Consider the following 59,457-nt stretch of genomic DNA (forward strand, 5'->3'; position numbering starts at 1 on the left):
TGCTAAAAGTTTTGTACAGATTGCAAGAGATAGAGGTATGCTTCCTTGCAGGTTGTTATATCGTAAATCGAGGGCGGTCAATTGAGTAATATTTCCAATATTGTATGGGATTTTCCCAGACAAACTATTATTTCCCAAGTAGAGTAGTTGTAAGTTCTGGAGCATCCCAATTGATGTGGGAATAGAACCCGTGATGAAGGTTTCATATATACCCAAATTTTGTAAATTGATGAGATTCCCGATCTGACTAGGGATGTTACCAGAAATTTGGTTTTGTCCTATTGACAACCAATAAAGGTGAGTTGAGAGATTGGCTATGGAGTTGGGAAATAGGCCAACAAAATGATTGTTCTGTATGCCCAACCAATTTAGTTTACTATAGTTGGTCAAAGAAGTGATAAATTTCAAGTCATCAGCTCTACCAAGGCCCAGGTAATTATAGCTCAAGCCAAAATAGATTAGATTCTTTCCCCATCCAATATTTCCAGGCACTGGTCTGCTAAACTGGTTCACTCCCATTCCAAGCCATTCAAGACTTGAAACATTGGATAATGAATTTGGAATGTGTCTGGTAAATTGATTGACTCCTAAAAGAAGATATTTGAGATTAGGAAGAGAGAATCCTATGTTGGGTGGAAGGGTTCCTTGTAACTGGTTTTCTGTCATGACAAACTCCACAAGAAACGAGAGATTATTATAAAAAGAGGAAGGAACCGTACCAGATAATACATTTTCAGAAAGGACGATCCATTTCAAGTTATTAATTCGGGCCAGGTCTTCTGGGATGTGTCCCACCAAACTATTTCCCCTCAAAAAGAGACGGGTGAGAGATGAAACGTTCCCTAGTTGAGGAGGAATGCTTCCTGTAAGATTATTAGGACCCAGACACGACCAGGATTGCTTCTGTAGAGTGCTAAGTTGGATGGGAATTTTCCCTGTCAACTCATTGTAATTCAAATCGATGACTCCGAGTTCCCTACAGTGGGTGAGATTGGATGGAATTTCCCCTCCCAAGGAATTATGGCTCATATTAAGATGTCGCAGTCTGAATAGACGGCCAATATCTTGGGATATTTGGCCATTGAAGCTGTTTTCTTGGAGGTAGATTTCCCTAAGAAAGGTGAGGTTGGATATGGCAGGAGATAGAGTACCCACCAATTTCAGCCCACTAAGGTTCAATACAGTGACCCTTTGATGCCTCCGACCGCACGTGATACCATTCCACTGGCAGAAATGGAGAGTATGGTTCCATGATGATAAGGCTCCATGATGATAATCAGTTTTAGACCAAAAACTGATTATAGTTTTTACTAAAAATCAATTCTCAAAATCCAAAACAAACAGGACCAAAGTCTTTCACAGAGAATCACTTCATATACCATCGTTAAAGGCCAGTAGAGCCATTCGATCTGTTTCATTTCCTAGTAAGGTGGTGGTGGTTGCAGAATTCGAATGTAATACTTTCATGGCAAGGAAGAGATTTACAGAGAAGATAAATGACCAAAGCACAATAAGAAGACTCATACCTGGTAGCTCCTCTTGTGCTGTGACGAGCAAAGACAAGATTTTATTTATTTTTGTGTCCCAATTTCATTTGATCACACTCGACCTTTATACAGCACGAAATGATGATGAAATTATTTCCCTCTATCCAACGTTTTTTCATGAAATTTGGACACCTAATTTCCATGTACACGCTTGTCACATGCATTCGCGATGTGGTAGTTTGGTACACCGTACACATGTGTTCACGATGTGTTACACACGACTCACATGAACGGGGTTTAGATTATATAACAGGCCAGAGCTTTTAGCCCTGTTGGTGTTGGATTTTTAGAAGCAATTACTGGACTGAAATTACGTTTTATTTTGAGTCCTATTACCAGTTTTGGATTAAAAATCTATGTTGTTGTTGGATTTTTAAAGCACTTACTGGACTGAAAGTACGTTTTATTTTGAGTCCTATTATCAGTTTTGGACTAAAAATCTATTCTAAAAAGGGCGGGGCCTGGGGAGACCTAGATGTATTCAGCCTTTACCCCTATTTTGCAGAGAGGCTGTTTCATTGACTCGAACCCGTGACCACTATGTCACAATAGAGCAACCTTACCGTTGCACCGAGGCTCGGTCTCGACTAAAAATCAATTCTAAAAATCCAAAACAAAAATGGGCTTAAAAATGGGCTTAAAATCAATTGACTTGACTTCATCAGTTTATTTATTAGGTCTTTAGATTAAATAACACGGCTCGCTCAAAGCTTTTGGCCTGTATGGGAATCTAGAAAGATGAATAGTTATTCGAAGACCCCCTCTAGTGAGTGTTCAAACTTAAAGCCAATCTATCAGATGGGACCGAATTACTCAGAGAACATCCGGTTTGACTGATTCAAGGATGTGGCATTACAGTTTCCAATCATGAGAAGGTGGATGATAACCACTTGGACAATGGAGGACCTGAGAATAAGGCAACCCATCATGGGTAGTTACAAAAAAAGTTCCCCGCCTCCAAGACAATGTGGGGTAATGAAGAACGGTTACCAGAATAAAGCAATATAAAGAGACGTTTGTCTCCACGGAAGATGTCACAAAACCAAATCCAAACATGTTTTTTGCATTTTATCTTTTCTTCTAAGCACTTGAACCTTTTACTTTTCATACCTGTAGCTATAATTGGATTAAGCTAGCAATGAATTCATCTTCTCGGGTAAGTCTATCTCTTTAAATAAACTATCCCTCGCATTAGCGTTCTGCCTATGTCCCTTTTGTCATTTAGCTTGAGTCCAACGATCTGGTGACCCTGAGAGTCTCAATGTTTAGACGTCACGAGTACACCTGAAAAGTCCTTTCCATCTGTGTAAGTATAGAGGAACCCACACACACTCTCACACCCTCCATACCGATCGAAAGCCACCACTCTTTTTGGCACGCACGGTGGGACACGATGCATTGCATAGCATTTAAATGGCTCACAATACATGACGTAAAACCACGGGCCCCAGTGTTTCCCGGAATTCTAGTGACTAATGTTTCCAATAGTGTTGATACACATGATAAAGTGACTTCTAACCGGGAAAATTCTTTGTTGGAGGAAAATCTAAATAACGCTATGCATACTAGAGAGCTCCCTCACGTGGACGAAGCCCTGACGCTCATATTCCATTTCAGGAGGTGGAAGCCCCCCTTAGGAAGCATATGGACGGGAATTCCCATGAGTTGTCATAAATGGTAGCATGCCAAATTTCTGAAGTGTATTGAGGCCCTTTCAGTCCTCTAGCTAAATTTTTCTAAGTAGGTAGACAGACTGTTTAGTTTTCTATCCGACAAAATGGTTGCAATTGCGCGAGTACAATCACCTCTCTAGCACGATAACAAGCCTGTCCTGTAGCTAACGTACTAAGGCTGTGCTTCCGAGTGCTCCTACTAGTTGGAGGGCGGAATTAGGTTCGTTCAGGCCCAGATTCTATCTAGACTGAGTCCTAAAAATGACCGAGTCAACAAAGTATATAAAATCTTGAGTGTAGGGTTTCCATTGGGGGATAATTATGTTCGTCTAGGTCCTGGTCCAACTCATGACCGAGTCTACAGAAAACCCACCAGTCTCAAGCGGAATTAGGTTCGTCCAGGTCCAACTTAATCAGTCAAAGATTTTTTGAGTCTCCTACAATCGCCAATAAAATCTTTGTATCTTTGAAGAAAGAAAAACAAAATCCCTTCAAAGAGGGTTATAAGATGTATTAGCAACATGGGGAACCTGTGGATCATTTGTTCATGCACTGTTCTTTTACCACGATCATATGGAGATGTAAAGAAGATGTACAAAGAAGTCCTATATCCAAATCTTGTTTAAAGGATGGGAGGAACAACTTAAGTTGATTCACTCTTTTAAGACGTTCCAAATAAGTAGTTTGACTGTCGCTTGGTTCATTTAGAATGGTTTAGTAACTCACATATATATATGAGAAAACGGTTCCTACACATGTGTAGATAAGTTATCTACACACTAGCTTAAAATACAGTGGGGGCCACATTATTTGGGTGATCCAAACCATTCATTTTTAAGGCCCTCACATAGATAGGGTCTCCATAAAAAATCAGATCCATAGGATCATCCTAACCATTCGAACTGTGGAGGCAAAAAATGGACTAATTTGTGAAGGTTTAAAGACATCCATTTTACCTCCACAAATCGTAGGGTTGGGATGATCCTATGGATCTGATTTTTTGTAGACACCCTATCTATGTGAGGGCCTTTAAAATGGATGGCTTGGATCACCCAAACAATGTGGGCCCCCACTGTATTTTAAGCTAGTGTGTAGAGAACTCTCTACACATACGTGTAAGAACCGTTTTCTATATATATATATATATATATATATACATATATATATATGTATATATATGTATATATGTACATATATATATATGTACATATATATATATATATATATGTATATATATATATATATATATATATATATATATATATATATATATATATATATATATATATATGGGGTTGATGTTTCTAGTCGGCCGACTAGAAAAGTTTTCTAGTCTGCCCGCCAAAAAACAGTGCGGGCCCACATTTTGTGTGTGATCCGAAGCATTCATTTAATAGGCCCTGACATGGATAGGGTGTGCCCAAGAAATCAGCTCCATAGGATCATCCCAACCCTACGATTTGTGGAGGTTAAAATGGACGGGTATAAAACCTCACTAATCTGTCCAATTTTTAGCTCAACAAATCGAAGGGTTAAGATGATCCTATGGAACTGATTTTTTGGGCACACCCAATCTATGTCAGGGCCTATCAAATGAATGCTTTGGATCATCCAAACAATGTCGGCTGACTGTGTTTTGGGTCGGCGGACTAGAGAAGGTTCTCTAGTCGGCCGACTAGAGAAACTTTTCTCATATATATATATATATATATATATATATATATATATATATATGAGGAAAGTGAAGCTACACCGTCGGCTTAAAATACAATGGGCCCACATTGTTTTGGTGATCCAAAGAATTCATTTGATTGGCCCTCACATAGATAGGGTGTCCACCAAAAATCAGCTCCATAGGATCATCCCAACCCTTCAAACTGTGGAGGCAAAAATGGACAAATTTGTGAAGGTTTTTACACGTTTATTTTTGCCTCCACAAATCGTAGGGTTGGGATGATCCTATGGAGCTGATTTTTGGTGGACACCCTATCTATGTGAGGGCCAATCAAATGAATGGTTTGGATCACCAAAACAATATGGGCCCATAGGATTTTAAGCCGGCGGTGTAGCTTCACTTTCCGCATATATATATATATATATATATATATATATATGAGAAAACGGTTCCTACACATATGTGTAGATAAGTTATCTACACACTACCTTAAAATACAGTGGGGGCCACATTATTTGGGAGATCCAAACCATTCATTTTTAAGGCCCTCACATAGATAGGGTGTCCACAAAAAATCAGATCCATAGGATCATCCTAACCATTCGAACTGTGGAGGCAAAAAATGGACTAATTTGTGAAGGTTTTAAGACATCCATTTTACCTCCACAAATCGTAGGGTTGGAATGATCCTATGGATCTGATTTTTTTGTAGACACCCTATCTATGTGAGGGCCTTTAAAATGGATGGCTTGGATCATCCAAACAATGTGGGCCCCCACTGTATTTTAAGCTAGTGTGTAGAGAACTCTCTACACATATGTGTAGGAACCGTTTTCTCTCTCTCTCTCTCTCTCTCTCTCTCTCTCTATATATATATATATATATATATATATATATATATAGTTTTAGACCAAAACAAGAAGAGGAATTTTACATTCTAAAAAGTGTTGGTAAATCTACTAAGTTCCCAAACAACTAGCTGATATAGCCTAACGACTAGTTTTTCAGCCCACTCCAGTCAACTGCACCCCCCCCCCCTACCCCAGTCGACTGGGGTAGGGCAATCGCTTGGCCCTGTTAGTTTGCACTTTTAAAGCTAAATGTATTTCAATCTTTTGGGAGTGTTGGCTAGGTCTTGTCCCCTGTATATTATCAGTTAAGGGACACTAATTAACTTAAGTCAGTGCCTCTAACAACCTCAAAACAAGAAGAGGAATTTTACATTCTAAAAAGACTTGAACTCAACTTGATCTTCTCTTAAACTTCAAGGTTTCAAGTCCATCTTGGCTCCTTGGATCTCCCAAGTATTTGGCACTCAAAATATGGTCTAAATTCTGTTTAGAGGGTTAAGGAACATATATATAGGCTAAGGTGAAAACTAGTCGTTTGAGTGGCATTTTAGTAAAAACTGCCAAGTTCCAAGAACTAAGCAAATCTTGGCACACACTTTCTATCTGTTCTCTCTATTTTTGTCTGTACGTTTGGTTCTAGTCTACACGTTTGGTTCTATCTTTAACTAGTTGCAATCCCATGCGATGCACGGGGCGAAGAAAAATTTATGATCTTACGGATTTGTACAAATCAATTTAGAAATGTTCCTATTTTTATGGGATTCTTTATTGGGAAATTTTATTGCGTTAAATAATTTACTGGAAAACTTTATTGCGTTAAATGCTTATTTTGCAATTTAGATGAAATCAATTTAGAAAAGTTCCTATGTTTTTTAGGACTCTTTACTGGAAAACTTTTTTGCGTTAAATGTTTATTGGAAAAAGGAGAATTTATATGATGCCCAACCGTGAAAATCACAAGGGCAGGGTGTCAAAACCCTGCCTCTTGATTTTTTATCTAAGTGGGAAGTAAAAAAAGGTCGTTTAGGGTTTTGACACCCTACCCTTGTGATACTTTACTAAGGTTTCGTGTGATAGAGGAATACGTGTGAAAAGTCGTTTCTTTTTCGTATTTTTTGGCGACTCTTAAAGAGCTTTTGGAATTTCAAAAGTGTAAAACGGTGTGCAACATCCCCTTAAAGTGTTTTTAAATTTCAGAATGCAGTGGGGGTGCCACGTGGCGCCACCCTAGCCTACCACATTCAGCTTTATATATATATAGATTAATAGATAGATTTGTGGATTGTTGTTTGATTTGCCATTAAGTTTGATTTGCAAAAGTTTTTAAAACCCAATTTACCCCGCGCTTGGGTTGCCATACCCTCACCTTGTATTTTCATAATACTAATCTAGTTACCACAACAATAGTCAGTAAAACATGATTCGGCAAAAAAATAGGAAAAATTTTGAGTTTTATACCGCATTGGTTCAAAAAACACGAAGTAAAAAAACGGAAACACAAGAAAATGAGTTTAGAATTTTGTCATTTACAAAATATGGTGGGGTCAAATAAGAAAGTTGGCCCAAAAAATATGTTTAAAACGTTTAAAACGCCTTTAAAATGTGTTTGAAACGTTTGCTTTAAAAAAATGGAGTTTTATTCGTAGTAAAAGTTTTAAATGGCACACTAAAAAGACACCTTTTTTTTTGAAAAAAAAACGCCGTTTAAAACGGAGTTTTGCAAACAATGGTCAGTATTGGATTGGATTTATCCATATCCCACGTGTAGCTGTTGTAATTATCTAGGAGACCTGTCAGTTGTGATTACTTAGATAGAATTTCCCTTTTTAAAGAACTCTCAATTGACAAGAGCATTCATTCATTCGTTTCTTATCATCCTTATCGACCACCACAAATTAGCTTAAAATAATCGCTGATGTTTTTACATTTGCCAGTGGTAAGGACCACCTGTCACATTTTAGCAAGGGAAATGATATCACCACAACCATGTTTTAGCAGTTGCACTTTCCCAGCTTGTCTTTTCTTTTAAATTTTCTTGTGGGAACTGTAATAACCTTTTGATAGCTCTTTAAATATTAAAAGACAAGATGCTTTAGTGGAAATATCAAAACGTTGTAGTGCTGATATCATTTCTTAGCAAGCAATTGCCCATTTTTGTTACATGTTCAAGCAATTAGGGTTATTATATTAATGTGAGTTTTGTGCAATGACCATTCTACTCTTTTTCGTCGACCAATATTATAGATTATCAGTTTACATGTGTGCCACTTTAAATATTAAAAGACAAGCTGCTTTTGTGGAAATATCAAAACATGGTAGTGCTTATATCATTTCTTAGCAAGCAATTGCCCACTTTTGTTACATGTTCAAGCAAATAGGGTTGTTAAGTTAATGTGAGTTTTGTGCAATGACCATTCTAATCTTTTCGTTGACCAATATCATAGATTATCAGTTTCCTGTGAATTTTTTTTTTTGGGAAAATTCTCAAAAAAATATGATTTTTAGCCGAAATTCTCAAAAAAGGGTTAAGTTGGCTAATTTCTCAAAAAAAGGGGAAACGCATCCCCGGGAGTGTTTTTGGACTAAAATGCCCTTTGGGCACTTTTCACCTACCATCTTCTTACCTTCCCCCTTGTCTCTCTTGTTTTTTTACTCGTTTTGAGACTGAAATCTCCCTCCTCTTGAAACGACGAGCTCTTGACCGGAGAAGACGAGATTTTCGCTGGAAATCTCCTTTTGCTACAAATCATCTTCCTTTCGCTACAAATCTCCTTCTCTACGGTATGTGTTCAAATTTGAGATTAGGGTTTCCTTGTTTATGGTTTCTTCATGAAAATGTTTTTATGGTTTGATATGGTTTGCTTTATGGTTTGAATTGGTTTATGGTTTTCCTTCTTTATGGTTTTCTTCATCAAAATGTTCGAATAAGAAACCCTTGAATCCATTAATTTGTTGGTCATTTTAGGGTTTTCCTTCTTTAGGGTTTTGGATAGGGTTTTTATGCTTAGATTTGGTTTGGACATTTTCACAATCGGTCAAATTTGTTGGCGGGTTTGTAACCCTTTCAATGCAGTGATAATTAGTGGTTCCATATAATTTTCAGCCTTGTGATAATTAGTGGTTCCATATAATTTTCAACCCTTTCAACCCATTAATTTCCAGCCTTGTAACTATGGTTCGAAGGATGCTATTAATTTTCAACCCTTTCAACCCATATACTTTTCATTCTTTCAACCCATATATTTTGAATAATTTTTGGAGTTTTGTAAGAGGTGAGAATCAGTAATAATTAGTGGTTCCATGGATGCTATTATTGGTCCTTGCATGTTTAGACAATTGTTACTGACATCTTGGAGAGAGTAAGATCCTTGGAACCACTAAGTGCTTCGTAGGGTTGTAACAATGGTTTCATGGCTTGTAACTGTGGTTCAAAGGCCGTTGAAATCATAACTCTTACATTTTGAAGAGTTTAGAACTCCTGGAACCAATAATAGCAGTAATTAGTTTATTAGTGATTTCACTGACTGTAACTGTGGTTCCAACTATCTGAAACCAATATTGTTTACATGTTCCCTTGAAACCACTATGGTTTCAGGTAATTATTAGTATTTAATTAGTGTTTCTTTAACGTAAATGTGGTTCCATGGACCCTTCAACCTAGTAATATTTTTTAGAAGGAGGTCATACAACTGTTTCTGAGAGTCGGGAGAGTTTAGGATCCTTGGAACCACTAGATTGATGCAATTTGTATGACCTCCTGGTTCGAAGGGCCTCAAAGCAATAAATTTGAGATGTTTAAGAGTTTAGAACCATTGAAAGCAGTAATTATGATTCCCAGTAATCTTGGAATAACTATTTCTGAGATTGTAAGAGTTTGAACCAGTAATTAGTTGAATAGTTGTTCAAAGGGTTGTAAGTGTGTTTTTAAGTAACACAAAGTAATATTTTTTAGATATTTAAGAGTTTTTATGGATGAAAGCAGTAGATTTGGTTGAAGGCAATCTTCCGTTTAATAGTGGATATATAATGTGCTTGAAGGCACTAATTCTGGTTTTCCCTTGTTTCTGCAGAGAAGGGACGGAAGTTGTTATTCCATATGCAGCTCCTCTCATGGTGATGAACTTTTCCTTTTTCCATTTGAATCTCCTAAAAGTACCACTACTTCAACTGTTAATGTTTCCATGTTCCATTTGCAGGCAAAGTATGTTATATCTAGATGTTGTCATTCCTGCTTTCATGAATGCGTCGAGGTGTTTCACTTAGGGGAGGCACATAGAAATTTGATAAGTAAAATCCCGTTTGGAGATTTGCTACTACACCTTGAAGGTGTTGAGTTGCACAAGAAGATTTTGACGGCATTGGTGAAATCATGGGAACCGAAACGGAAAGCATTCAAAATAGGTGGCATTTTGGTTCCGTTTGTAGCTAGTGATGTAGCGAAAATTTTAGGATCAAGTATTAGAGGCGAGAGGCCGAAATTAGTTTGGGATAGCACGACCGTTGATGATGGATGGAGGTTCGGGGCTCCAACAACCACCATTGAACATATTTTGGAGGAAATAAATTTGAAATATTCTCAAATGAGGAAGAATCAATTAGGTCCACTATGAAGCATGTGATCTTGCTGTTTTGTAGCATTTTCTTATTTGCACAGAGGGATCACAAGGCATATTCTTGCCTATTTCTGTATATTGGTCTGGAGACGGTTGGAAATGTTGCATGGGCCTACGTCGTCTATGACTTCTTGATAGAGTCATTAAATTCATATGTTGCGAATGGAAATGGGCGTATAGTAGGATGCTATATCTTATTATAGGTAAATTTCACATGCAATCTTTAATGTTTCGTGTTTGTTAAGTATTGGATTGTCTAAACCATATTGATTTCAAGTATGGTTATTTGAGCATACCGTGTTATGGGTACCTTCTCATCCCCATGCGTATCCACATCTATTGAAGTGGACCGGTAAGATGGATAAGAAGAGGAGGGAGCATAGAAAGTTGATTACGCATATTGCTGACGGGGTTTTTAAAGCATCACAAGTGAGAGAATAATTCATACCGGTCGTTGTCTTACATGTCTATTGGGTTATTATAGTCGAATTTGTGATCCAAAAATGAAATGCATTTCAGGTTGTGATGCGGCTAGAAGCTGTGGGACGATAAGAATTCCTACTAGTCTGGAACCACTATTTATATTATTAGATTGTGTGAAGCACCATAACATCTGAGGGTTTAAGTTAATATTTTACAACTGTACATAAATTCATGGCAAGTTTCACGCCCAATGAAATACTATTAGATTGTGTGAAGCAATATTTCTACTTTGGAACCACTATTTATACCTTGGAATCACTATTTACACCTTAGAACCACTATTTATACCTTGGAACCACTACTTATACATTGGAACCACTACATACTGGTAAATAGTGGTTCCTAGGTATAATTAGTGGTTTTGAGTGTTTAAAACCCTATAAATAAACTCATTCTCACTCTTTATAGTGTTTTTGAGTGCATAACTTTTTGTAATCACAATTTAAACTCTTTGAACAAGTATTAGGCCTTCTAAACTATGAACTACCATAATATCTGAGTGTTTAGACAACTATTTAACCCATTGTACGTGGAACCACTACATACTGGTAAATAGTGGTTCCTAGGTATAATTAGTGGTTCTGAGTGTTGAAAACCGTATAAATAAACTCATTCTCACTTTTTATAGTATTTTTGAGTGTATAACTTTTTGTAATCACAATTTCAACTCTCGGAACAAGCATTAGGCCATCTAAACTATGAACCACCATAAGATCTAAGTCTTTAGACAACTATTTAACCCATTGTTCCTAAATTCATTGCAACATTGACACCCATTGAAGTATTAGCAATATTTCTACTCTAGAACCACTATTTATACCTTGGATCAGCTATTTCTACCTTGGAACCACTATTTATACCTTGGAACCACTACATACTGGTAAATAGTGGTTCCTAGGTATAATTAGCGGTTCTGAGGGTTTAAAACCCTATAAATAAACTCATTCTCACTTTTTATAGTGTTTTTTAGTGCATAACTTTTTGTAATCACAATTTAAGCTCTCAGAACAATTATTAGGCAATCTAAACTATGAACCACCATAAGATCTGAGTCTTTAGACAACTATTTAACCCATTGTTCCTAAATTCATTGCAACATTGACACCCAATGAAGTACTATTAGATTGTGTGAAGCAATATTTCTACTATGGAACCACTATTTATACCTTGGAACCCCTACTTATACCTCGGAACTACTACACAGTGGTAAATAGTGGTTCCTAGGTGTAATTGGTGCTTCTAAGTGTTAAATATTGGTTCCCAGATATCAACAGTGGTTCCGAGAACAAAATATTGCTTCTACGCATTTAAATAGTGGTTGTAATTGTATAGACATGATTTTCATCCAGGTTTACTCTAAATAGAAACATAGAGGGCATTAGAGAGATTATGACAATACACCATAGCATTGTAAAGAGGATGATGACAATAACAAATGCCTAACAAAACCATAACAAATCCCTAACAAATGCACAAGATGATGACAATACACCATAGCATTGTAAGGAACATGTTAAAACTATGCAAATGTATCACAATGGACCTAGAAGAGAAGCTTAGGTTTCATAGCCAAAGAAAAATAAAGAGATCCAATAAAATCTTGATTTTAGGAGAGGGGACTTTCACCTCTCTGCAATGGAATTTGAATGGATTTTTACAACATTTCCTAGACAATGGAGTTTCATTTTGGCATGGGGAAGAAGAAGGTAAAAAGGTCAAAATGTTAGGTGAAATGCATTGGGATCCGTTGCTTAATTTCTTGGGGGGAAAACCAACACAAGGGCATTTTGGTCCTAAAATAATCCTTGGGATGCGTTTCACCCCTTTTTGAGAAATTAGCCAACTTCACCATTTTTTGAGATTTTCAGATAATGTAAGCCTAAGGGTTCCCATGGGTTAATCATTTACCTTACCTTCTTGTTTTGATGCTAGCAAACTAAATTGATTAGCTTTTATGGTCTAATGTGTTGCTTTGAGGTGTTGTGTCATATACAGGAATTTCATGTCATAATCGCCATTACACAACTCATCTCAACACATAGCATGTGGATCAAGAAAGCAAGGAACCAAGAGCTTGCACCTACATTGGAAGCATCCTCATTTGAAGATGTTCAAGTCAAGAAGCTCAACATAAAGATCCTACAAGTTTCCAACAAGTGTCAAGAAGAAGCTTGGAGTTGAACAAGTCATTGGTGACACCTCATGCACCTTCCAACATGCATTGAAGATTGGAGGAGTCACAAGAGTCAAACGAAATTCAAGAAGTTCACTCTCAAGTTGAAGAAGTCCGAGAAAGTGCAAAGGAACAAAGACATTCCAAGAAGACTCAATGGTATACACTATTAGAATGTATTTGGAGTCCTCTTGATTTTATGTTTAGATGCACCTTCGAAAGGTTTTCAAAATGGTTTTCATACTTAACATTTTACATCTTTGAAAACCATAAACACACCTAAGAATGTGCTTGAAAACCTAGGACTAAAGCCCAAAGCCCAAAGCCCCTGGATTTTAAAGTTAAAAATGAAATTTCACTCAGGAACGGTCGACCGGGCTATGCCGGGCGACCGCGGTATGAGACCAGGAATTCCAGGCGTCTCGAAATTTATTGGGCCGGTCGACCGGGGTAAGCCGGACGACCGCGGATATGTTTCTGTTTGAAATAGAAACAATCCAGGTTGGTCTTGGAGGTCAACCGCGATAGTGTTTTGAGCGAAAATTAATTCAAACAGGAAGCCCTCGCAGGGCGACCACTCTTGGGAGGTCGACCGCGTCGGTATGAATTTTGAATTTCAAAAGAAGAGCCCGATAAGGGCGGGCGACCTCCGTGACTTGTTCGACCGCCGCAGCTTGGAAATAGATCCGTTGGGGCTTTCGCAAGTTGACTTTTTCAACTCTGTAATTCACAGTTTTACCCCCAAACGGTCATATTTTCTTGTGGGCTATATATACACTATCAAAACCTTTCTAATCAACCCTTTTTTTTTGCAAGATCAAATCCTATCTTCTTGAACCTAAACTTTTATATGAAAGGTTAAACCTCTCTGAACTTGTATTTTTACATTCTATCAAGAAGATCTCCATAGGCTTTACATTTGCATCTATTCTTTGGAGAGATTGTGAGCTTTTAAAAGTTGTAATCAGCCTATCAAGAGGCATTGAGAGTTCTTTCATTTTATTTCTTCATTCTATATTTGAGGGTCTCTGATTTGGACGGAAAGAAAGGTATATCAATTGTAAGAGAAAGGTGTCCTCGGAAAGGCTTCGTGCGAAAGGGTGTGATCCCTTAGATGTTGAAGGAGTTGGTGTACAGCTTTAAGATTTGCCCGTTGAAGAATCTTATTGGTTAGTGAAGAATCCCAATGAGGAAAACTTAGAAGAGTGGAGTAGGTCAAGTCGTGACCGAACCACTATAAATCTTGTGCCTTGTGGATGCTTTCTCTTCTCCTTCTCTTTGCACTTGGGTGTTTGGTAATCTTTCTCTTTACTTATGTTTATGCTTGATTGAACAAGGGTTAGAGTATATATGCATAAAGTAAAATCTAATCTCTAGCATATATTATTGATTGATTAAGGGTTAGACTTGTTTAGGTTTAATTGGTAAATTGATTTTAATAATCCACTTAATTAAGCCCTAAATTTTTAATTAGCCAATTCACCCCCCCTTCTTTTTTTTTGGCAATTTTAAAACGACCTTAAGCTCTTTCTCTCTCTCATGCGAATATGATAAACATACTGAATTTAAAATAATATAAAAGATAAATAAATAAATAAAATTAAAACACACCTTGAGGAGGTCATACACCTTGGCCAAAATGGAAATTCCAATGGGCGGATCGTGAGAAATCACAATGACAATGCCAATGGGTGATCCTCCGTTTATAATTTAGGTTCACTCTAAATCTCTCTCAGTAGACATGTAGAATGAAGGTACGAACAAAATTTCTTTATTTGTTGTTTGTTCTTATCAAGCGGGACAAGATAAAAGGATAAGAAATTAAAGATAGGAAAAGATAAATGCGCCCCTTTTCATTACTTAGGAAGAGACAAATAGTAGTAATGCTAGGAAAATAGGGCTGCAATTAATCACACGGAAAAAAGAAAAAGTTGGTTTGGCCTCTTGCATTGCAATGCTTCCCTAGGATGTAAACATGCTTTTGAGGATGGCTATTGATACAAATAAATTAAAAAAGCTCATTCTCAAATAAATGGAAGGCAAGGAAGGAAGTAGCTTTTGGCTTAAGGAGTTAATTAAGTTCCTTAGGATTCCTGATATGGATTTGAATATTGAATCACACATAAAAAATAGTGTCAGGTGGAGATGGTTTTAAACTCCAATTGAAGAGCTTTTTCTTGGCCAACACACTATCATGAAAATGGAAATGAAAGTGGGAGAGTGAGGCAAAACAAACTATAAATGGCTTTTGTGTTTTGTCACCTGCTGTTTGTTTTGGGGAAATGATTTCGACACACACATCTTTTGACACAAGAGGCTCATGTTTCTTGTCTTTTATATTTAAAGAGATGTAAAAGGGTTTTTACTGTCCCCAAAAAGCACTTACCTGACAAGTAAATGCTAAAAGACAAGATACATGAGCGCATGTATCAAAACATAGTTGTGCTGAAATCATTTCCCTTGTTTTTACTTCTCTTATAGTTTGGCAGAGAACCCACCAACCTCAAATCTCAATTAATCACTCCTCAATGGATTGGAATTGAAATTTTTTTTCTTATTTTCATGTGGCTAGAGTAGAGTAGAAGGTGGTGCTGTACCATTCACCCTTCCTAAAACAGGGTATTCTTCACCCATCTTTTAAGACAGTAGTTCTAGGCTTTATTCTTCATAAAATTGGTTTTATATTACACATCACGGAGTAATATAAAGCGTCCTTTATTCCTCATGTATAAATCATAGTTAGCAAAACTCTGTTTAAAATGACGTTTTTTTCCTTTTTGTTTTATTGGTGTGCCGTTTAAAACTTTTACAACGAATAAAACTCTATTTTTTTGAGGCAAATGTTTTAAGCACGTTTAAAATGCATTTAAAACATTTTAAACACGTTTTTCGGGCCAACTTTCTAATTTTAGCACCACCATATTTTGTAAATGACAAAATTCTAAACTCATTTTCTTGTGTTTCTTTGTTTTACTATGGTTTTTTCAACCAGTACCGTATTAAACTCGAATTTTTGCTGCACCGTTTTTTTTTTTTGCCGAATCACATTTTGCTAACTATGGGATTATTCGGTTTGTGCGTGATGAGTCCAATAACGGAAAAAAAATGAAGGGGTGGCCTAAAGGAAGGAAAAATCAAAGAGAAAAGAAAGCAAAACCTAAAAAATTCAAAGGAGAATAAAAATAAGAAAAAGTAGGAGAGTGTTTCTCATCAAAATAGGCCTATCTCACTCTGTACAAACTTGGAGAGAGGGTTTCTCCAAGACTGAATGTGAAGAAACGCATTCATCACAAACAAATTCAAATGAAAGGAGAAAAAAGGAAAAGGAAGAATAAAGCCTTCTTCCACAAACTTATCTTTAATTTCCAACATGTAGCTACCTTGTTTTAAGTAATGGCTTGGTAATCATCTTCCATAAATCTCGCAAGATGGAAGGATCAATGTATTGCAGTGGAAACCTTCACACTAAAGTTTTGATAGTAATTTTGTATTAATAGGTGAAGAAAATATAGATATGAGAAAAAACATTACTTGCAAGTGGCACCACCAAACAAAACGCATATAATATAACAATAACTTACAAATACATCGAAGAAATAACATGTAAAATTGCAATCTTTGTCCATTGGGAACAAAAGCGGATGTAGCAGTGAAATTATTTTTTCCATAGTATCTCAAAAATTACCGAGGTAAGATAAACCTTCACTGACAAATAAGGCCCTATTTCATCATTCTCTATGGATCCCAGCACCAAGATATATGTTTCTAACATAACACATTTCCTTTACAACGTCTGCCATCTCCATTCGTTCTCTCGGAGATTCTGCAGAACACACCACTCCAATCCTCACTAAGGATACCAAACACTCTTGCAAACGACGTATCTTATCATTGTAATTCTCAGGAATGTTTGTAGCTCTTTCTTCATCATCTTCTAAAAGAATTAATGGATCCAGAATCTCCATCACTCGATTAGGCAAAGACAACTGGACAAATTTGTGAAGACTTAGGCCCTCCTTAAACATGTCATCTGTGGGGTGCTTTCCAGTGAATATCTCCAATAAAAGAATCCCATAGCTATACACATCTCCGGCTATGGACACATGACCACCTGCCCCATATTCTGCAATTCCACACATCTTTTACACTTTTTGTTGTGATAAAGGATATAAGATTCCAGGTAGAAACTAAACGTAAATATGAGGTTTGATTTTGAAAAAAAAGGAGGAAATTTTATCTAAGATATGATAGATAATTGAATGATCTCTTCACATTTAGAAACCTACGTTGCATGGAAAGAGTCTAGAATTTTTAGAGAAACACATAAGAAGCGATTTAGCACAATGAAAGAAAATATAGAACTTATGTCCTGTGTTGCATTTTTACAGGTACGAGTGTCAGAATCTTCTGACTTGGGTTTCTAGTGTCAAATAAAGTAAACCTAAAAAAGAATGATTTATAGATTCGCCAAAATATTTTAATCATTTGTAAAATTTTAATTTTTTTTCATAATACTATTATATTAACCAATAACATATTTAATTTTTAATAAGTTAAGTAAATATAATGTTTTATTTCTTTTTAAGAAAAATTACTAATAGGATGGGTAAAATTCAAAATGTGTGATAATTATAAAGTTGTGGAAGTAGCATCCAGGAAAAACAGAAAAGAGATAAAAGAGATCGACTGTCTTAGAGACTCCTGCAATTTGAGACGTACGTGTCCTACACGGGTACTTCACCCATTTAGAAGAATCCATATAACATGGGTTTTGGCCAATCAAGTCATGTAAGTGATGAATAGCATTCCACTATATATTACTCAAAACTGCTAGCCAATTTTGGTTCTCAACATGATTTTTTCATCTGAAACCAACCAAGTCTCAGTGATTACACATGCAAAAGCACTACAAAAATAGATCAAATTAAACTTCATACTATTTATAAGGTAAAAAATTCGTAGAAGTAGAAGGAAATGAAATGATATCATTTTCTAAGTACAAACAATATCATCTTTAATTTCACTTTCATGTTGACTTGGGAGAGGCAACTTAAAAGGAAATTGTTGAAAATCCATTAAACACAAGAAAGTAGAATGAATAGTGCACGCCAACCAAATGTGTCTTCGAAAGGGAAATGGCATAAATTTACCTTCCTTTCCAAGGGAAACACTATTTCAGTCACAACATTAATCCAAAAGTCTCGTATTTATTATTAGTAATTATTAGAAACCTCCTTGACCTATATTTATCAAACACCTTGAATTTAGGGATTATGGGCCCTAAGTCCTGGACATGACTCTGTCTAGAACCATATAACCAGACTAGGAAAGTATCGCTTGTCATGTGCTCAAGCTCTTTTGGAGAACCTAATTCATCTTTCTCCCAAACCACTTTTCTTTGAAAAAAATCACCAAAAGTTGAAATGTTTGACTAGGGATTAATAGAAACAACTATTTATTAGACAAAAGAAAGGGCTCTAAGTGTGGGAACTATCCTCCACTGACATCTAGAGGGAACTGTGTGCACCTTCAGCAGATGGCGTGGAGTGAACTTGTGATGTGCCAATTGGGATCTTTGGCGGCACTCATTAATCTGGAAATCCTTGTGAGGCCGATGCCAGAAAGGGGCTACTTGATCCCCACCCTTCGTCTGAACCAGTGGAATGAAAACAAATACCTAACTCTATGTTTTATTTAAAAAAATTGGCATTGCATTAATAGTCAAAAAGTATTGGGCAGGGACAAGATGTCCCACGCATAATACTTAAAAGTGGTCCGCAGACCCATTACAAAGCCTGTTAGATAGGTGAGATAACCGGCGACACGACTAACATGGACTCCTTCCTTTGCTAGAATATCCACCGCCTCATTAGCCGACCTCCTACGATGCTCAATCCTTGGCTTCAATAATCTTATTTAGTCCAAAATCTCAACAATTAATGCAGTAACCACAAAATTTACAGATGTAGTAACCAGAAAATCTACAGATGCAAGAGGAGACAAGGTGTTATAGCTTCGTGGATGATTAGTTGCTAAATGGTCGGCTCTGTCACACTCCTCAGAGTGTTATACCTTCGTTCAAGGGTGGTTGCCGATCGTCCAGCTCTAGAAAATCTTGGCAAATGGTTCACCCAATCTTTGAAATGGCAAAGGGGTTGCACACATGGTTTAAGGCTGTGGCAATGACGCCTAGCGGTAGTGGGATCCAATCGAACAGGGGCTCGTCTGATTGGCCAACTCCAGGGCGTTTTGGTCCTTTTTGAAAAGTTGGATAATTTTGAAAAAAGGCACTTTTCATGGTACTTTTGCTTCTTTCATTGGAATATATTTTCTCTCATGGGTGTCTTTGGGGTGTTTTACTGCTCTAGCTCATTTATGAAGCACGATTTGATTCATCGTTGGAGTGTTGGGCCATTTTTTGTTGAGAAACATTAGTCATGGGTTTTTTTGGAAATTTATTTACAAAATTTCTCATTATTTTCTAATAATATTAGAGATTTTATTGAATAATTGAATAATTACTTCTCCGATTTTTTCCAATATTATAACTTTTTAACCATTTACATGATTAGCATTTTCTACACAACTATTTTGCATAAAGAACTCGTGGTCATAGGTACTAAAAAGGCCGCCTATTATTCGGGTGACATGTACGAGACCACTTGATGTAAAATAACATTCCTATATACTCTGTCAATAAATATAGAAATGCTATCAAGTAATTTTTTTGGTTCAAGATGCTAATTTAGCCTTTGTTGCACTACATTATATACCTAATAAATGAGAAATATTTTAAAAAACTCATTGAGAATAGACAGGATGACGAAAATTGATAAAATTATTACCTGGAGCAATGTACCCAATAGTTCCCTTTAATCCAGTTGTGCTGCTTTGGTCTTCAGATGAGCTCTGAATGATTCTTGGATAAAACTTGGCTAACCCAAAATCACCCACATGAGCATTCATGTCTTCATCCAAAAAAATGTTGCTTGGCTTTAGATCACAATGAGCAATCGGTGTATGGCAATGATGGTGAAGATAATCCAGCGCAGAAGCTATGTCAATTGCTATGTTTAATCTCTTAATGAAGTTTAAACTTCCTAATTGATGTTGCCCTTCTAATTTTGAATGCAACCACTTCTCTAGACTCCCATTTGGCATGAACTCAAGCATGAGAGCTTTGAAATCATTACCTCCAAAATCGATGCTGGAACAAGAAGTTATGATCTTCACAAGATTTCGATGACGAATGTTTCTCAATGCGTTGCATTCAGCTATGAAACTCTTTGAAGCTCCCCTTAAGTGAAGGTTGAGTACTTTGATAGCAACAACATTTTCAATGCGACTGAGGATTCCCTTATACACTGATCCATAACTTCCCGTGCCTATCAAATTGGCTGAAGAGAACCCATCTGTTGCTTTAAAGAGCTCTGCATAAGAAACCTTTAAATGCCGACCCTCCATAGAAGATATGGAAGATGCTTTCTTGCTTGACTTTCTTATCCAATAAAGAGAAGCAGGGACACACAATAAGAAAATCAAACATACAACCGCACTTACTACTAGGATGATTACTCTAGAAACATGGGCTTTTCCTCGTTTGTCATTAGCTAGGACTGGGCATGTAGGCAACTTTAATTCTGGGATACCACCACAAAGATTATCATTTCCCGTGACTGAAATTGCACTGGCATTTCCAAAGACCCCTTGTTTTGGTACTTCACCCTCAAAATTATTGAAAGACAAGTTTAGATATTGTAGAAACTGAAACCCCTCTAGATATTTTGGAATCTTCCCTGAGAAGTTATTGTATGAAAGATCAAGGACTTCAATGGATGTTAAAGTAGTAAAAACCGATGAAACATCTCCTCGGAAGGCGTTACCCTGCATATAAAGTTCTCGCATGCTCTTACAATTTGCAAAAGTGCTTGGGATTTCACCTGACAATTTGTTCTGAGAAACATCCAATAGCTCTAGAATTTTCAAGTTACCCACTTCTGAATGGAGAGAGCCAGTAAAGAAATTTTGAGACAAATCGAGTGCTATTGATAGCGAAGAAAGGCCAATAATTTGTTTTGGTATCGTACCTGTAAGGTTATTTTGTGAAAGGCTCAATCTTAAAAGTTTTGTACAGTTTGCAAGAGATAGAGGTATGATTCCTTCCAGGTTGTTATATGGTAAATCGAGGTCGGTCATTTGAGTAATATTTCCAATATTGTATGGGATTTTCCCGGACAAACTATTACCACCCAAGAGGAGTTGTTGTAAGTTCTGGAGCATCCCAATTGAAGTGGGAATAGAACCCGTGATGAAGGTTCCATATATACCCAAATGATTTAAGTTGATGAGATTCCCGATCTGACTAGGGATGTTACCAGAAATTTGGTTTTCTCCTACTGACAACCGAAAAAGTTGAGTTGAGAGATTGGCTATGGAGTTTGGAAATAGGCCAACAAAATGATTGCTCTGTATGCACAACGAATTTAGGTTACTACAGTTGGTCAAAGAAGTGATAAATTTCAAGTCATCAGCTCTACCAAGGCCTAGGTAATTATAGCTGAAGCTAAGTATTTGTAGATTCTTTCCCCATCCAATATTTCTAGGCACTGGTCCGCTAAACTGGTTATCATTCATTTCAAGCCATACAAGACTTGAAACATTGGATAATGAATTTGGAATGTGTCCGGTAAATTGATTGCCTGATAAAAGTAGATATTGGAGTTTAGGAAGAGAGAATCCTATGTTGGGTGGAAGGGTTCCGTGTAACTGGTTATCTGTCACGGCAAACTGCTCAAGAAACGAGAGATTATTATAAAAAGAGGAAGGAACCGTACCAGATAATACATTTTCAGAAAGGACGATCCATTTCAAGTTATTAATTCGGGCCAGGTCATCTGGGATGTGTCCCACCAAACTATTTCCCCTTAAATTGAGATACATGAGAGATGAAACGTTCCCTAGTTGAGGTGGAATGCTCCCTGTAAGATTATTAGGACCCAGATACAACCAGGATAGCTTCGGTAGAGTGCTAAGTTGGATGGGAATATTCCCTGTCAACTCATTGTAATTCAAATAGATGACTCTGAGGTCCATACAGTGGGTGAGATTGGATGGAATTTCCCCTCCCAAGGAATTATGGCTCATATTAAGATGTCGCAGTCTCAATAGACGTCCAATATCTGGGGATATTTGGCCATTGAAGCTGTTTTCTTGGAGGTGGATTTCCTTAAGGCATGTGAGGTTGGATATGGCAGGAGACAAATAACCCACCAATTTCTGCCCACTAAGGTTCAATACAGTGACCCTTTGATGCCTCCGACCGCACGTGACTCCATTCCACTGGCAGAAATGGATAGTATGGTTCCATGATAATAAGGCTCCAAGAGGATCTCTCCTTACACCATCCTTGAAGGAGAGCAGAGCCATTCGATCGGTTTCGTTTCCTAGTAAGGTGGTGGTGGTTATAGATTCTGAAAGTAGTACATTCATAGCAAAGAAGAGATTTAGAGAGAGTATAAATGACCAAAGCTCCATGCTGGTTGAAGCTCTTCTTGTGCTGAGGAACAGATACATCATTTTTTTTGTCTGTCCATTTTCATTTCATCTCACTAGACCTTTATGTGGAATTTGGACTCCAAATTTCAAAGTCTAGTATTTGGTCTTTTTCCCTTCAAGGCGGTCCACGAAAATCAACTTTCAATTAAATTTCTGTACTCTCAACTCCAGTCCAAAAAATTTCTCTCTATTATAGTGATTGGTGATGTAGCCATCAATTGACTTGACCCCGTCAATCCCTTCAATTATAACACTGCTCGCTCCAAGCCGGCCCAGTCGGTTTTTGGCTTTTAAAATAAATTTTGAATCCAAAACTGATTACCGAGTCAAATTGTGTTTATTTTTAGTCCAATGTTCAGCTTTGGACTCAAAATCCAAAACATAAACTGGCCTAGAGAATTCCTTGACTAACCATTTGTAGTTAATGAGAGTTTGCATAGTGTCAGAAAACGTGTCACAAGGTGTCTAGGCATTAGAGTTACTAGTTAAGTCTCTATTCGTTTTGGATATTGAGAATTGGTTTTTAGACCAAAAACTGATTATATTTTGGACTAAAAATCAATTCTCAAAATCGAAAACGAACAGGACCAAAGTCTTTCACAGAGGATCACTTCTTATACCATCCTTAAAGGAGAGCAGAGCCATTCGATCAGTTTCGTTTCCTAGTACAGAGGAACCCACACACTCTCACACGCACACACCAAAATCAGGTGGTCACACTAACTAACCGCACAGGAGCGCCCCTCCATACCAATCGAAAGCCACCACTCTTTTTGGCACGCACGGTGTGACACGATGCATTGCATAGCATTTAAATGGCTCACAATACATGACGTAAAACTACGGCCCCCAGTGTTTCCCTGAATTCTAGTGACTAATGTTTCCAATAGTGTTGATACACATGATAAAGTGACTTCTAACCGGGAAAATCCTTTGTTAGAGGAAAATCTAAATACCGCTATGCATACTAGAGAGTCTCCCTCATGTGGACGAAGCCCTGACGCGCATATGCCATTTCAGGAAGTGGAAGCCACCCTTAGGAAGCATATGGACAGGAATTCCCATGAGTTGTCATAAATGGTAGCTCGCCAAATTTCTGAAGTGATGAGGTCCTTTCAGTCCTCTAGCGAGATTTTTCTAAGTAGCTAGACAGACTGTTCGGTTTTCTATCCGACAAAATGGTGCCAATTGCGCTAGTACAATCACCTCTCTAGCACGATAACAAGCCTGTCCTGTAGCTAACGTACTGAGGCTATGCTTCCGAGTGCTCCTACTAGTTGGAGGGCGGAATTAGGTTCGTTCAGGTCCAGCTTTTATCTAGACTGAGTCCTAAAAATGACCGAGTTAACAAAGTATATAAAATCTTGAGTGTAGGGTTTCCATTGCGGGATAATTAGGTTCGTCTAGGTCCTTGTCCAACTCATGACCGAGTCTACAAAAACCCACCAGTCTCAAACGGAATTAGGTTCATCCAGGTCCAACTTAATCGGTCAAAGATTTTCCGAGTCTCCTACACTCGCCCAATAAAATCTTTGTATCTTTGAAGAAAGAAAAACAAAATCCCTTCAAAGAGGGTTATAAGATGTATTAGCAACATGGGGAATCTGTGGATCATTTGCTCATGCACTGTTCTTTTACCAGGATCATATGGAGATGTATCTTTCTGAGGTTTGGAATCACTTGGGTCTTCCCAAGAAGTATTCAGAATCTTTTCAGTATTTGGGGGTTTGTGCTATGGAAAAAGAGAGGGAAATTATTGTGGAATGTGTGTTTGCTAGCTACGTGGTGGGTGGTTTGGAAGGAAAGAAACTCTAGGGTGTTTGAGGGTTTGGCCAAATCACCTTATTATTTGTACATGCGGATTATAGCATTGGTCATATCGTGGGTTAGATGTCTTCCATCCTTTCTTTTCGTATCGTTCTTTGATCTTTGGGAACATTGCAGGGAAGTGTGCTCTAGTAGTGAGAGGAAAATTAACATAGTCCAAAGATGGGAGCCTCCGATGCTAGGAATGTTGAAAATCAACTTTGATGGTGCTTGTTTTGGAAACCCGAGTCCAGCGGGGGTGGGGGGTCTTTGTCGTGATGAGTTTGGTGAGATACTTTGGGTTTTTTCTGGTCCTATTGGTGTGTGTGATTCTTCTGAGGCGGAAGTCAAAGCGGCCTATTTTCGGATCAAGAAGTTGAGTAGGGAAGTCTTGGACCATATTATTGTTGAAGGGGAATCATTGAATGTCATTCGGTGGTTGAAGGGTGGTGTAGCTCCTCCTTGGAGATTTTTGGCGTTATTTGATGAAATTGAGGATTTTGTTGCGGGTTCGACTATTGTCTTTAATCACGTTTGGAGGTCGGCAAACGAAAAGGCGGATGTGTTAGCCAAGCAGGGAGTTGGGAGGGAGAGTATTTTCTGGTTAGATCATCTTCCCCCATAATATAATTTTGTTATTTTTGTTGTATCTTTTCTTCTTCTTCCCTGTTTCTTCTTTCTTGTTTTTGTTCTTTGGATTGCCCCTTCTCGGGTGCTCCCTTGTCATTTAATACAAATCAATACAAATCGCTATTTCAAAAAAATAAGATGTAAAGAAGATGTACAGAGAAGTCCTATATCCAAATCTTGTTCAAAGGATGAGAGGAACAACTTAAGTTGATTCACTCTCTTAAGACATTCCAAATAAGTTTGAGTGTCGCTTGGTTCATTTAGAATGGTTTAGTAACTCATATATATATATATATATATATATGAGAAAAGGGTTCCTGACCTCATATAGCTTATATGAGGTGGCGCTCACAAAACATAAGGGTCCCACATTCTTAGGATGATCCAAAGCATTCATTTGAAAGGCCCCATTGGATCATCCTAACCCATCCAAAAGTGGAGGGCAAAATGGATAGACACTTTTTGTCTACAAATCTGCCCATTTTTGCCTCCACTTTTGGAGGGGTTAGGATGATCCAATAGAGCTGATTTTTTGTACACACCCTATCTATGATGGGCCTTGCAAATGAATGGTTTGGATCATCTAAACAAAGTAGGTGCCTTATGTTTTGTGAGCGCCACCTCATATAAGCTTATATGAGGTTAACCTCTCTCTCTCTCTCTCTCTCTCTCTCTCTCTCTCTATATATATATATATATATATATATATATATATATATATATATATATGAGAAAACGGTTCCTACACATATGTGTAGATAAGTTATCTACACATTAGCTTAAAATACAGTGGGGGCCACATTATTTGGGTGATCCAAACCATTCATTTTTAAGGCCCTCACAGAGATAGGGTGTCCATAAAAAATCAGATCCATAGGATCATCCTAACCATTCGAACTGTGGAGGCAAAAAATGGACTAATTTGTGAAGGTTTAAAGACATCCATTTTACCTCCACAAATCGTAGGGTTGGGATGATCCTATGGATCTGATTTTTTGTAGACACCCTATATATGTGAGGACCTTTAAAATGGATGGCTTGGATCACCCAAACAATGTGGGCCCCCAATGTATTTTAAGCTAGTGTGTAGAGAACTCTCTACACATACCGTTTTCTCTCTCTCTCTCTCTCTCTCTCTCTCTCTATATATATATATATATATATATATATATATATATATAGTTTTAGACTAAAACAAGTGTTGGAATGGCATGTTGGTAAATCTACTAAGTTCCCAAACAACTAGCTGATATAGCCTAACAACTAGTTTTTCAGCCCACTCCAGTCGACTTCCCTTGTCGACTGGGGTAGGGCAATCGCTTGGCCCTGCTAGTTTGCACATTTAAAGCTCAATGTATTTCAATCTTTTGGGAGAGTTGGCTAGGTCTTGTCCCATGTATATTATCACGTTAAGGGACACTAATTAACTTAAATAAGTGCCTCTAACAACCTCAAAACAAGAAGAGGACTTTTACATTCTAAAAAGAGTTGAACTCAACTTGATCTACTCTTAAACTTCAAGGTTTCAAGTCCATCTTGGCTCCTTGGATTTCCTAAGTCCTTGGCAGTCAAATCTGCTCTAAATTAGCTCCTTTGACTTTATCCAAGCATCCTTGAATTGCACAAATAACACAAGATCTACAACCCAAGCATTCAAACATATTACTGATATAAAATCACTTGTGTTTGGAATCATCAAAACAAGATAATGTGGATCCGTGATCTGGGAGCGGGTTGCTGGTCGGGGATAACCCCTTCTCGCATCACGCCCATGCGGTAATCAGGTCCCAAGCAATGCATCAACTCCAAGACATAACAAGAGTAAAAGAGATGAAATGGCCACTGTCTTACTAAGATATCAATGTCTTTCGATCAATATTTTAAGGCGAAATATATGGTGAGTGATATTGACACATATGCATGCCTTTATGTTTTTTGTTTCTTATGGATTAGGTATGATGAGTGATATTGAAACCTATGTTTATATAGCATTAATGCAATGCAAGGTCGTCCTCCAAAACAAGAAGTTTGAGATTTTGTCTTCAACATAGAAGGGTTGACAGTAGAGGAGAGACACGATGCATATGCTAATCTTGTGACTATCAATGTGGAACACTTCAATATGATTAACGAGCTTAATGATGAAGAGAAGCGGAAATGGAGTAAGTCGGTCTCTTGTGACCGTTAATGCCCAAAAATGGGTGTAAACAAATACAAAACCCCCAAAATTTCTACAAGTCAACTATGTCTTAGGGCTTAATATACCCTAACATTAGTCATTGGAACTTCTTAGTACTCCGATCAACCATTGGTTGCACCGTATCAGACCAATTACTGACAATTACTCCTAATCATTCGGAAATTAAAATTAGTGGTGGCTAACTCCCCAAAAATTACATAACAAAAAAGAAAATCTGATGGTACCGATATTTCAGAATTATGGAATTGTCTTGAGATGTGCCCCATAAGTTTCTACACACAAGTGTAGATAAGTTATCTACACACTACACTAGCTTAAAATACAGTGGGGGCCCACATTGTTTGGGTGATCCAAAGCATTCATCTAATTGGCCCTCACATAGATAGGGTGTTCACAAAAAATCAGCTCCATAGGATCATCCCAACCATCACCCAAACAATGTGGGCCCCCACTGTATTTTAAGCTAGTGTGTAGATAACTTATCTACACTAGTGTGTAGAAACCTTTTTCTCAACCAATATTATATATTATCAACGCTCTGGCCAATAATTTGGGAGGCCCAGATCATTTGACACATCGCATATTATATAGTAGGGGCATAGGTATAAGAACCATGATACTGTATCCCCACCCCAATTTTTAGCGTGGGACTATTCCCTATGTCATTAAAAAAAGGATAAAAAAAGAACCATGATGCTAATTATAGGGGTGCCACTTGAGCCTTTAAATCTATCAACCCTAGCCCAACCCATCTTATAACCAGATAGAGGGTCTGGTTCGGCTTGGTCGAGACAAAAACAGAAAAAAAATAATAATAATATATATATATATATATATATATATATATAGAGAGAGAGAGAGAGAGGGGGGAAACGGTTCCTACACATATGTGTAGAGAGTTCTCCACACACTAGCTTAAAATACAGTGGGGGCTCACATTGTTTGGGTGATCCAAGCCATCCATTTTAAAGGCCCTCACATAGATAGGGTGCATACAAAAAATCAGATCCATAGGATCATCCCCACCCTACGATTCGTGGAGGTAAAATGGATGTCTTTAAACCTTCACAAATTAGTCCATTTTTTGCCTTCACAGTTCGAATGGTTAGGATGATCCTATGGATCTGATTTTTTGTGGACACCCTATCTATATGAGGGCCTTAAAAATGAATGGCTTGAATCACCCAAATAATGTGGCCCCACTGTATTTTAAGCTAGTGTGTAGAGAACTTATCTACACATGTGTGTAGGAACCGTTCTCTCATATATATATATATATATATATATATATATATATATATGAGAGAACGGTTCCTACACACATGTGTAGATAAGTTCTCTACACACTAGCTTAAAATACAGTGGAGGGTATATTGTTTGGGTGATCCAAACCATTCATTTGATTGGCCCTCACATAGATAGGGTGTCCATAAAAAATCAGCTCCATAGGATCATCCCAACCCTACGATTTGTGGAGGTAAAATGGACGTGTATAAACCTTCAAGAATCTGTCCATTTTTTGCCTCCACGGTTCGAAGGGTTAGGATGATCCTATGGAGCTGATTTCTTGTGGACACCCTATCTATGTGAGGGCCAATCAGATGAATGGTTTGGATCACCCAAACAATGTGGGCCTCCCCTGTATTTTAAACTAGTGTGTAGATAACTTCTCTACACATGTGTGTAAAAACCGTTCTCTCATATATATATATTAGGGGACGAGGGTCAACTCTAACCCAAACAGCCTTTAAATCTATCAACCCTAACCCAACCCATCTAACCCGATAAAAGGATAAAATGTTGGACTCGGGTTGGTCGTGACAAAAACAGAAAAAAAATAGAAAAGAAATGTATATTAGGGGACGAGGGTCAACTCCAACCCAAACAACCTTTAAATCTATCAACCCTAACACAACCCATCTAACCTGATAAAAGGATAAAAGGTCGGGCTCGGCTTGGTCGTGACAAAAACAGAAAAAAATATTAAAAAAATGTATATTAGGGGATGAGGGTCAACCCTAACCCAAACAGCCTCTAAATCTTTTGCATGCATTCATCTTTGCACTTTTAGTTTCTATCTCTATTACTATTTATATTTCTACTTTCAGTTCTGTTTCTACCTTTATTTTAATGAATAGTTGTTTTGCTTATACTAACCGTTTAATCATAAGAATGTTTTTATAATGTAATTCTCATTTTGTAGCTCTTATTATGCAAGGCACTAAGGGATCTTGTTCAGCTCGTTATGACTCAGTTAGTACAGTTTTTATAGGTTTACATGATGACATGAACACAAAATAAGAGAGCTTAAAGGGATCGAGGAAAGTGTGTTCGGCCATTGTTGGTTTGACTAGTTATCCCATCAGGCAACTTGCCATAGTTTGTTTTATTCAGTGGATTAGTTTCAACTTATGTTAGGAGGCTTCTAGATTTTTTTGTATTGGTAGTTTGCAAATTCAAAAGGAAATGAAATTACTATTTTATAGTTGAGAGTCAGCTTTTTTGCCTTTTGGGGTAGCGATTCGGATTTTGAGATTTTGAAAAAAAAAATTATGTCTAAAAATTTACCCCAAATCCAGGTCGTTACACACGGTTGGCTCCACGAATGAAACACATCATATTAATGGATATTCATACATAGGCTACACAAACAGAGGGAATAATTCACTCTTTTCTCCTCTTGAGAGGGAGAATTGCTATGATTTGTGGATACGAACACGAGTGTCGCGTGTTGACACACGGATACGGCAAGCTCCCAAAATTTCGAAACGGGGACACAACTAAAATAGAACGTAGATATAATCGTAATTTGTGGATATGGATTCCTATGTCAAGTTTTGACACGGATACGAGTTGTCAGACATGAGGACATCTAAGAATCTAAAAATGGTGAAACGTACATACATATAAAATTACTAATTATTGTATAATTTGTAACAGTATAAATATGGTAATCATTTAACAAACTAATAAATCTCAACTATAATCTAAAACAAACATGAGATAATCAAATAACAACACATTCATCAATTTAATCTAGTTATCTTCCGTCTCCAATATACAGCTAGTAAGGGAGACCAATATGATATAATGAACATAGCAATGGTCCTATTGGAATAAGAGTTTGTTTAGAGTTTTAGATTTAGGGGAGGGGAGGGATATAACAACAAATATTATTTAACGAAGCGTTAAAAGAAGAGTTTATAATGAAAGAAGAGTTACTGATAAAAGAGGCATATACAATATTCTATAATAAAGTAGAATGTCACACTTGACACGGTACAAAAACGTGTCCACAAGCCCGTATGAAGTCTAACACTTCTAGCATTACATTTAAAGGTGTCTAAAGGAGTGTCGACACGTGTGGACACGCTTGTTGCATCGGATACGACACGACACGACACATGTGCCAGAAATAAATTCAAAGTGCCGGCTAAATCATAGGTGAATTGGTAACTGCATCCAATCTTCGAAAAAGTCCATATTGTTTCGATTATTCAAATTTTGATGGGATATGGACCTAATCCCTATGAATGGGAGCAAACCTTATTCCGTGATTGTGTAGAGTGCAGACAATGGCATAAGAAATATAAACCACTTAAGAAATGTGCGCAGATTCTGGATTTGAAGGCCAGAAAACGTTTTTAGGTGGCAAATTTGGAATCATGAATACTAACCATCAGGAGGTTCTTCGTCAATAATTATGTCTGGGTCAATGTTGGCATGGATAACATGACTATCAGTGCTACGGCGAACAGTTCCTTTTATGCCCATCAAGCAGTGTTCCTAGTCCACAAAATGAGGCCACAAATTATAACAAGATACTTATCCATAAAAAATTGAAGATTATATGCACCAAGCAGAAAATATTAAGGCAATTATAACCAACCTTAGAGGGCTGAAACAATGTGTGTGAATCATGCTACGGTCCTGGAGTCGCATTCAACCTGTTTGTCTTCACCCAACATATATCCTCACATCTCCGAAATCCCCAATAAATTAAGAGAAAAAAATACCATACAAACAAAAAAGAAGCACATTAGAGGGAATGAAAGGATATATTGCAGTTGAAAACATTACTGCATTCCAGCAGGGGTCCCTTCTCAAGACCACACTCCAAGCATCCATTTTCCAAAATAAATAAATAAAGTCCAAAGCAATGCAATGAAGTTAAGAGATGTTATCATGTTAATGCTATCAGATATTTTCTTTAGGGTCGTCTCTTAGCTGTGGTAATCAAGATCAATACTCAATTCCGATGTAAGTGAAATAGTAATTTCTGTTAAGCTCAACTAACATACCTTCTTTAGGCACAGGGGTCCCTGCTCAAGACCCACACCATCACCAACCCAAAGGAAGATAAATGAAGGAGTGTCAGCAATTGCCTGAAAACATGGTAAGAGCAGAATTAAGACTTCAGAGAAAAGGCACAAGGTTATAAAATAATATGAATGGACAGCAAATGTTGCATATGTAATTATGTAAATAGATTTGAGAGAAAATAAAGCCATCCACACCATCGCCAACACTGAAGCGAATAAACTTAGGACAAGTAAATGATGTACCTCAATTTTTAGATTTTGTATTTCTTTTGGTGTCCAGTACTCCATATCGTCAGTAACACCAGGAGCCCGATGGACATATTCCTCCCATGGGGGATCGAGAAGAATGACATCGAACTTGGTGCCAAAAAATTCCGGGGACAACACATGCTCGCGCAGGTCGCACTTGTAATACAAGGGTGGGGATGCAGATTTGGCCACAATTTCATCTTTCCTCTGAATAAGTTCCCACAGCTTTGGGAATCCTCCACAACACTGGTGAGTTCTAGCTCCCTGATGAAATTCTGTGGTCGCATACCAGTATCCACAAAATTTTGGGAGTAGTCATTTTGCTCTCCCCTTGAAGGAGCTTTACCAGGGGGAGCACTAATCCTAGGTGGACCCCAACCCATTGGAGCATTATCATGAGGTAACTCCACAGCACTGGTGAGTTCTAGCTCCCTGATGAAATTCTGTGGTCGCATACCAGTATCCACAAAATTTTGGGAGCAGTCATTTTGCTCTCCCCTTGAAGGAGCTTTACCAGGGGGAGCACTAGTCCTAGGTGGACCCCAACCCATTGCAGCATTATCATGAGGTACTCCACGTCCGATTGGTCCCACTATATTAAATCCAGGACCAGTTACGCTAGGAGATACTCCTCTTCCAGGGCCAAGTTGATTAAAATACATTGCACGGTTTGGGCCAGTCCCCATATTAGGATTGAATCGCCGTCCTGACAATCGAGGTGGTGGTATGGGAGAAAGTCCAGGTGGGGCAGCTAACATATTCATATCAGAACCTTGAGGTTCAGGCCAAACAATGGGCCCTGGAGATGGAGGAGTGAAAGCCGGTACAATTGGTGGGCCTGGAGCTGCGAACATGTTCTGCCCAATGGGCTGCATGGGTCCAGGTAGCAAGCCCAAGTGACCAAAGGAAGGTCCCACAATAGGCACTGGGATTACAACACGTTGCCTGTCCCTCCCCTGAACGCTTCCTCTTCGTCCTCTCCAGCCACCTATTCTTCCTTGAGGAATGCCCCTATTGAAAGACCCCAGTCCCTGGTTATTTCCAAATGGAGACTGTGAACCCCTAATAGAAGTCTGGCCTGCACTAGTAGTATGCCTAGAAGACATGGATCCAGACTCCTCGCTCCCATAACCGAGAGACTTGGGCCTGATCTCTATCACATCAGAATACTCATTTGTAGCTCCAACACTTGAGTTTTTGTCCTGGTTCTTTCTTTTCTATAAGCAGGTGTATCATGAAGCTTCTCATTATCCATTCTATCCCGTTCCATTCTATCCTGTTCACGCCTCTGTGAGTCCCATTCCGTTTTATAGTCAAAATCAACATCCCCATCTTTTGCCTCTTTATCATTCCAGCTCTGCTGCCTTTTCCTCCAACTATCTTTAGAACCTCCCAAATCCTTATCTCTGCCTTTGGATCTATCATTTCCGTAAGCTTCTTTTTCACGTTGCCTCTGTTTGTGGCTAATGCTTCTTTCATTGTCAGATTGAGAGGAACCTCGATCAAATTTTTATTTATTTTTTATTATTATTTTATTTTATTTTTTGACGAGAAAGCTGGGGTTAGGCAAGACCCCCACCAGAAATAAATAAAAACAAAGGAGAATACAATATCCAGGCCCCAAGAACCACAAAAAGGAAAACAAACTACAAATCAATAATAAAGAATAATATGAAAACAGAACCCCAACCACCAGGGGCAAGAGCAGGCAAATCCACCCAAAACAGATTCAAAACGAATCAAGATAGCAGGATTCTTCGGAGGCCAACGAGATCAGCCCAATCTAGGATAGACTTGACCCTTTTCATCTGCTAAGATCAAGTCCAGCAACTCGGGCGACGCAAGGAATGGAACAATATCAAAGCCTTTAATAAGGCAATAGGTCTCGGATAGGTAATCAGCTGCTGCATTTCCTTCCCTCCTGATATGGGAAATTTTCCATCTAGAGAGCTTGGCCAGCAAGGATTTGATATTACTTACAGTGGTAATACTTTTCCAAGGGATGGTTGATTTGCCTTGTAATACTTCCACAACGAAGAGAGAGTCTGATTCGATCCAAATATTCGAAATGTCAATTTCAAGAGCCAGACAAATACCCGCTTCGATGGCCTATAATTCAAGCCCGAAAATCTCTGCTTTGGAAACCTCAGTAGAGAACATGGATAGAAGCCAGCCATCATCGCTTCTGATTAGTCCTCCAATTGCGGCACCATTTTCTTCCAATGAAGCATCTGAATTAATCTTAAACTGGCCTGCGTGAGGTTTAGACTAGGAGCAGGATTTGTCATTGATAACCCGGGGGGAGAATTGTACCCAAAGGTTGCAGCAGCACGAATATTCCCTTCAGAAAGGAGGTCATGGCAGTGTGTATAACTATTAATTTTGAATCTGACTTCCTCTAGAATATTTCTAAGAATGAAGGTCTTATGATGCTTCTTGTTTTCAAAGATCCTGAGATTTCGCTCTCTCAAAATGTGATAGATAGTGGCTTGGAAGCTGATTCTCATAGCTTGGGCTAATTGACCTTTGCCTCCAAAATGCAGTCTAAGCCACTCTTCCTCAAGCACTAGACTACGAAGAGGCCTTCGCCTCCACCCAGCTCTCCACAAAATAGAACGCCAAACCCAAGCAGAATATCCACACCGGAAGAATAAATGATCAGTAGATTCAACAGCATGCAAGCAGAGGGGGCAGGACTTGTCATGAACAATTGAAACAAGGAAAGTTCTGTCCCTGGTGAGTAATCTACCCTGAATTGCTTTCCAAGCAACAATAGAGTGCCTTGGGATGTTCTCTTTGAACCAGATGGATTTGGTCCACGAAAAGACAGTAGATTGATGACGAATAATATCCCAAGCACTCCTCAGCGTGAAATTACCATCAGCATTAGGCTTCCAAATAGCATCATTTCGCCCTGAGTTTGAAAAAATGCCATTGTTTAGGAATTTTCTTTCCTCCCGAAGTGAATCTTTTAAGATAATAGGATTCCATTGGCCCTGGAAATGAATTTGGGAGAGGATTTTAAGATCAGCAAGCAAGGGATCAGTAGATTTCTTCGAGAAGTTCCGCACCAGCCTACCATCAGGGTGCCAAGGCTGAGACCATAGATCTATCTCAGCTTCTTCACCAATGACACAACACATGTGATTTGCAGCAAACTCCCTGGCTTTAAAAATACTCCTCACGGACCATGAGGGTCTAGATGGCATTCAAGTGGTCCAAATATTTCTATCTTTAAGAATCTTCTTGTAGAACCAACGGGCCCAAAGAGAATTTTGCCTTTTTATCAGATTCCAAAAAAAAAATTTATTTGCAGGGCCTAATTAACATCTCTGATATTTCTCAGACCCAGCCCGCCTTCGGATTTAGGCCTACATACATGATCCCAAGCCACGGTATGGATAGTTTTCCTATTCTCATTTCCCCCCCATACATAGTTTCTAAGACATTGAGCAATCAAATCAAGGGTGCTTGCAGGGATGTTGAAGGAGGAAGACCAAAAGACTTGGTAAGCCATCAAGGTTGATTTAACAGCTCCACTCTACCAGCCATAGATAATGTCTTTGCGGACCAACTCTGAATTTTCTTCCTAACCTTAGCCACCAGAGGTTGACAGTCCAAATTAGAGAGCCTAGAGGAGAACAGTGGCAACCTGTGGTACCGAATAGGTAGGGAACCTTCCTTGAATACAAATCTGTCAAGAATGGAGTTTCTGATGTGAGAGGAGGAATTCGAAAAGAAGATTTCACATTTATCCTTGTTGGCTTCCAGCCCTGTAATGTTAGTAAATTTCCTGAGGCACTTCAGCAATCCACTAGCAACCTCAATCAATTTCATCAGACTCTTGATGATGTCTCTCAATTTTCTCGGGGCTTCGTGACCTTTTAGTGTGCCTCACTTCCCTACCACTTCTATCTGTATTAACAGACCTCTCTCGACTTTCCACATCATCACGGCCACTATGTGCAAGGTCTCGTTGCTGTCTATATTTCTCAGTTTTCTCTCCATGGGCTCTGGAGCTCAGCCTATGGGCACTAGACTCAACATCCCATTTTATTTCTGACACTCCTCTGCTTATTGTCTCTAACACCTTCTGATCTTTCTTCTTGAGCCTCTGACATGCCTCTACTTTTACTCCTCTCTCCATCAACCCTTCTCTCTTCCTTCTTGCTTGATCTAGCACCCTTATCAATATTTGAATCTAAAGCCCTCCTTTTACTCTTTTGTGATTCAATTCTTGCATCAACATTTCTATCTCTAGAAGACGCATGCTTATGATCCAAATAACCACCATCATCGGCCTTTCTGACAGATTCGGATTCATCCCATCTGCTCCTCCAATTCCTTTCCCGTTCACGACTTCCAAGACCTCTGCCACTTTCCATCCTTCCTGAATACCTCGAATCCCTATCCTGCGCATTTTCAAACGAATCCTCCTCCAAATCCGGTTCCGTGTAACTCCAAAACAATTCTTCCAGTGCATCCATGGCATTTTAAACCAACTGATTAACCCACAAATAGGAAAAAAACCGTAATAAATAGATAAAAAGCCAACCAAAACCCTAAACAAATAGGAAAAAAAAATCACACCATCCGTCTAAGTGAAGACATGAAAAGGAAATTGATTCCTCTAGTCCAAACTAAAACCCTAAAGATTGTAACAAACCCAAGAAAACTGAAAAGAATTGATCCTACATATAATCAAACACTAAAAAAGAACTCAACCAACACCCAAAAAAAAAAATCAACCAAGACCCAAGTATGCGCGGAATGCGTAGTACGCACCGTCTCTCTTTCCTCCGGGCAATCTTTGCCGAGGTTTATACGGTGAATCCGCGCCATATATATTGCGGCAAAAGAAAGGGAAGTGGATATCATCCTTGGAAATGTACTTGTCCCTTGGAAGCAAAAACAAACCCTTAGACAAATCAGAAGCTATCTGGAACATCTGAGTTGGCGAATATCCCATTATTGGAGACAAGGAAACTGCCCTGCGGATCAACTGTCAAAAAGGAATTACCCACATAAAGGCTTTCCTTCCATTGTTTTTTTGGCTACTCAAAGCCTCCTCTCAGTTGTAATTGAAGACATGAATGGATCATTGTATCTTAGATTGTAAGGGCTGAAGCCCGGCCTGTCGGCCCTTTTGTTCTGGCCTCTTGGCCCCCCTTGTTATGATTCTATCTTTTTAATGATCTGGTAGGGGTCTTGCCTAACCCCAGCTTACCTATCAAAAAAAAGAAAGAAAAAGAAAGGGAAGTGATGAGAATAGGGGGCCAATGTATCAGAAAAGGGAGTACGAATATATCATTTTCGAGTTTTTATATGATGAATAGCCTTATAGTCCTTATTTTTCAAAAAGTACCGTACGGCCCACAGTGTAGGATGATCCAAACCGTCCATAAGATGGGGCACAAAATCATTTCCATAGGTTGATCATAACCATCCGATCTATAGAGGGTTAGGATCAACCCTCTAACGTGCAGTCCCTCTATAGATCGGAGGGTTAAGATCAACCTATGGAAATGATTTTTGGGGAGCAACTTATTTAGGTTGTGGCCCCTCTAATGGACGGTTTGGATCATCCTATATATGGTGTGGGCCGTATGGTACTTTTTGACAAATAAAGGACTATAAGGCCTTTATCCTATATATATATATATATATATATATATATATATATATAAGCCGTGGTGGTGCCACGTGTCAGCCCCTCTCTATCCAAAGGTTTTAAAATCCCAATTAAAGCCCAATTAGGGAGTCTTGGGCAACGCATCTCATTCTCTCCTAAATCGAATGCTCCCTATAAAATAGTAATTGATAAATACTAGAAAGCAATTAAATCTCATATAATTTCTCTCCCTCTTTATTATTAACGTTTCAAAGAGAAAGTGGAGAGAGAGATTTAATTATATTTAGTTTTAATAATAGAAAGCAATTAAATCTCCTTTATTCGAAAACTGCCCCAACAAACAATTCGTTTCCTCTTATGAAGCTTTATTTTCCACGCTTTCCAAACCCAAACGTTACACATGGTAGGCTTACCTTCTACACATGCTATGCTATTTAGGCCTGCTATATAAACACAAAAGCGCAAGATTTATTCTCCTCTATGAATCTACTAATTTGTTTTGTCTGGTGAGCCGTAGCATTTGGAAGTACATAGCATTTGTCTTCTTTCATTGTCTCTTGTTTTCTAATCTTCACTGTCTCTTGCATATGGGCTTTCTCGCTGATTTTGCTGTGGTCATTACTATATTTTAATTCTCACTGTCTCTTGCATTACCTTTCAAAATTTCCAATATACTTATGTAACTGATTTGGTCTTTTGATTTGTAGAATATTGCACCTCACAAATAGGATGAGATCTGGACCGGTTCAATCGGGAACAGGGAGAAACATGTGACTCCCGTCTATCCCTACCTTTGTATTCTAATAACTAAAAAACCTAGACTCCCTTCACTTTCGCTCAGCCGTTTATTCGACAGGGAGGTAAGTTATATGCTAAAATTTTAATTTTCTTCTTATTGTTTTTGTTTCTTTCGATCTTACCGGTTCTTTCATATCTGTCCCTTAAAATAAAAACCCACCATGATCTTGGGTTTGTATGTTGCTGTCTATTTTTTTGTAGTTGACTTGAGCCGTTGCTTATATGTAGTTGTTTATTATACATGTTCCAAAAAGAAAGTTACGTAATTTGGATGATAGGATTGAGATGTAGGATGTAGAGGTAAAAAAAACTACTTTTGTTCGTTCCTCTTTTTTTTCTACCGTATTTGGAAATTGGTTCATGATGTGCAACCATATTCTTCTTTGATCATTTAGAATTTATTATCTTTAATTCCTTCTGTGATTTCTCTGTTTGATTTTGTTCCAATGCAGGATGACTGTTCAAAACATGAAACTGAGGAATTCAAGATTCTAACTTTTGTGTAACCCACGGTGCTCTTTAGGTGTTACATAGGATAGGTTTTTTGTACCCAAGGTACAATGTTGGTTGCCATTGAAAGGTGTGCCTTATGACTACATTCCAGCTGTTATACCATATTTCAAATTTGTTTAGATGGTTTGTTTCCTTTTCATGGCATAGTTTGCTATCAAAACTGAAATTCTTGATTAGGATGTAACCTTCCTCCAACAAGTGTGCACATGCACGTGAACAGACCTTTGATTTGGGGATCACAATGTATCAAGGGAAGAGTTAGTCGCCCAGATCAGATGGGTGTCGAGTAAATGGGTGTCAAGTTGTTACTCAATGTATTGAAGTAATGTGTTTTTATTATCAATGGAGACTCAAATTCTATTTTTCTATGAGACGAAATTTATAATAACAAAAATTCATTAGATAGGATGTTGAAGAGAGAATGTTTATTCTTTGGTTGTTTAGGGTTTTTTTTTCATTTGCAAGTGTTGTAGTTAATTTTGTCCACTGGATAATCCTAACTCTTTGATCTATAGAGATTTCTTTATGGTGTAGTTTATCTATATATTAACGAGATAGGATCGTCCAATGGAGCTGATTTTTGGAGCACAGTCTATTAACATTAAGGCCCAACAACTGAAAGGTTTGGATCCTCAAACAAGGTGGTTTTCATTATATTTTTGAAATATATGCTCACCTACGGATTTCATTATACATCCAGCCCTCCTTAGACCCTGCAATGGCGGGAGCCTCGTGCACTGGGCCGCCCTTTTTTATGCTCACTTACGGACATATGCAACACAATATACACTGGGCCCACCTCACCTACGTGCATGCATCATATAACGCGGCTTTTTTTTTTTTTAAGAAAATTCACTGGGCACTTAATTCGAAGATCCAAACCATTAATTTGTTGAGCTTAAACCTAAGTAGTTTGTAACCCAAAATCATCTCAATGATCCCTGTGGAATGCCTGCCTGGCGTATAACTTTATTAACTTGGTCCAAACGAGTCATCATCTGATAAGTTGGACTCTTGTGTAAACAAATACAAAATGGGTGTAAACAAATACAAAAGCCCCAAAATTTCTACCAGTCCATATCTCAGGGCTCAATATAAACCCCCAAAATTTCTACAAGTCAACTATGTCTTTGGGCTTAATATACCCCAACATTAGTCGTTGGAACTTGTTAGTACTCCGATCAACCATTGAATGCACCACATCAGACCAATTGCTGACATTTACTCCTAATCATTTGGAAATTAAAATTAGTGGCTCTAACTCCCCAAAAATTACATAACAAAAAGGTGTGGGATTATTGTCTATAGGGAGTGGGAATATCAATGTCAATCCCCTAAATATAAATATCAATATTGTCGAATTGTGAGCCCCTCATAAACGAGTTAAATAGCTAAAAAATATTATTAGAAAAAAATTCGTGCCAAAAGATTGTGTAAATGATCTAGTCTCAGCTTATGGCCAAAGTTAGTCACCATCAAGATCAAACAATAAGTATTGGGTCGATAGGGTGGGCATGGGCATTTACGTATAATTCAGACAATTGATCTTATAGACAAAACTGCCCACGTAGCTCTGATACTAATTAATTCAGAGGCCTAGAGGAGAAGCACTTTTTGGATAAGGGGCTAGGTGTCACACCCCAAACCCCACCCTGGGCATAGGACATGACAGCGCCGTATACCTACAAAGCAAGCCCTACAAGTATACAAGGCTAGCAGAAAATATCAGATCCAAGCATAAAAATAAGTTGAACTTAAAGAAATTTAGAAACATCTCTTACAGGGTTCACATAATACTTACTGTCTAACTGACCAAATCAAACTAAAAGATCTCCAAGGTTAAGCCTCGACTTCCTCGTTCGCCTCACGATGATCTAAATATGAAAATGTTATAAACCACAGTCAGCTGAAAGTACATAATAAAGCACTACTCTAAATGTAGGTCTAAGCATGCCATGGTTCAATAAGGGTCAAATAGAAAGGTCAGAGCTGAATAATGTAAGTCTCAAACAGAAAGAGTGGGTATAATGATAATCGAAATAGCATATCAAAACAGAATACTGAACGGATGTGCAGTCGAAACTAAATAGTATCAAACAGTAATCAAAGCTAGTATCAAAATAGAAGTCAAAGCCACCATCAAAACAGAAACCAAAGCCAAAAAGGGTGTCCAGAATATCAAAACAATAGTCAATGCCTTCGGAATTCAAAGTTCAAAATGCAAACTCCACTTCGAGATCATCGGCTTAGTCCAAAAAGCAAGTTATTTTCACCCCGACTACCCACGGGTCCAAAAAGCAAGTTATTATCACCCCGATTGCCCACGGGTCCAAAAAGCGTGTTATTGCTTACACCGACCGCCCACGGTGTCAGAACTAGTTCCTAGGTTCACATACTTGTCGACAGGGTCAACGTTTATCCCCCATTGGCAGGATCACAGTTCTTATGTTCACATATAGGCTAATGCCCATGCCCCACTAATGGGGTCTTTTCTGAGTTCACATAACCTAAGCCTCTCAATAGGTGTTCAAAGTTCACACAGTTCAAAAGAAGGTATTCAAAGTTCAAAGTGGCACATTAGTTCCAAAGGTCCAGATAATGGATCCAAAATTCAGAGTCCAAAACAGATATTTCCCAAAGATTCAGGTGTCATATCAAAGGTTCGTAACAAACTAAAATAACTAAAGCAATGATGGTAACAAAAGCCATATGAGTCCAAACAGATGGTATCGAAGAGTTCATAAGGATAATCGTCAGAGCTCAGCAAAAGGGTTCTCTAAGAGTTTCGAAAGTTCACTTTATAGGTAAACTCAACATTATCGTGGCAAAGACAAAAATCAAAGTAATCCATATCGGTACAAAGCCAAAGAGTCAATATCGAAACAATATCATAACAAAACTGAAATCAAATGGTATATAGGATAATAAAAATAGCATGCTAGACCCAAGTGATAACTGAACTTGTATAGGTACAAATCGGAGGTACACAAACAATAACATATGTAATTAAAGATAATGGGTTAACGGTTCACCCAAAGTAGTACGTTTTTACGTACCTCGATGAAGGGTGTACTCAACTTTAATGTCATTGTCTGCCATAGCTTACCATATGTTCCAACAGATCCCAACTTCTGTCAGTCATCAATATTCCACGCTTTCTACATGCTTAGCTGACCCTAAAAAATTCCCAGAACTCAATCTCTTTACAATAATACATTGCCCTACAAAATCCTGGCTTCTCCAAGAATTAACATATGCTTGTAATAATGAAATACTTTCCTTTGAAAACAATAAGCATCATGGTTACTTGAAATAAGCGTGCCCATCCTAATTGAGATAGGGGTCTAAGGAGGATGGAAATTCTTGATTAATGGAAAAAAATTAGCCGTCCACTTTTCATAGGGAAAATAAAATCCTACAGCTAAGATCACTTTGTACCACCTTAATCGTCCATAGCTAAGAGGAGTTTTGTTCCATTAAGAAACTCTCCCAAAGTAGGCCCTAAACAATCCGATTAAGCGAGTTAAAAACTGCTATAAATTCTCATTGCTCTGAAATTACTTTACGATTGCCTCCTTTGGAAATCGAAAGTGGTAAATTTGCCTTGAACCATTTGATAATGACACTCATCACAAATTAAATTCTATACTTTTAAATTCAAATACCCTTTCTTTGATAATGGCACCCGCTAACTTCTTACTTTGGGGCCTGGTATTACACTAGGATCATCCGATCAAAGTGGGGTCATGCGCAATGGAGCATGGATGTGACGCTTGGGCCAATAATTTGGGCGGTGTTAGGCTCGAAATCGGTTAACAGATATGACAGTTACATAAGAGCCGAGCTGGAGGGCCCGAGGAGCTGAAGCGGGAGAAATAGAGTCCGGCGGGACTGTGCTCTGCACAGATGCAAACGAGGTCAGAATGACCGACCCGGAGTGTACTCCGGACAGGCCCTTCGACACTCAAGTCAGTATGAGCAGGAGTGAAGAGGAAGTTTAAGAGTGGTGGGTGAGAATTCAATACCCTGATTTATGATCTTTGAAGGCCCTTTTATAGGGGAAAATTGGGGTAGTTGGGGAGTTAACGCTCCAGGGCAGGTGTCGATCAGCTATTAGTTCAAGCTCACCTACTTTGGGGTAATTACCAAACTACCCTTGCTGACGTAGGGTCTGCGGTGGGTCCCCATCGAGACACGTGCTGGCAGCTAATGGGCTGGTCGGCGGTGGGTCCCCCTTGAGACACGTGTAGACAGCTAATAGGTTGCTGTGTTTTTACACCCCATTAGTTGCCCCCCAGTTCTCCAAGTTATTATGATGACTTGGGGAAATGAGGTAGAGTACATCTCTGATTGATGGTGGTCGAGGTTCGGCCTGTGAGGCAGTCCGGAGCTTGGAGCAGTCCGGAATCTAGAGCAGTCCAGGAATTGGGGCAGTCCGGAGTCTGGAGTAGTCCGGATTTTCAAACAGTCCGGAGAATGGAGCAGTCCGGAGCTTGGAACAGTTCGGATTTTCAAATAGTCCGGAGAATGGAGCGGTCCGGAGATTCAAACAGTCCGGATTTTCAAACAGTCCGGATTTTGAAACAGTCCGGAGAATGGAGCAGTCCGGAGCTTGGAACAGTCCGGATTTTCAAATAGTCCAGATTTTCAAACAGTCCAGAGAATGGAGCAGTCCGGAGCTTGGAACAGTCCGCATTTTCAAACAGTTCGGATTTTCAAACAGTCCGGAGAATGGAGCAGTCCGGAGATTCAAACAGTCCGGATTTTCAAACAGTCCGGAGAATGGAGCGGTCCGGAGATTCAAACAGTCCGGATTTTCAAACAGTCCGGATTTTGAAACAGTCCGGAGAATGGAGCAGTCCGGAGCTTGGAACAGTCCGGATTTTCAAACAGTCCGGATTTTCAAACAGTCCGGAGAATGGAGCAGTCCGGAGCTTGGAACAGTCTGGATTTTCAAACAGTCCGGAGAGTGGAGCAGTCCGGAGATTCAAACAGTCCGGATTTTCAATCAGTCCGGATTTTGAAACAGCCCGGAGCTTATCAGTCTGGAATTTGGCAGTCCGGCTTTGGCCGGACTGTTTTTTGTCGTTTTGCGAAACGCGCCATATCCAGTCCGGCCCAAGCCGGACTGTTTTTGTCGTTTAGCCATCCAGTCCGGCTTGGGCTGGACTGCTTTTTGTCGTTTTGCGAAAACGCTTCATATCCAATCCGGCTTGGGCCGGACTGTTTTTGTCGTTTAGCCATCCAGTCCGACTTGGGCCGGACTGCTTTTTGTCGTTTTGCAAAAACGCGTCATATCCAGTCCGGCTTGGGCCGGACTGTTTTTGTCGTTTAGCCATCCAGTCCGGCTTGGGTCGGACTGCTTTTTGTCGTTTTGCGAAAACGCTTCATATCCAGTCCGGCTTGGGCCGGACTGTTTTTGTCGTTTAGCCATCCAGTCCGGACTGTTTTTATCGTTTTGCGAAAACGCGTCATATCCAGTCCGGCTTGGGCCGGACTCTTTTTCAGTCCGATTTTTTTCCGGACTGCTCTTCTTCATACGAGCACTTGCATGAATGTCCTTGGTCTTTTGGGGGTGCGCGCGTATTTTCTCTTACGCCTTTGTCTCGAAGTTTGTGCCCGTCATTAATGAAGGACACGCGACACCATTCTAGCGTCCTCAAAATGTGTGCCCTTCATTTAATGCTCACCGCCTTAGAAAAATCTATAAAGAGGAGGTTTTTACCTTCTCATTTTTCACTTTTTACTTCTCCACCTCCCCCTCTTCTTTTCTCTGCCAGTTCGGCAAAGGCTAGTTCGGCTCGTGTAGTTTGCAGTTGTGGACGGCGGCGGATTCGGAAGCTACCAGTTCAGTGCCTTGATTCAGTTCAGACCGGTAATTTTCTTCAGCGCGCCTCATTCGTTTATTTTCCTGCTTTCATGTCAAGTAGTAGCTCTAGTACTGAGTCCGGTTCCGGGGAGTCGTCTTCTAGTAGTTCAGGGTCTAGATCGTCGATTAGAACCGAGGATAGGCCTACCTGGTCACTGACTCCGAGAATGGCAAGTCCCGACATAAATGTGGATATCATAGGTAGTGATGAGGAAGTGGTGGAGGAAGTAATATTGGATTTCAACACCACTCCGCTTCCGACGGATAGCTACGCCCCAGTGGGGGGGAGCATTGGTAGTGACGCCGGCGAGGCATCCACAACGTTTCTCCCGGGCCGGGCCGTTGAGGTAGTGGCGAGGGCCCGGATGGATGCGAATCTCAAATACAACATACAGGCTCTCAACGAGGAGAATTACCTGGATGAGTCCACGATGGCGGTGATTAGGGATAAATACTGCATCCCATCCAGGTTCGGGTTGAGGGAGGCGACTGAGGGGGATAGGGCTTGTAACGAAAGCTCTGATGTGTGCATATACGATGAGTCACTGAGGGCCAGACTCAGATTCCCTCTGCACCCCTTCTTTGCCTCGGTGCTTCAATACTACGGGCTGGCCCCAGCTCAGGTAGCGCCAAACTCGTGGAGGCTGCTGACAGGGTTCGTATACCTCATTCAGGGCCGGCTTCAGAGGAACTTATCAGTGTCGTTGTTTCACGCCTGCGCGCAATTGAAGAGGCACAAGGGCGGGGGTTGGATCTACATTAGCCAGCGCCCGGAGATCAAGATGATCACCGGCATTCCCTCCTCGATACACTTGTGGAGGAACAGGTTCTTCTAAGTCGAGGACAGGGAGTCCAGCGAGCCCTGGCCGGTCCCTTTGAAATGGGGCACCCCAGATGCAGTCGCGATGAGTCGCAAGCCTTTTCTTGGGGGCGAAGATGCGAGGACTATTGGATGGGTTAGGATGATCCAATGGAGCTGATTTTTTGTACACACCCTATCTATGATGGGGCCTTTCAAATGAATGCTTTGGATCATCCAAGAATGTGGGCCCCTTATGTTTTGTGAGCCCCACCTCATATAAGCTATATGAGGTTAACCTCAAGACCCCTTTTCTCATATATATATATATATATATATATATATATATATATATATATATATATATATATAGATGAAAGTGTTGGTGAGCTTAAGCTCACCAAACTTATGGTGAACTTAAGTACCCCACTCACATGGGTCCCACATTTTCTGTGGTGATCCAAACCATTCATTTGCAAGGCCCTATCATAGATAGGGTGTGTACCAAAAATCAGCTCCATAGGATCATCCTAACCCCTCCATTTGTGGAGGACAAAAATGGGCAGATTTGTGGACAAATAATGTCTGTCCATTTTGACCTCCACAAATGGATGGGTTAGGATGATCCTATGGAGCTGATTTTTGGTACACACCCCATCTATGTAAGGGCCTTTCAAATGAATGCTTTGGATCATCCTAACAAAGTAGGCCCCAATGTGATTGGGCGCTTAAGCTCACCATAAGTTTGGTGAGCTTAAGCTCACCAACACTTTCCTCATATATATATATATATATGAGTTACTAAACCATTCTAAATGAACCAAGAACACTAAAACTTATTTGGAACGTCTTAAAAGAGTGAATCAACTTAAGTTGTTCCACTCTCATCCTTCAACAAGATTTGGATATAGGACTTCTTTGTACATCTTCTTTACAACTTATAACCCTCTTTGAAGGGATTTTGTTTTTCTTTCTTCAAAGATACAAAGTTTTACTGGGCGAGTGTAGGAGATTCGGAAAATCTTTGACTGATTAACTTGGACCTTGGCGAACCTAATTCCGTTTGAGACTGGTGGGTTTTATGTAGACTCGGTCATGAGTTGGACCAGGACCTAGACGAACCTAATTATCCCCCAATGGAAACCCTACACTCAAGATTTTATATACATTGTTGACTCGGTCATTTTTAGGACTCAGTCTAGATAAAAGCCGGACCTGAACGAACCTAATTCCACCCTCCAACTGGTAGGAGTACTCGGAAGCACAACCTCAGTACGTTAGCTACAGGACATGCTTGTTATCGTGCTAGAGAGGTGATTGTACTGGCGCAATTGGCACCATTTTGTCGGATAGAAAACCGAACAGTCTGTCTACCTGCTTAGAAAAATCTCGCTAGAGGACTAAAAGGGCCTCTTCACTTCTGAAATTTGGCGAGCTACCATTTATGACAACTTATGGGAATTCCCGTCCATATGCTTCCTAAGGCTGGCTTCCACCTCCTGAAATGGCATATGCGCGTCAGGGCTTCATCCACATGAGGGAGACTCTCTAGTACGCATAGCGTTATTTAGATTTTCCTCTAGCAAAGGATTTTCCCAATTAGAAGTCACTTTATCATGTATATCAACACTATTGGAAACATTAGAGTCACTAGAATTCCGGGAAACTGGGGCCCATAGTTTTACGTCATGTATTGTGAACCATTTAAATGCTATGCAATGCATCGTGTCCACTGTGCGTGCCAAAAAGAGTGTTGGCTTTCGATTGGTATGGAGGGGCGCTCCTGTGCGGTCAGTCAGTGTGACCATCTGATTTTGGTGTGAGTGTGTGGAGCGTGTGAGAGTGTGTGCGGGTTCCTCTTTACTTACACAGATGGAAAGGACTTTCAGGTGTACTCGTGACTTCTAAACATAGAGACTCTCAGGGTCAGCAGATTGTTCGACTCAAGCTAAATGACAAAAGGGACACAGACAAAACGCTAGTGCGAGGTATAGTTTAGTTAAAGAGATAGACTCACCAGAGAAGATGAATTTATTGCTAACTTAATCCAAGTATAGCTACAATTACGAAAAGTAAAGGGTTCAAATGCTTAAAAGAAAAGATAAAAGGCTAAAAACATGTTTGGATTTGGTTTTGTGACCCCTTCCATGGAGACAAACGTCTCCTTATATAGCTTTATTCTGGTAACCGTTTTTCATTACCCCACGTTCTCTTGGAGGCCGGGAACTTTTTTTGTAACTACCCATGATGGGTTCCCTTATTCTCAGGTCCTCCATTGTCCAAGTGGTTATCATCCACCTTCTCACGATTGGAAACTGTAATGTCACATCCTTGAATCAGTCAAACCAGATGTTCTCTTAGTAATTCGGTCCCATTTCACAGACTGGCTATAAGTTTGAAACTTTGAAGACACACTAGAGGGGGTCTTCTAATCATGGTTTAAAATTTCTCGAAATTTTGGACCGAAATTCTCGAAATTTCAAATTTCGGTTTCGGTCCCCACCGAAATCCGAAATTTCGGATTTTCGGTCGAAATTTAAAACCATGCTTCTAATAACTGTTCATCTTTCTAGATTCCCATGGTCTGAAATTTCGGATTTCAGTCGAAATTTAAAACCATGCTTCTAATAACTATTCATCTTTCTGGATTCCTATACAGGCCAAAAGCTTTGAGCGAGCCATGTTATTTAATCTAAAGACCTAATAAATAAACTGTTGAAGTCAAGTCAATTGATGGCCGACCCAATCCAAGAGAGCAATGATTTTTCCTCCTCACAAAAAAGTTGATGTAATTTGTAGTAATTTTCAACCGATGCATACCCTACACAAGTTAAGAAATTTTTTGGAATGGAAATTTCATTGATAGGTGAGGCTTTCGTCAAACACGAGTCAAGAAAAAAACATTGGAGTGGAAATTTCAAGCTACTCGAGTCAAGAAAAAAACGTTAGATAAAATATAAAATGCATTTTCATTTCATTTCATTTCTTTCATTATAAAATGAAATTGGGAGACAAAAAAATTCGTCATCTTTGACTCTCTGTATTTAAAACCTTTTCTAAAAAATTAAAATCTTTTTATTTTCAACACCACTTTTATTTCTAAAATGCCCAACACCAATTACTACTTTTTCGCCTTCGGTGGGAGCTGATAAATTCACCCCTTATGAGAATCGATATAATCAGTTTTCAACTAAAAATCAATTCTTAAAACCCAAAACCAATAGGTCCTTAGCTAGTAAAACCAATGCTCTACAATCCGTGTGGACAGTCTGCTGATACGTATGCAAACTCTCGTTCACTAAAAATGGTTAGCAATGGAATATTCGAAGCCCATTTTTGTTTTGGATTTTTAGAATTGATTTTTAGTCGAGACCGAGCCTTGGTGTAACGGTATGGTTGCTCTATTGTGACATGGTGGTCACGGGTAATGGCTGTGTACATCTAGCTCTCCCCAAGCCCCGCAATTGCGGGAGCCTCGTGCAGTGGGTCGCCCTTTTAGAATAGATTTGTAGTCCAAAATTGATAATTGGACGCAAACTAAAACACAATTTCAGTCCAGTAATCAGTTTTTGAATTCAAAATTGATTCTAAAAATCCAAAACCAACACCGCCAAAAGCTCTGAGCCGTTATATAATCTAAAGACCTAATAAATGAATAAATTGATGAGGTCAAGTCAATTGATGGCTATATCGTCTGTTCATGTGACTAGTAAATGCATCATCATTTCGTTCTGCATAAAGGTCGAGTGTGATCAAATGAAATTGGGAGACAAAAAATAAATAAAATCTCGTCTTTGCTCAGCACAAGAAGAGCTTCAACCCGGAGCTACCAGGTATGAGTCTTCTTAGTGTGCTTTGGTCATTTATCTTCTCTGTAAATCTCTTCTTTGCCATGCACATAGTACATTCGAATTCTGCAACTACCACCACCTTACTAGGAAACGGAACTGATCGAATGGCTCTGCTCGCCTTCAAGGATGGTATAAGGAGTGATCCTCTTGGAGCCTTATTATCATGGAACCATCATACTCTCCATTTCTGCAATTGGAATGACGGTCGGAGGCATCAAAGGGTCACTGTATTGAACCTTAGTGGGCAGAAATTGGTGGGTTATTTGTCTCCTGCCATATCCAACCTCACATTCCTTAAGGAAATCCACCTCCAAGAAAACACTTCAATGGCCAAATATCCCAAGATATTGGCCGTCTATTCATACTGCAACATCTTAATATGAGCCATAATTCCTTGGGAGGGGAAATTCCATCCAATCTCACCCACTGTAGGGCCTCAGAGTCATCTATTTGAATTACAATGAGTTGACAAGGAAAATTCCCATCCAACTTAGCACTCTACCGAAGCTATACTGGTTGTATCTGGGTCCTAATCTTCTTACAGGGAGCATTCCACCTCAACTAGGGAACGTTTCATCTCTCATGTATCTCAATTTAAGGGAAAATAGGTTGGTGGGACACATCCCAGATGACCTGGCCCGAATTAATCACTTGAAATGGATCGTCCTTTCTGCAAATTTATTATCTGGTACGGTTCCTTCCTCTTTTTATAATAATCTCTCATTTGTTGAGGATTTTGTCGTGGCAGATAACCAGTTACACGGAAGCCTTCCACCCAACATAGGATTCTCTCTTCCTAATCTCCAATATCTATCTTTAGCAAGCAATCAATTTACCGAACCCATTCCAAATTCATTATCCAATGTTTCAAGTCTTGAATTGCTTGAAATAGAAGAAAAGCAGTTTAGCGGACCAGTGCCTGAAAATATTGGATGGGGAAAGAATCTAGTCAGATTTGACTTGAGCTATAATTACCTAGGCCTTGGTAGAGCTGATGACTTGAAATTTATCACTTCTTTGACCAACTGTAGTAACCTAAATTGGTTGTGCATACAGAGAAATCATTTTGTTGGCCTATTTCCCAACTCCATAGCCAATCTCTCAACTCAACTTTTTCGGTTGTCAGTAGGAGAAAACCTAATTTCTGGTAACATCCCTAGTCAGATCGGGAATCTCATCAACTTAAATCATTTGGGTATATATAGAACCTTCATCACTGGTTCTATTCCCACTTCAATTGGGATGCTCCAGAACTTACATCAACTCTACTTGGGTGGTAATAGTTTGTCCGGGAAAATCCCATACAATATCGGAAATATTACTCAATTGACCGACCTCGATTTAGGATTAAACAACCTGCAAGGAAGCATACCTCTATCTCTTGCAAACTGTACAAAACTTTTAAGATTGAACCTTTGTCGAAATAACCTTACAGATACAATACCAAAACAAATTATTGGCCTTTCTTCGCTATCAATTGCACTCTTTTTGTCTCAAATTTTTTTTACTGGCTCCCTCCCATCAGAAGTGGGTAACTTGAACATTCTAGCGCTATTGGATGTTTCTCAGAACAAATTGTCAGGTGAAATCCCAAGCACTCTTGCAAATTGTAAGAGCATGCGAGCACTTTATATGCAGGATAACGCCTTCCGAGGAGATATTTCGTCAGCTTTTACTACATTAACATCCATTGAAGTCCTTGATCTTTCATACAATAACTTCTCAGGGAAGATTCCAAAATATCTAGAGGGATTTAAGTTTCTACAATATCTAAACTTGTCTTTCAATAATTTTGAGGGTGAAGTACCAAAACAAGGTGTCTTTGGAAATGCTAGTACAATTTCAGTCATGGGAAATGATAATCTTTGTGGCGGTATCCCAGAATTAAAGTTGCCTACATGCCCAATGCTAGCTAATGGGAGGAAAAGCCCATGTTTCTAGAGTAATCATCCTAGTAGCAAGTGCGGTTGTATGTTTGATTTTCTTATTGTGTCCCTGCTTCACTTTACTGGATAAGAAGTCAAGGAAGAAACCATCTTCCCTATCTTCTATGGACGGCCGGCATTTAAAGGTTTCTTATGCAGAGCTCTTTAAGGCAACAGATGGGTTCTCTTCAGCCAATTTGATAGGCACGGGAAGTTATGGATCGGTGTATAAGGGAATCCTCAGTCGCAATGAAAATATTGTTGCTGTCAAAGTGCTCAACCTTCACTTAAGGGGAGCTTCAAAGAGTTTCATAGCTGAATGCAACGCATTCAGAAACATTCGTCATCGAAATCTTGTGAAGATCATAACTTCTTGTTCAAGCATCGATTTTGGAGGTAATGATTTCAAAGCTCTCATGCTTGAGTTCATGCCAAATGTGAGTCTAGAGAAGTGGTTGCATTCAAAATTTGATGGGCAACATCAATTAGGAAGTTTAAACTTCATTAAGAGATTAAACATAGCAATTGACATAGCTTCTGCGCTGGATTATCTTCACCATCATTGCCATACACCGATTGCTCATTGTGATCTAAAGCCAAGCAACATTTTTTTGGATGAAGACATGAATGCTCATGTGGGTGATTTTGGGTTAGCCAAGTTTTATCCAAGAGTCATTCAGAGCTCATCTGAAGACCAAAGCAGCACAACTGGATTAAAGGGAACTATTAGGTACATTGCTCCAGGTAATAATTTTATCAATTTTCGTCATCTTGTCTATTCTCAATGAGTTCTTTAAAATATTTCACTTATTAGGTATATAATGTAGTGCAACAAAGGCTAAATTAGCATCTTGAACCAAAAAAATTACTTGATAGCATTTCTATATTTATTGACAGAGTATATAGGAATGTTATTTTACATCAAGTGGTGTTGTACATGTCACCCGAATAATAGGCGGCATTTTTAGTACCTATGACCATGAGTTCTTTATACAAAATAGTTGTGTAGAAAATGCTAATCAAGTAAATGGTTAAAAGGTTATAATATTGGAAAAAATCGGAGAAGTAATTATTCAATTATTCACTAAAATCTCTAATATTATTAGAAAATAATGAGAAATTTTGTAAATAAATTTCCAAAAAAACCCATGACTAATGTTTCTCAACAAAAAATGGCCCAACACTCCAATGATGAATCAAATCGTGCTTCTTAAATGAGCTAGAGCAGTAAAACACCCCAAAGACCCATGAGAGAAAATATATTCCAATGAAAGAAGCAAAAGTACCATGAAAAGTGCCTTTTTTTCAAAATTATCAAACTTTTCAAAAAGGACCAAAACGCCCTGGAGTTGGCCAATCGGACGAGCCCTTGTTTGATTGGATCCCACTACCGCTAGGCGTCATTGCCACAACTTGAAACCATGTGTGCAACCCCTTTGCCATTTCAAAGTTTGGGTGAACCATTTGCCAAGATTGTCTAGAGCTGGACGATCGGCAACCACCCTTGAACGAAGGTATAACACTCTGAGGAGTGTGACAAAGCCGAACATTTAGCAACTAATCATCCACGAAGCTATAACACCCTCTCTCCTCTTGCATCTGTAGATTTTGTGGTTACTGCATCTGTAAATTTTGTGGTTACTGCATTAATTGTGGAGATTTTGGACTTAATAAGATTATCGGAGCCAAGGATTGAGCATCGTAGGAGGTCAGCTGAAATGCAGGTGTGACAACCTAAGAGAGTGGGGGGAGGGGGTGAATTGGTCAATTAAAAATTTTGGGCTTAATTAAATGGATTATGAAAATTAATTTACTAATTAAGCACTTATTAATCTAACCCCTGTTCAAATATTCAAGATAATGAAGTTTAGGGTTTAGATATTACTTTAAGCCTATTTGCCCTAACCCTTGTTTTAATATAACATAAATACAAGAAAGGGTAGAGTTTACCAATCACCAATGTGCAAATGAGAAGGAGAAGAAGAATCAATCCACAAGGCACAAGATTTATAGTAGTTCGGTCTATCACAAGACCTACTTCACTCTTCCAAGTTTATCTCCTTGGGATCCCCACTAAAATGATGAGATTCTTCAACGGGCGAATCTCCAAGCCGTACACCCGACTTCTCAAACTCCAAAGGGGACACACCCTTTTTGGTACAAAGCCTTGTCGAGGGATCACACCCTCTTGCAATGTCTTCACCTTTCTTAACGGGCCGAAGAGTAGACCCTCACAGCGTCTTCACCTTTATTGCCAGGCCGAAGAGGAGACCCTCAAATACAATGAAGAAAATAAATGAAAAACTCTCAATGCCTCATTAGATAGGCAGATTACAAACTTTAATAGCTCACTAACACTCCAAGGAAAGACAAAATGTAAAGCATATGGAGTACCTCTTGAAAGAATGTGCAAATGTAAGATCAAAGAGGTTTGGCTTTTGATAGAAGGTTTTAGCATAACAAAAATGGGTTTTGATCTTTCTTAAATGTTCAAAAGCTTCGAGAGATAGGTTTTAATCATGTATATATAGTGTATTTGAAAATATGACTGTTTGGGGGGAAAACCGTAAAAAACTGGCTTGAAAAAGTTAAGCAGAAAATGCCTCAACGGCTAGTTTGCCTGACCGACGCGGTCGACTGAGCCACCGCGGTCGCCCGCCTCTATCGGGCGCCCTTTTATATTTTCAAATTTATTACCGTTACGGTCGACCAGCCCCATGGCGGTCGTCCGGTGAGGCGAACCCGTTAGCTCAAAAATTCAGCTAAAAAACCTATTCGCGGTCGACCGACCCATTGCGGTTGTCCGCCAAGCCCAACCTGGATGTTTTCTGAATTTTCAAAAAATCAATCTGCGGCAGACTGGATTGGCCTGGTCGACCAGCTCAATAAATTTTGAGATGTCCTGGACTTCCAAGTTCCATCTCGCGGTCTCCCGGAAAAGCCCGGTCGACCGGCCCTGTGTGAAATTCCATTTTTAACTTTAAAAATTAGGGGCTTTTGGGCCATGGTCTTGGGCTTAAGTCCTAGGTTTTCAAACACATTTTTGGGTGTGTATATGGTTTTCAAAGATGTAAAAAGTTAAGTATGAAAACCATTTGAAAGTGCATTTTACATAAAATCAAGAGGACTCTAAATACATTCTAAAAATAAGAACTTTGTGTCTTCTTGGAATGTATCAGCTCCTTTGCACTTCCTTGGACTTCTTTGGCTTGAGTGAACATCTTGATCTTGTCTTGGCTCTTGTGACTACTCCTCCAATCTCCAATGCATGTTGAGGTATATGAGGTGTCACCATGGCATGTTCAACTCCAAGCTCCTTCTTGACACTTGCTTAGGAACTTGCGGGATCTTCATGTTGAGCTTTTTAACTTGAACATCTTCAAATGAGGATGTCTCCAATGTAGGTGCAACCTCTTGGTTACTTTGCTCCTTGATCCACAAGCCATGTGATGTGAAGAGTTGTGTAATGACGATTATGATTTGAAAATCCTGTATACAACATAACACAACACCTCAAAGCAACCCATCAGTCCATAAATGCTAATCAATTTGGTTTGCCAGCATCAAAACAAGAAGGTAAGGTGAATGATTAACCCATGGGAACCCTTGGGCTTACATCGGCTAATGAGGCGGCGGATATTCTAGCAAAGGAAGGAGTCCTTTGGGAGTCCATGTTAGTCGTGTCGCCAGTTATCTCACCTATCTAACAGGCTTTGTAATGGGTATGCAGACCACTTTTAAGTATCATGTGTGGGACATCCATTCCCCGCCCAATACTTTTTGACTACTAATGCAATGCCAAATTTCAAAAAGAAGAAACATAGAGTTAGGTATTTGTTTTCATTCCACTGGTTTGGACGAAGGGTGGGGGTCAAGTAGCCACTTTCTGGCATCGTCCACACAAGGATTTCCAGATTAATGAGTGCCGCAAAAGATCCCAATTGGCACATCACAAGTTCACTCCACGCCATCTGCTGAAGGTGCACACACTTCCCTCTAGATGTCAGTAGAGGATGGTTCCCACACTTAGAACCCTTGCTTTCTTTCTAATAAATAGTGGTTTCTATAAATCCCTAGTCAAACATTTCAACTTTTGGTGATTTTTTTCAAAAAAAAGTGGTTTGGAAGAATGATGAATTAGGTTCTCCAAAAGAGCTTGAGCATATGACAAGCGATACTTTCCTAGTGTGGTTATATGGTTCTAGACAGAGTCATGTCCAGGACATAGGGCCCATAATCCCTAAATTTAAGGTGTTTGATAAATATAGATCAAGGAGGTTTCTGATAATTACTAATAATAAATACGAGACTTTTGGATTAATGTTGGGACTGGAATAGTGTTTCCCTTGGAAAGGAATGTAAAATGATGCCATTTCCCTTTTCGAGACATGTTTGGTTGGCGTGCACTATTCATTCTACTTTCACGTGTTTAATGGATTTTCAACAATTGCCTTTTAAGTTGCCTCTCCCAAGTCAACATGAAAGTGAAATTAAAGATGATAGTTACAACTATTTTGTTTGTACTTAGAAAATGACATCATTTCATTTCCTTCTACTTCTACGTATTTTTTACCTTATAAATAGTATGAAGTTTAATTTGATCTATTTTTGTAGTGCTTTTGCATGTGTAATCACTGAGACTTGGTTGGTTTCAGATGAAAAAAATCATGTTGAGAACCAAAATTGGCTAGCAGTTTTGAGTAATACATAGTGGAATGCTATTCATCACTTACATGACTTGATTGGCCAAAACACATGTTATATGGATTCTTCTAAATGGGTGAAGTACCCGTGTGGGACACGTACGTCTAAAATTGCAGGAGTCTCTATGACAGTCGATCTCTTTTATCTCTTTTCTGTTTTTCTCGATGCAACTGCCACAACTTTATAATTTTCACACATTTTGAATTTTACCCATCCTATTAGTAATTTTTTTTTAAAATAAATAAAACATTATATTTACTTAACTTATTAAAATTTAAATATTTTATTGGTTAAAATAATAGTATTATGAAAAAAAATTAACATTTGACAAATGATTAAAATATTTTGGCGAATCTACAAATCATTCTTTTTTAGGTTTTTTGAATTTGACACTAGATACCCATGTCAGATTCTAACACTCGTACCTGTAAAAATGCAACATAGGACAAAATTTCTACATTTTCTTTCATACTGTTAAATCGCTTCTTATGTGTTTCTCTAAAAATTCTACCCTCCTTCCATGCAACGTAGGTTTGTAAATGTGAAGAGATCATTCAATTATCTATCATCTCTTAGATAAAATTTCCTTCTTTTTTTTCAAAATCGAACCTCATATTTACTTTTAGTTTCTACCTGGTATCTTATATCCTTCGCTGGAAAGCGCCCCACAGATGACATGTTTAAGGATGGCCTAAGTCTTCACAAATTTGTCCAGTTGAAATTTGTCTAGTTGTCTTTGCCTAATCGAGTGATGGAAATTCTGGATCCATTAATTCTTTTAGAAGATGATGAAGAAAGAGCTACTAACATTGCTGAGAATTACAATGATAAGATACGTCCTTTGCAAGAGTGTTTGGTATCCTTAGTGAGGATTGGAGTGGTGTGTTCTGCAGAATCTCCGAGTGACCGAATGGAGATGGCAGACGTTGTAAAGGAAATGTGTTTTGTTAGAAACATATATCTTGGTGATGGGATCCACAGAGAATGATGAAATAGGGTCTTATTTGTCAGTGAAGGTTAATCTTACCTCAGTAATTTTGGAGATACAATGGAAAAAATAATTTCACTGCTACATCGACTTTTGTTTCCCAACGGACAAATATTACAATTTTACATGTTATTTCTTCGATGTATTTGTAAGTTAATGTTATATTATATGCGTTCTGTTTGGTGGTGCCACTTGCAAGTAATGTTTTTTCTCATATCTATATTTTCTTCACCTATTAATACAAAATTACTATCAAATCTTGAGTGTGAAGGTTTCCACTGCAATACATTGATCATTCCATCTTGCGAGATTTATGGAAGATGATTACCCAGCCATTACTTAAAACAAGGTAGCTACATGTTGGAAATTAAAGTTAAGTTTGTGGAAGAAGGCTTTATTCTTCATTCTCCTTTTTTCTCCTTTCATTTGAATTTGTATGTGATGAATGCGTTTCTTCACATTCAGTCTTGGAGAAACCCTCTCTCCAAGTTTGTACGGAGTGAGATAGGCCTATTTTGATGAGAAACACTCCTACTTTTCTTATTTTTATTCTCCTTTGAATTTTTTAGGTTTTGTTTTCTTTTCTCTTAGATTTTTCCTTTCGTAAGGCCACCCCTTGATTTTTTTCCCGTTATTGGACTCATCACGCACAAACAGAATAATCCCATAGTTAGCAAAATGTGATTCGGCAAAAAAAAAAAAAAATGGTACAGGAAAAATTCGAGTTTAATATGGTACTGGTTGAAAAAACCATAGTAACCCAAGAAATGAGTTAAGAATTTTGTCATTTACAAAATATGGTGGTGCGAAAATTAGAAAGTTGGCCGGAAAAACGTGTTTAAAATGTTTAAAATGCTTTAAACGTGCTTAAAACATTTGATTAAAAAAAAGAGTTTTATTCGTTGTAAAAGTTTTAAACGGCACACCAATAAAACAAAAAGAAAAAAAAAACGTTGTTTTAAACAAAGTTTTGCTAACTATGATTAAACATGAGGAATAAAGGACGTTTTATATTACTCCATGATGTGTAATATAAAACCAATTTTATGAAGAATAAAGCCTAGAACTATGGTCCTAAAAGATGGGTGAAGAATACTCTGTTTTAGGAAGGGTGAATCGTACAGCACCACCTTCAACTCTACTCTAACCACATGAAAATAAGAAAAAAGTTTTAATTCCAATCCATTGAGGAGTGATTAATTGAGGTTTGAGGTTGGTGGGTTCTCTGTCAAACTATAAGAGAAGTAAAAACAAGGGAAATGATTTCAGCACAACTATGTTTTGATACATGCGCTCATGTATCTTGTCTCTTAGCATTTACTTGTCAGGTAAGTGCTTTTTGGGGACAGTAAAAACCCTTTTACATCTCTTTAAATATAAAAAGACAAGAAACATGAGCCTCTTGTGTCAAAAAATGTGTGTGTCGAAATCATTTCCCCAAAACAAACAGCAGCTGACAAAAGACAAAAGCCATTTATAGTTTGTTTTGCCTCATTCTCCCACTTCCATTTCCATTTTCATGATAGTGTGTTGGCCAAGACAAAAGCTCTTCAATTGGAGTTTAAAACCATCTCAACCTGACACTATTTTTTACGTGTGATTCTATATTCCAATCCATATCAGGAATCCTAAGGAACTTAATTAACTCCTTAAGCCAAAAGTTACTTCCTTCCTTGCCTTCCATTTCTTTGAGAGCTTTTTTAATTTATTTGTATCAATAGCCATCCTCAAAAGCATGTTTACATCCTACGGAAGGATTGCCATGCAAGAGGCCAAACCAACTTTTTCTTTTTTCCGTGTGATTAATTGCATCCCTATTTTCCTAGCATTACTCCCTTCTATTTGTCTCTTCCTAAGTAATGAAAAGGGGCGCATTTATCTTTCCCTATCTTTAATTTCATATCTTTTTATCTTATCCCACTTGATAAGAACAAACAACAAATAAAGAAATTTTGTTCGTATCTTCATTCTACATGCCTAATGAGAGAGATTTAGAGTGAATCTAAATTATAAACGGAGGATCACCCATTGGCATTGTCATTGTGATTTCTCACGATCCGCCCATTGGAATTTCCATTTTGGCCAAGGTGTATGACCTCCTCAAGGTGTGTTTTAATTTAATTTATTTATTTATCTTTTATATTATTTTAAATTCAGTATGTTTATCATATTCACATGAGATAGAGAGTTTTAGAGTTAGGATTTTCTTTTGATAGGTTGTTTGATTTATTGTTTATTGTGTGCTTGTTTTAGAGTTATGAGTCTGTCCTAGAGTTATAGGAACGCCTCCGTCCGGTCAGTCGGCGATCAACATCGCCGAGTGATGACTAGAGTAGGATACGTTAGTCTACCCTTTGTTTTCCTTAGAAAACACAGCCTAGTTACACATAGGTTGTAGGAACCACCTGCATTAGCTTAGGGCTAATCTGCATTTAGTTAGGGCATATAGGGTGTCCTAAAATCCACAATTCACTGGAATTTAAATAATCGTACAAGAAACTTTAATAACTGGTCCGGTCTTTTAGATCTAGTCTAGGATAGATGTCTAGGTGTCTTAGGCAATCATAGCTTAGAATAGGCGCGAAGAACTACGTGACTCTG

At 38.7% G+C, this 59,457-nt stretch overlaps 2 pseudogenes; one reads left to right on the top strand and one right to left on the bottom strand.

Moving 5' to 3' along the window:
- Window positions 1-16,743: 16,743 nt before the first annotated feature.
- LOC143859461 (uncharacterized) lies at window positions 16,744-36,320 on the bottom strand (annotated as a pseudogene).
- Window positions 36,321-51,289: 14,969 nt separating this feature from the next.
- LOC143859462 (putative LRR receptor-like serine/threonine-protein kinase At3g47570 pseudogene) lies at window positions 51,290-56,856 on the top strand (annotated as a pseudogene).
- Window positions 56,857-59,457: the final 2,601 nt, after the last annotated feature.

This window comes from Tasmannia lanceolata, unplaced genomic scaffold (genome assembly GCF_043159265.1).
Source record: "Tasmannia lanceolata isolate RefF3 unplaced genomic scaffold, GAP_Taslan_0.1 ptg000029l, whole genome shotgun sequence".
Taxonomy (NCBI): Eukaryota; Viridiplantae; Streptophyta; class Magnoliopsida; order Canellales; family Winteraceae; genus Tasmannia; species Tasmannia lanceolata.